We start from the raw sequence: 72,089 nt of genomic DNA, 5'->3' as shown, positions 1-72,089 counted from the left end.
ACCTGGTTCCTTCCATCTTTGAGGTGGAAAATGTTTTTGGGAGGAACTCCACACAGACACAAGGAGAATATGCAATCACCTTAGTGACATTAACCTTTGTAAACTGCAGAAAGGTTGAAATATTTGATGTGAAATAAGGTATATGGAGCCAAAGACATGGACAACTGTCAGAAATAGCATAAACGTCATTTGTAATAAAATAAAATATTCAGTAAGGTGTCAGTTATTCATGGGTGGCAAGTTGTTTGTCTTTAAGTGTTTCACTAATTGCCATCTAGTAAGTACCTAGAATATCATATTTTGGAGAGGTATTCATTTTACATGTAATAATAACCCAAATTACAGAATATCCTAAATTCAGTACTAATCTAAAATATTTTTCAAAATAAGAGACCCAAGATTACATAATTCATTGTCTCTGAGTATTAGTCAGGCTACTTCTAAACTTAGTTTAAACAGCTTCTTAATACCCAGTCAGGTGATCAAGTTCAGGTACCATTCAGACTCCCAGATGACTTATACTGTGTTCGGAATGTTAAGCCCATTAAATTGTTTCAATGCACATTCTACCATTGTAAGAGATGCAACATGACACAGATGGGATACAAAGAAGAAAAGATCTTCATTTCTTTTTATGATGAGGTATGGATATGTGCTATATGTTAATATTTGCACTAAGTACATTCACTTCTTAAACCAGAGTCAGCTTATATTGGGCTGCCAAATGACTGTTTACATAATGGTGCAGGGAAATAAAGGACTGCCCAGGGCCTCCCAACTCCCTGGAAGGTCCATTATTTCCCCTGTAATGGCCACCCTTTAGGGCATTATTACACTTAGAAAATGGGTTTTCTATTAAATTGCTTTGTATTTGTTTTACTGTTAGTATATACACACTGTTTGTGCTTTTGATGTGAAATAGTTCCTCCATCTAATATTCCAAAGATACTGTAGGATACATAGTTATTGGAAGACAAAGATATTCTTTATGTAAATATATAATAACGTCTACATTCACATGCATATACATACACACACATACACAAACACTCATCCATATGAGCATACACACACACACACACACACACACACACACACACACACACACACACACACACACACACACACACACACACACACACACTCGGCCTGCAATTATAAAAACTTTCTCAACTGTGTACATCTCAGATGTCTTAATGTGATCCAAATAATGAAAGATACATGTAGTACAAAATAGTTCAACTCGATCCAAACATGCGCATACCCACATACCTCTTAACTGTTGCTAATTTTGCAGAGCATCCCTACACATACACTCATCTATATGAGCATGCACATACACACACACACACACACACACACACACACACACACACACACACACACACACACACACACACACACCACAGTCACAGTGAGTTACAGACACACACACACACACACACACACACACACACACACACACACACATATATATATATATATATATATATATATATATATATATATATATATACACACACACACACACACACACACACACACACACACACACTTGGCCTGCAATTATAAAAACTTTCTCAACTGTGTACATCTCAGATGTCTTAATGTGATCCAAATAATGAAAGATACATGCAGTGCAAAACAGTTCAACTCAATCTAAACATGCACATACCCACATACCTCTTAACTATTGCTAATTTTGCAGAGCATCCCTGATTTTGTCTCATATTTTGGCTCTGTCCCTCAAACAATGCTTGATTTTCTGGTAAATCACTAAGGATTAAAGTGTGTCATTAAAGCCAAGAACTATAGCTCGATACTTATTGTTTTGAAAATGTATATTGATGCAAAACCTCTTAGTCTATTAATTTTTTATGTAAATTACAACAATATTTAAAAATTGTCCCAGATTTTGGGCCTTTTCATACATACAAATATACATATATACAAATATTTCAAGCACAGTCATTAATGCCCTTCTAGTCTGCCAATATATTAAAACAGTTGTTCCCATAATAAGTGTTCAGGCTGTTCTTAAACATATCTAAACTATTGCTCGCTTTAACGTAATTGGTAGTCTATTCCATGCATCAGCTGCTCTCTCATAGAACCAATTAGTACACTTCTCATTCCTATAGAATCTTCCTTTTAATTTCTCCAAGTCTTTGGGTTTCTAATACCATGAAGGGAATGGACCCCATTCCTAAGTCAAAGTATGATTAAAGTTCATGAAATTAGTATTGTTTCAATCTTTGATGCCAACCAAAAGTGCTCTTCGGAGCACCCGCAATGTGCCCAGTAATGACTCCTTCTGCAATTTGTATGGAGTTACATGGATTGGTAACATATCTAAATATGATTGTAGATTCATTTTTATAAGACCCGTTGCTCCTACTACTATTGGAACTGTCTGGGTATCTTTCTTCCACATTGCTCTTGTTTCTGCCTGCAAATTTTGATATTTTATGACTTTGTGCCTCTCTGTACACAAGACACTGTAGTCACTGCGTGTGGCAATTTCAATGATCAGTGCTACTCTTGTCTTCTTTTCTTGAACCACTATATCCGGTTTTCTAGCATTTATCTTTTGAACTGTTGGCAATGGGTGGTCCCATGTTATATAAACGTCATCATTTTCTATGATGCGTTGTAGCTCATGTCTCCATCTTCTACATAGGTTGTCTGATGATTCTGTAGTACTTTTTGATTATCCCATTATTGCTATACCCAAAATTCTTGAACAAAGAAGGTTAATAGCATGCATTCTCTGTCACTCTTTCAATCTCACATTATCACACACACAAACACAAAGCAGCTCCGTAAGCAGGAGATGATTGATGGATACTGCCTGTCCAGGAGATAGTACATACATAATTACATTATTTTTGCTTTTCCTGTACTAATTAAACAGAGCATTTTAAGCCATGTTCTGCAAGGGAAAAGTGAAATAACAAGTATTTGTAACTGCTGTAGTTACTTTTGCTACTTTATTTTTTAATTTCTATTTACTTTTTAATTTTGTTTATTTGATGCACACTAAATAGCTGCATTTAGTGAGCATAAATAAGTCCAGTTGCCTTTTTTCAGTCTGTGATTCAAAATGAAGCAGCAGACTTGTTTTGCCAGGCTTTACCTCTACATTAACATCCTGCTGGAGAATGAACTTTCTCCAAAAGGTATTGTTTAAAGTTAAGCCCACTTTCTAAAGAAATGTGAGTGAACTCTTGCTTGTTTCTTTCTCAGTAGCTAACAGTGGAGTTTAAGTGGAGGACTTTTTCTTTCATTGACCCATCACTAGACTGCCCCACAGCCATACAGCTGGTCATGCAATTCCATTAAATGGAAACAAATTCATCTCTCTGGTGTCAACCAAATAGCTGTTTGTTTTCAACCACTAGATTCAAGTCATGCCACAGCAGAAGTAAAAGCTGTCCAGTAACTTCATACTTAATTTTTTCTATACTTTGTCTTAAATTTATGTTTTTGAAATGTTATGATTATGTTGTTTGTCTTTCAGCCTTTTCCCGGTAAGGGGTCGCCACAGTGGAACTCTGGTCCGCTAATGATTGGCAGTAGATTTTTACGACATGCCAAGGTGCCAGCTCGACACCTAATCTTCAATGAAGGCATGTCCATTTACGCACGCATGTCTTTCGAACGCTACCCAACCGCGGGGAGGACATGCAGACTCCACACAGAAGGCACTCCCAAGCCAAACCGAGAATTGAATGGGTGAACCTCTTGCTGTGAGGTAACAATGCTACCGCCGTACCACCGCGGCATGAAATGTTATGATTATATCTGACATTATTAATTACATATGTTACACTAGGTAATGAACTTTGCTTCACTTCCATAAAGTCAAGTCTGCAAAGCTCATTATGAAAACAGCAAAAACTCAATTATTTATTACATCTATTAAGTAGAAATTCACGAACATAGTGATGCTGATATCTGAAAACATGATATCCCACATTATACCCCTCTGCAAAGGCAGAACCTCTACAGATCTTTCGCCTCATAGCCATCCTCTCCCCACTGGGAAAAATCCTAGAAAAATGCATCCACAAGGCAGGAGGGTGGCCTAATGGTTAAGGTGTTTGCCTTACAAACACAAGGTGCAGGGTTTGAGTCTCGAATCTATGAATCTATGAATCTACAAGCAACTCACTATCTCCTAAACTGATCTACTTTCCAGTTCTTAACATGGTTTCAGGCCTAAACATAGTACCAGCACTGCCCTACTAACCTTCACTAATACTATTCATCATCACATGAATGAAGGCCAGCTTGTCTCATCCATCTTTCTTGACATGTCCAAGGCCTTTGACACCATATCCCACCAGCTGCTACTGCTACTTAATAAACTGTCTTCCCATGGCCTCAGCCCATCAGCTCTAACTTGGTCCCACAGCTATCTTTCCAATCATCAACAGGCTACAAAATGGGAAACCTCACTTCCCCCCTACTCCCCATCTCTGTAGGTGTACCTCAAGGTTCTATATTTGGTCCACTTCTCTTTATCATATTTACTAATGACCTCAGCTCTGCTAGTCAACTAAAATCCATAGTTCAGTACGCAGATGATGCTACACTTAGCTGTTCAGCCACCTCACCCCAAGAACCCCAACTAAAAATGCAATCAGCTTTTCAGGCCATTGAAAAATACCTCTCCCAACAACAACAACTCATTCTGAACCCCAGCAAAATAAAGATTATAGTTTTCAATAATAAAAAAGCTCAAACCTTCCCATCCCCCCACTTTCAATCATCTCTGCAAATGGCACCAAAATAGTTCTCACTAGCCACACTAAACTTTTAGGTGTTACCATAGACAATAGTCTAAAATTTGGCAAACATATTGTGCTTACAATCAAGTCCACATCAAACTAGACACCCTATACAGAGCCAAACCATTCCTAACTCCAAAAGCCAGACTCTCCACAGCCCGCTCACACCTGTTATCCTGCCTCCTGTATGGCTCCCTCATATTCACAAACCTTTGAAAATCAGACCTTAACAACTTAGAATCATGCTGTAATAAAATTGCAAAATATGCTAACCAACCACGCAGTGTTCACCACTGCTCTGCTCTCTCTCTCTTAATTAAACTGGCTAGAACTCCCTAACGTTCTATCACTACATCAACTAACCTCAGCCCACAAAATAGTCAATCAACCTAGCAACTGCCTTGCTATTTCCAACTTACTCTAGCCCAATACCACTCTCAGATCTCTCAGATCTTCTAACAAACCTCTGCTAAAAGTTTCCAAGTCACAAAACTTTCATGGCGACTCACTCTATTCACACAACATTTCCAGACTCTGGAACACTCTTCCCAATACCATAACTAGAATCCCTAACCACCGTCAGTTCAAGGTCCTCCTAAAAGAGCACCTTGCTAATCACTGTCTGTGCTCTTGCCACTCTCCAGGCTAATGTCCTTCCCATACCCTTTACCTATACCCTTCAGGGTCCACCTGCTTCATACAACCTATTATTCCCTGCAAACCCTGTACCCTCCCACCCTACCTGGTATTCTTATTCAACCTCTCTTTTGGACTCTGCCATCTCCACTCCATATCTGGTATCATCTGAATGAAAGACATCCTTAGCTACAGATACATGTTTCTAACATACAATACTCATTACTGTTACTTACGTATGATAATTGACTCTGTTGCTGAGTTCTCATTATTTTCTCTGCTCAATGACATTCTCTATCATTGTTGTTGAACTTAATTTGAATGTGTTCTCCTATGTATACAATCACAAGTTGCTTTTGTATATAACTCACTTCTGTATGTATTCTATTATTCTGTATTATATTTTTATTGTACAATGTGGAGGTTTTCTCCCGGGGTATCTGCTGAAAACAGACCCCTAGCCAAGTCAGACACTACCAGGTTAACAAACAAAATAAAATAAATAAATAAAAAATAAATAATTTACTTTTATCTGATTCAGCATTTAGTGGCTGATAATTTTTGTTCACACTTTGTATTCAGTGTCTGTCCTTTAACTTTATTGTTATAAATTGTACAGGTATTGTTTAAAAAGTACTGTAGTTAAATTGTTATTTTTCATATTGCCAGTGGCCTGGGTCATGGCTGAAGATGGGTTTGTATTAGTCTCCTTACCCATCAACAAATTATTCAAATAAAATAACATAAACAGTGAGACAGACAGATAGATAAACCCATAAATAAGTAAATAAAGTGTATACAATGACATATTTACGGAGCTGGGTTTAAAGATATTCAGCTGGATGGACATTAAGAGGCATCTGTTAGAGTTGATACGTGGAGGAGAACTGTGAGGCCTACAGCAACAACAGAGTGCTATTTACTGTGACAGCAGAAGTCTAGACTGCAAAACAATTTACATTGTGGGTAAGGTCCTATGCTGAAGTCTGAACAATCTCAAGCACCTGTGATTCTGTGCTCACAGAAGATGAACTAAATCAGCACAAACATCTGATTTTCAGTATTGCCTGATATATAAGGTGCTTTTAAAGGGCAGAAGAAAAAAAAACTGGCAGAAAAGGCCATTACAATGCAGCAGGCCTCATGCCATATTTAATGTTGTCGTCTCACAGCAAGAGGTTCTCCAGTTTGATTCTTGGCGGGGGTGCCTTCTGTGCAGAGTCTGCATGTCCTCCCTGTGTTCACATGGGTTTCCTCTGGGTGCTCCAGTTTGCCTCCTCATTCCAAAGACATGCATCTGGAGCTGAAAATGGGCTCTGTTCCACTCAGACTTTCCTGGTAAAAAAATGTTAAATAAATAAATGCCAGCATCATACTGGAGGCACTATAGAAGTGCCACATAGTGCAAGTTCCTGTTTTCTGGATAATTTTCTGACTGTTTTATGAAATGAGGTTAGATAATACATAATGCTTCCATCAACACCAGCTGAGCAGTATGTATCGATGGAAGGAGTACGTGCCCTCAACTGGACCCACATCATTGTCATTGCAACAGGTAGTGAAGACACTGAAAGATATATACATTTCTTAGAGCTGGAATTGTCTGTCCTGTTACATTTTAAGTGTGTATAGTAACACAGCTGTCAGCACAGTATGCTGGTGTGCACGCAGTGCATGTATATAGTGAATATGTTGTGTGCTCATACATATTCCACATCTAGTGAGTGAGCACACAAGGAAATTGGGCAAAGGAAGCAAAATAACAGTCTATGTAAAGAAACAGTGTGCCTCTGTGTAATGTGAGAATATGGAAATTACTGGTGGGAATGGCTTTCACCTTCACCCCTGGCTGGTGATGTCTGTACAAAATCCACATTCTACAGCAGAAGAAGCCTATAATGAGGCACACAAGCTGGCATGGATGGTGACTGCATCTGCATCATTTGTACAAGTCCTGATTCCAATGTTTGATGCATATGACATGCCCTTTAATGACAGCATGAATGGTCATTGTGTGTGTCATGCTTCACATTATAGTAACATCTGAGCACAGTGGCCTCCAGATCCGGGGTATAGAAGATCTAACACAACACACACAGGCGTACATGGCAATATATATTGTACTGAGAAAGACGAATTCCATCATTGCATGGAGAGTGGTATACATCATTCCATGAATACACAGGTACTGCACAAAAATATTTTGATAGGGAGCTATTTACCGGATGCACATTAGCATTATGCACAGACATGAACTTTTTACACTAACATGAGACATAAACAACCACTGAACACTCCATATCCTAGAAAGCATCAGACTTCGCCACCCTAACTACAGACTAAATAATAGTACTGAACTGAGATGTACTGGCCATGTTGGAGACCTGCTGCGGTAACTGGAAATTGTTGGTATATTGCCCTTATTTCACCTGACCGATCATGCAATGTGCCCATGTTTCATCTGGATGTGGATCAGGTGAGTGACTTGGAGGTGACTTACTGTCTTTAGCCTGGTAGTTTAATTGCTTTTATTGGTCAGAAGTAGAATAGCACTTTACTTGCCTGCTACATGTCCCAAGCTTTTCTAATTAATTGGCTGTCTGTTGTTCCTTTTTGGTGATTTTGTACTCCTCTCTTTAAGCAGTGGTTTGCTAGCATATAATGAGCTCTATTGCATGAACCCGTGGTGTATAGTGCTGAGCTGTGAACTCCTGAAGATGTTGGAGTCCTGCTGGCTTAACTGGGTTTTGTTTCTATATTTTTCTTAATTTACTTATTTTGCATCTGCTGAGATATGAAAAGTGCTGGACACAGCCTTATTTTACTTAAGCAACACAGTGGTTAATTTCATACTGTTGGGTTGAAATGAACATAACTGACTATGTCTTTCTGCATATCTGACAGTTTTTCCAAGATCTTTGAAGTTAAAACTAAATCTCATGATTGGGTTCATGTTCTTACCTGCAGCTGAGGACCTGTTATACTTAATATGTGCGATAGCACATCAGTTAAAGCTGTTTCCAGTGCCTGGTCAAGTAGTGGTCTGTGTCAGTTTTCTGTTGCAAGCTGGCTTGCTTTAGTTTCATACTTTCTGACAGCCACTTACCTTTAGTATTTACTGATATTACTCGTGGCAGGTGTAAATATGTGGGACATCTGGAGTCTCGCTCTCTGCATATGTCAGTACGTAGCTTAATACTGCATTACAGACACCTTACAATATGGCTGCTATTCCCAACAATGTTATAAAATCAGTACCTAAAAGCCACCACTACCTCATATGTACAAATATTGGGTACATAACACTACTCATCTCATGCTAATGCATCTTTTTGCTGGTGTCTTCACCCACACCTAAAGTGATTCACCAGGCTCCATGCCTACTCCAATAAGGACTCCACTGGTTTAGCCAAATGTGGCAATGTGTTAATAATAGGGGACTGTATAATCAAACACACTAATCACCACTATCATGGTTTTGGCTACCTTTAAATATTGTCCAAAAGTACAGTCACCTTCAAACCACTCTTCAGTCTATACCCAATAACTAAAATATTTGAAAAACTCCTATATCGCCAATTATTTAAACATGTAAACAGCTATGGACTATGGACACCAACAACATGGACTCAGAAATTCCTTTATTCTTTACCCCGACAACATTAACTGCAACAACAGATGATATCTGCAGTAATATAAATGACAGTCTTATTACAGTGATATATCTGTAGATATGACTAGGGCATTCAAGACACTTAATCATAATCGGCACTTGTACGAAGTTAAAAGAATAACCTTTGGAGACAATGTCATTGCTTGTTTTGAAAACTACCTAAAAGATTGCACCTTTCAAGTTTATAGTACTAAATTCCTCCTGTAAACAGGTATACTTATTACAGGTGTGCCACAAGGCTCAGTACTAGAGCCACTACTGTCCACTCTATTTATTAACAACTTCTCCATTGATCTCCCAAATCTAAAGATTTTAATGTATGCAGATGATATTCCATTACTCAATATTGAAAAAAATCACCAATCCCTGCAAACAAATATTCAGCACAAAGTCTTAAACTCATGCATCAGGCTGCAATCAAACAGGCTATTAATTAACCCCACCACTCCTAATGTTATACTTTTCAAAAACCCACAAAAGGTTACATCTTTACCAAAATGTAGGCTCATTGACCCTAACATAGATATCATTCTTAATGTAATCAAAGAAAACTATCTAGGATTAACACTAGACCCGCTCCTCAATTTTAAAACTCATTCTGACATCATAACCAAAGTTCTATCCCAACTAAGACTATGCTAGTGCATATCTCACCACCTCATCCCCTCTGCTAGAAAATTCATAGCTAAAAATGTTTTGCTACCTAAACTGGAATATGCCTTACTCCTAACTATGCTAAATTCCACCAAAAACACAATAAAACTGCAAAGAATTTGTGTCTTTCGGCTTTTCCCGGTTAGGAGTCGCCACAGCGGAACTCCAGTCCACTAATGATTGGTAGTTGATTTTTACGTGCCAAGTTACCAGCCCTGATGCACAACCTTCAACGAAGGTATACCCATTCACACATGTCTCCATGCAGAAGATGCTCTAGCTGAGAATCAAACCAGGCAGCGTCTTACTGTGAGGCAACAACACTACCACAGCACCACCACCGCGGGTTTAAGATGTAAATTTGCATTACTTGCACAACAAAATTCACAACACTGTGCTGTATTAAAGAAGGTTAACTGGCTTCCTATCATTAGTAGAGCTACTCTTCTTTTTAAGTTACTGTATCTGAACAGGAAATTATCCGTTAGGGGAAAAGAATTACTCCTTAAAAGGCAGCCAAAACCCTTATATTACTGCAGCTAGATCATATTATAAATTGGCCATATGTGAAAAGGCTTTCTCCAGATTCGGACCTGAACTATGGAGTTAACTACCAGCTAAGGTTAAAGTTAATAAACATTGTGTTCATTCAAGAAATTACTTAAAAAACTTCCTTTTCCAAAAAGTAGGGTGCAAGTGTGTCATACTGGTTAAACCTTGACTATCAATAAACTTAACCAATGTAAGTTCTAACCAAATGTACAAAAACACATGATTTTTCTGTCTACTACTTATAAATATTGTAAATACTATAAATATACTTCAATGTGTGCTAATCACAGATGACACTTCACTACAGTTTATGCAAATTCTTTCTTGGCAACCATTTTGTTCTCTTGTGCAACCATAAGGGACAACTATACAGTTTAAGCTTCTACCTTACTTTCTTTGGTTATAACTACATTTTTTGCATTAATAATTGCTGCATGCTTCTTTATTCTGTGCCTTTTGTACCCAGGTCATGACTGAACGGGGTCTCTGGTCCAGCTCACCCATCCAATTATCAAACTGTAAAGTAAATAAAATAAAATGCTCAAGTTATCAGGTTGTGCAGGGACAGGACCATGCTAAGCTGTCTTCTCAGCACTACAATTCAGGTTGTGACCAGAACTCTTAGGTCACTTCACCTCAAGCATGACTATGATCTTCTTGTTGTCCACTTTGTGATGAATTACCTTAAACACACCACCATGTGGAAAATACAGTGAACTACAGCTGAGGCCTACATACTTGTCAGTGACTGGAAAGACAATTGTCTAGGGCAATGTATTGCCTTCTCTAAGAATGATGACAGTTTCAAACCAAAACAAATCATTTCAGCAACTGGCTTTTTAACTGGTACCATTCCAGGAGGACCCAATGTGTGTCCATGTTGGAGACTATAACTGATAAGTGGGTTTGTTTTGCCAGGCATTGCCCTCACCCCTCCTTCCCTCCTTGGGGCTTCCACATATTAGCTAAAAACTTTTCTATTCACATGGTTTCTTTTTAGGCAAATTTCATTTGTTAGACATTCTAACATTGTAAGTGGTAATCCATCCATTCCTCCATCCATAACCACCTTTTCCCATTTTGCACATGGGGTCGGGGCATCTGGGTGGCTAGCTAGCTAGTAAATGCTAATCCAGCTTTCATTAATGTGGGTCTACTGAATGACTGAACTCTGAACAATAACTTGCTTCATTTCAACGCCTTTTTGCTGCTTAAGCACCCTCATGTATCAGTTAATATAGAAACTTGGTATCAGTGTTCTGGTAACACTTCTTTTGTAAGGGTAAAATGTCTGTTACTTTTTCGAACCATCTGAGTTGGCAGAGAAGTATATGTATGTAGTAATTCATGCAATAAACACCAAGATTCTGAATTTGAGTATTTTGATATGTCACATTTCATAAAATCATTTAAGACATCATTGTCAGCTGTAGATCCCTTTCAATGTCTCCAGAGGACTATAAGTGCTTTGGCAAGCTAGACTCCATGTCTTTTAATCCCAAGGCCCTTATTCTAAGTAACTTCAGTTATCAATCAGTTGGGAGTCTTACAAAACTAGAAATAAATACACCCAACATTTCCTACATTTAATTAATGCCAGCTCCATTGCTCAAAGTTCCCACCAGATGGAAAAATATATGTGGCTGTGACATTATGAATGCTACCTTTAAAAGCATTCATATTAATGTTATCTCCTCTTTGAGCAGATCTGACCACCAGACTGTCACCCTTTTCCTTAGAATTAGCACCAAATTGCTCACAAATTCAGTTACTTTCAGTACCTACTTCAAAGTTAACCTGTGTCCCAGTACTGTGATCTGTAATACTTTTAAAAGTATTTTGTTCCTTCACCTGATACCTAAAGCCACAAACTTTACTCATGATTTTACAGCCACCTCAAATAATGCATAAATAAGTCAGTGCATATTAGACATAACTTTGATGGAAGAATCAAAGTAAACCCTCAGTGGTGAAACTATCTATCTATCTATCTATCTATCTATCTATCTATCTATCTATCTATCTATCTATCTATCTATCTATCTATCTATCTATCTACCTAGCTATCCATTCTTCACCAGGTTAGTCCAAGTAGACTAGTGGCCTATTTTCAGGGGAGACCTGAGGTAGTATTTCTACTTCTAGGAAAATTTAGCCAGGGCTTCAGATAATTTTCCACTATTCTTGGGAGCTGCTAGATTGTTCTGAAGGGCTGTTCCTGTGACAGCAACGACAAGACCTAACAGAACAGAAGCAGCATAGAGGAGGAGAGAAAAACGAAGGAGAGTTTGGAGGTGGAGAATGAAAATTTAGAGAAAAAATATTCAGTGTTGGGGTCTGAATGGAGATAAAGATTCCTGCATGGTAGATGATGCATAGATGATACAAATGAGCAACATTTAGTTGTCTCAATGGAAAATGAACAAAGTGAGTCCATTGGAGTGGTTCAAGCTGTGAAGACTGGGGAAAGATGGGCGAAGGCTGCCAGCCTAGTCAAATAGAATTTGATACATAATTCTAATTCTATCATTTGTAAATATAAATGTAAAATACAGCCTTGTTTCTTAAATGAAAGAAAACACTGTAAAATGTGAACTTCAAGATTGTAGCAACATTGCCATTTGCTGTAAGGAAAACTAAGCCAAGCATTTCATCTGTTCTTTTGAAGTTAAAAATATGTCTTGTTTACCTTTTTGATCTAAATAGTGGTGCTGAAGAGCCTAACTGAACACATTCTTTCTATTGTCTTAACTTAAGGAATAATTACTAGAGTGTACATGTGAAATGTCTTTTATTGTTGTAGTTTCCTGAGCAGGTGTTAGATTGTTAAATAATGTAGTCTTTTGGCCTGAGAACTCCATACTAAGTGTCAAAATGATGTAATCTGTATACTGGGAAAACGTAAGTGTCAAAATGATGTAATCTGGGAGGGCCCAGCAGAAATGTGTTACTGATTTTAAAAAGTATTGTTGAGAGAGAGACTTTAAGCATTTTAATCTTGATATTCAACTTTCAGCACTGCCTTATGCTCTCTTTATGTAAGTAGTATCTTAGAAGTATGTTTTCTTGTAGTAATAGCTAGGAAATTAGAAGAACGTTAGACTAAATGTATTTCTGTTATATCAGAACTTTCCTACTGTATTTTTTTAAGTTTCTGTGTGATCTCTGAACTGTTAGATATCACTGTGGTGTAGTAGTATTGTCTTGTGTTTTAATTATTTATTATTAAATATTTTAAAACATTTTACCTGTGGCTGGTTTGTGTGGAAGTAAGCTCTAGAGTACATTGCATATTTATTGAGTTTATTGTACAAGGCCACTCTAATAAGCCTTAGACTGATTAGTCACATTACCAATTGGATAATAATGTTGCACAGTAATAATTGGACACCCTTTTAAGTGCCTTTGGGTAGCTGATAAGTATTAGCTGGTGGTGGCAGAAATTACTACCGTATAGTCTGGGTAAAGGGGCAAAGCTGGAGAATCTGTGTCAGCCTTTCCCAGGAGTGTCTGTGAAGTTGTACAAATACTTATCTCAAAGTGTGTGTGGTGTGTTAGCTACCTGGGCAGGGACACAAAGCACTGGTGGGACAGAGAGGTTACTGGAGGTTAGCTTGCCAGCTAGGCTGAGATCTGGACCTTATAGCTCTGCCAGTGGGGAGTCTTATTGGGGACCTGGGGAGAAAGGGAGCAACCAGCCCCAGACTGACTGTGATCTCTGTGTGCACCTAAGGGAAATGGTACTTTACTGTGCGTATTTGTTATCCTTTCCTCTTATATGAAATGCCCTCCCTGGTGTTAGTGGTAAGGATTGAGGCTCCTTGATTGCCAGGTCAGGGCACGGCCATCACATAGTGGTTGGCAGTGGTTGGGATAAGATATCCTCACTTGCGGTTTGCAGTGGTGTGAGTAGAGTGAATCCTGTAGCTTCTGTACAGTGATCTCTGAAGGTGTTTTGTATTCTAAATCAGTCATGCAGTGAATACTCAGAGCTCAGATCACAATTGTTTTATTTCTTTTGTTAGCTTAGTTAGTCAGGGTGAGCAGGCAGCATGTCAGCACTGAAGTATGGATAGCTGACAAGGAGCCAGCTGGTGGAGATGTGCCAGACTAGGGGACTGATGCATGAAACCTGACTAAGGCAGACCTGAAATACAGCCTTGGTTACAGCTGCATCAGAAAACAGCATCCAGGAGAACAATCAGACTGGCAGGGGAGATACAATATCCTCAGAGAATGTACAGCTCAACCTTTCTGTGAAGGACAATCAGACTGGCAGTGGAGATATAATATCCTCGGAGAATGGACAGTTCAACTTTTCTGCAGTGGACTTAAAAATCCAGCTGGAGCTAAAAAGACTTGAGTTGGAGGCCAGGCATTTGGAGATAGAAGCCAAAAAAAAGGAGCGTCAGAGGAAGCATGAGAGGGAAATGTTGACTCTTCGCCAGAGTCATGGAGGTAATGGGGAAGGGAGTAACTGGACCCCAGAAGTACAACAGGTCAGTAAATTTCTTCTGCAATTTAAAGAGGGGGATAATTTTGATAGTTTCATTCATATGTTTGAGAGGATATGCAAACAGTATAGTCTTGACCAAAGGCTCTTGGTACAGTTCCTGACCCCCTTACTCCATGGGAAAGCTGTACCTTGTATATCACAAATGCCTGACTCTGTCTGTTTTGATTATACTGCTGTAAAAAATGTATTTTAGAATGCTTTAAGCTAACACCTGAAATGTACAGGAAAATGTTTTGTGAGCACAGACGCAAGGCAGATGAAAATGTATGTGAATATGTTGCTGAACTGAGCACTTATTTTCATAGCTGGGTGAGTGGATATAAGGTCACCACTTTTGAAGGGCTGGCAGACCTTTTGGTGATGGAACAAACCCTTAGCACTTTGCCTGAGGACATGAGGATCTGGTTAGCTGATAGACAATGTGCTACTTCAGATGAGTTGGGGAAGAAGGGAGACGTATACCTGGCCAGCAGGGCAGCCCTGGACAGGAAGGGGACCTCCAATACTGCTCATGGGTCTAAATGAACCCATGGTGTGCAGCACAGACTGCCGCAACTGAATCTGCCAGTAGCAAGGGAAACCACCTGTCCAGGTACACATCCAGGACCTTGGGTGAAATGTTTTGAATGCAACCAGTGGAGCCATGTGGCATACAGGTGTCTACTGAGGCAAGGTAGGGAACCAAAGTTGAGGGAGCCAGTAAGTGGAAAAGACAAAATGCCAATAGTAGGTTGTCTTTAGACAACAGGGATATGGAACTACCATCCCGCAGATGTCCTGAGAGGGAAGGATTTGGATGAGGCAGTACCATGTACTTATGCAGTTACACTCAGTGAGGCTAGGAGACAAGCATGTGGGCCTGGTAGCCTGGAGGAGACCCATACAGACTGCATACTTGCAGCCAGGACTGCTGAGGTGGTTACTTCAGGAAGGGAGCTACTTTGTAGCAGTGAGACTGAAGGTGAGCTACAGCTGCTTGTGGGTACTGATGTTCCCTTGGACAGAGTGACTGCAAAAGTAGAGGTGAGTAGTAATGCCCAGGCTGACAGTGAGGCACCACTGTCAGAGGATGCCAGACTTCCTGTGGGAGGGGAGCTGGGAAGGGTTACAAGGAGAGAGTTAAGACAGGCTCAGCTCTCAGACCCTACATTGCAAGGCCTGAGCCAGGTAGCTAGGGAAGCACCTGATTCTCAAGGGAAGGGGTAATCTGTATACTGGGACAGAGGGTTACTATACAGAGAGTGGACCCCTGAGGCAGGGCGAAGTTGAGAGAGTACTATCTGGCACTTCTAGACATAGCCCATGATATTCCCTTTGCAGGTCATATGGGCATAAAACATACAGAGAGGCATATTATGCAAAACTCGTATTGGCCTGGAATTTCCAGAGATGTAAAAGGGTACTGCAGGACCTGTGAGCAGTGCCAAAAGGTAGGCAAGGCAGGAGACAAGGTGAGAGCTCCTTTGATGCCTTTGCCTGTGATTGAGGAGCTATTTCAGAGGGTAGCTATGGATACTGCGGGTCCTCTGAATACCCCAAGTTTCACAGGGAACAAGTATATCCTAGTGGTAGTGGATTATGCTACACGATACCCTGACGCAGTGGCTTTGTCCTGCATTGAGGCAGAGAAGTTGGCAGATGCTTTGTTAGAGATTTTCAGCAGGGTAGGTTTCCCAAAAGAAATACTGACTGACCAAGGTGCCAATTTCATATCAGACCTGCTGGCTTGTCTGTGGAAGTCCTGTGAGGTGAAGCACATGAAGACCACCCCCTACAATCCCCAGACTAATGGTCTTGTTGAGAGGTTAAACTCTATAATCAAGTCCATGCTACGGGCATTTGCAGATCAGTTTAAGAGGGAGTGGGACAAATATTTGCCCCATCTGTTGTATGCTTACAGAGAGGTTCCCCCAGGAATACACATGGTTTTCACCCTTTGAGTTGCTATATGGGCATAGGGTGAGGGGACCTCTAGATTTAATTTGAGATGAGTGGGAAGGTGAGTGTGAGTCTCACAAGGAGTCTGTTGTGGCATATGTCCTAAACCTCAGGACAAGGCTCAGGGAACTCATGGGCTTGGCCCAGGAGAACCTGACAGAAGCCCAACAACAGAAAAAGGTGTGGTATGACAGGAATGCTTGAGCTAGAGAGAATGCTGTGGGACAGCAGGTAATTGTTCTCATTCCTGTCAGACACAACAAGCTGCAAGCAGCTTGGGAGGGACCATACAAGGTGGTAAGAAAGGTAAGTGATGTTAACTACATGGTGGAAGTGCTAGGCAGATGGCAGGGGCACAAATTGTACCATGTTAACATGATGAAACCTTACCATGATAGGGAGGCCCTTGTGCTGAGCATTTGCAGTGGATTGCAGGAGGAGTCTAAGGGAGATCTGGGGACTGATCAAGTCAGTGAGGCTCGGGCTGACAACTCAGTAGAAGGGGTATCAATGTCCCCGCAGCTATCTCCTACCTAGGTTCGAGAAATCAAGGCAGTGTTGCAGGAATTTGGGGATATGTTCACTGAGAAACCAGGGTGCACTCACCTGGTGCAGCACCAAATGGATACAGGACCCCAAAGGCCTATTAGGCAGGCCCCTTATAGGGTGCCTGAGAGTGTCAGACAGACTCTGAGGGAGGAGGTACAGGAGATGTTGAAACTAGGGGTGATTCAAGAGTCCAACAGTCCCTGGGCCTCACCTGTAGTGCTGGTGCCAAAGAAGGATGTTAGCACCAGGTTCTGTGTGGATTACAGGAAATTAAATAGTCACACAGAGTCAGATGCTTACCTCATGCCTAGGACAGATGAGGCCCTAGAGCAGCTGGGTGGGGCTAAGTATCTTACAACCATTGATCTTACCAAGGGTTACTGGCAGGTGCCCTTGACTCCCAGTGCTAGAGAGAAGTCAGCCTTTGTGACTCCTTTTGGCTTGTATAAGTTCATGAAGATGCCCTTTGGGATGAAGAATGCCCCAGTGACTTTCCAGAGGCTGGTAGGTAATGTCCTCGCAGGAGCAGGAGGGTTTGTCCTTGCTTACCTAGATGATATTGCCATCTACAACCATTCCTGGCCAGAGCACCTTCAACATGTTAGGGAGGTGCTGGGCAGACTACAGAGGGCAGGGTTGACCATTAAGCCAAGCAAATGTCAGGTGGCTATGGCAGAGGTCTCCTACCTAGGACATAGGGTGGGGAGAGGTAAGATAAGGACAGAACCTGCCAAAGTGGAAGCCATTCAGGCATGGCCTGCACCTGTTACTTTAAAGCAAGTGAGGACATTCTTAGGGACAATAGGGTACTACAGATAGTTTGTCCCTAGTTATAGTACCATAGCTGCTCCCCTCACAGACCTAACAAGGAAGAACAAGCCAGATAAGTTAGTGTGGACTCCAGCATGTGAGCAGGCATTTCAGAAGCTTAAAGAAGATTTGGGAGGGTCTCTTGTGTTAGCCAGTCCAGATTACAGCAAATAATTTGCTGTGCAGGAGGATGCTTCAAACCATGGAGTGGGGGCTGTATTTAGCCAGATTTCTTCAGAGGGGGAAGAGCACTCAGTGGTTTATCTCAGTCATAGGCTCCAACGCAGGGAAGAATGCCATGCAATCATAGAAAAGGAATGTCTAGCCATAGTGTGGGCACTGCAAAAACTTCAACCTTTTCTGTGTGGAAGAAAATTCACTGTAATGACAGATCACAACCCTCTAATATGGTTAAACAGAGCCAGTCAGCAAAAGGCCAAGTTGCTAAGATGGAGCTTGGGGTTGCAAGCATATGATATGTCAGTGCAGCACTGCAGTGGGATTAGCAATGCCAATGCAGATGGGCTCTCAAGACAGGTAATGGGGTGAGGTACCCTCAGATAGACCTAAGCCTCTCAAGCGGCGTTTCTCAAGGGTCACTTGAAAAACTAGCTTGAGTTCTCCAGGAGAGATGTGAAGATTGGGGAAAGATGGGCGAAGGCTGCCAGCCTAGTCAAATAGAATTTGATACATAATTCTATCATTTGTAAATATAAATGTAAAATACAGCCTTGTTTCTTAAATGAAAGAAAACACTGTCAAATGTGTCCTTCAAGATTGTAACAACATTGCCATCTGCTGTAAGGAAAACTAAGCCAAGCATTTCATCTGTTCTTTTGAAGTTAAAAATTATGTCTTGTATACTCTTTTGATCTAAATAGTGGTGCTGAAGAGGCTAACTGAACACATTCTTTCTATTGTCTTAACTTAAGGAATAATTACTAGAGTGTACATGTGAAATGTCTTTTATTGTTGTAGTTTCCTGAGCAGGTGTTAGATTGTTAATTAATGTAGCCTTTTGGTCTGAAAACTCCAGACTAAGCGTCAAAATGATGTAATGTGTATACTGGGAAAACTTAAGTGTCAAAATGATGTAATCTGGGAGGGTCCAGCAGAAATGTGATTTTAAAACCTATTGTTGAGAGAGAGACTGTAAGCATTTTGATATTGATATCCAACTTTCAGCACTGCCTTATGCTCTCTTTATGTAAGTAGTATCTTAGAAGTATGTTTTCTTGTAGTAATAGCTAGGAAATTAGAAGAAAATTAGACTAAGTGTTTTTCTGTTATATCAGAACTTTCCTACTGTATTGTTTTAAATTTCTGTGTGATCTCTGAACTTATAGATATCACAGTGGTGTAGTAGTATTGTCTTGTGTTTTAATTATTTATTATTAAATATTTTAAAACCATTTAACTGTGGCTGGTTTGTGCGGAGATAAGTAAGCTCTAGAGTACATTGCATATTCATAGAGTTTATTGTACAAGGTCACTCTGATAAGCCTTAGACTGATTAGTCACATTACTAATTGGATAATAATGTTGCACAGTAATAACTGGACACCCTTTTAAGGGCCTTTGGGTAGCTGATAAGTATTAGCTGGTGGTGGCAGAAATTACTACCTTATAGTCTGGGTAAAGGGGCACAGCTGGAGAATCTGTGTCAGCCTTTCCCAGGAGTGTCTGTGAAGTTGCATAAATACTTATCTCAAAGTGTGTGTGGTGTGTTAGCTACCTGGGCAGGGACACAAAGCACTGGTGGGACAGAGAGGGTACTGGAGGTTAGCTTGCCAGCTATGCTGAGATCTGGACCCTATAGCTCTGCCAGTGGGGAGTCTTACTGGGGAACTGGGGAGTAAGGGAGCAACCAGCCCCAGACTGACTGTGATCTCTGTGTGCCCCTAAGGGAAATTGTACTTTACTGTGTGTATTTGTTATCCTTTCCTCTTATATGAGACACCCTCCCTGGTGTTAGTGGTAAGGACTGAGGCTCTTTAATTACTGGGCCAGGGCACAGCCATCACACAAGCAAAATATTTGGAATCAGGAGGGCTTGGAGATGATGGTCTGATGAAAATAACTCAGCAGGATGATCCAGGTGACAGTTCTGCTGTTTCATGGGATGAGGCTGCAGGTCATTTTTTTCAAAATTGTTGAGGATGGTAAAGTGAAGAAGGAACCAGTTGATGTGGCAGTAGAGAATGCAGCAGTTAAAACTTATGCAGCAGTGACAACGGGTAAAAAAGGAGAGTAGCAACAAACTATAAATAAAACTTCTTCTTCTTTCGGCTTTTCCCGGTTAGGGGTCGCCACAGCAGATCACATTGTCCGCTCATGATTGGCAGTGGAGTTTTACAGTGTTGAGTTGCCAGCCCAGCGCCCAACCTTCCACAGAAGGCACACACACACTCACACACTCACACCTAGGGCCAATTTAGAGTGTCCAATCCACCTGCAGCATGTCGTTGGGATGTGGGAGGAAACCAGAGCACCCAGAGGAAACCCACGTGACCACAGGGAGGACATGCAGACTCCACATAGAAGGCACCCCAGCCAAGGATCGAACCGGAGAACCTCTTGCTGTGAGGTGGCAATGCTAACCACTGCACCATTGTGGCCGCCCCAAACTATAAATAAAACTATTTTTTAAAAAAACAAAAGACCAACTGTGAGAATAAGAACAAAAAATGACACTGTAATGCACAGATATTATGTATGGGACAATATGGTAACTGTTCTGAAATTTAAAGCTCCAAAGAAATTAATTTATATATATATATATATATATATATATATATATATATATATATATATATATATATATAGGTACAGAGATTTTTTTGACTTAATATTTGAAACTGAGAAACATATTATGTAATTTTTGGAACTGTATAACAAAAAGAAGGACATTTATCCATGGAACAATTATTTGTTTTCTGGCAGTATCTTAAATGTTAAAAATACTTTGAAATGTACAACTAATGACCTGGAAGAAGAAGATGTTAAAAAATGCACGCAAGGTTTGTATGAAATTGTTGATACCACTTTGAATGCTAAAGATAAGAAAAAAATATGGAAAGAAAGTCAAAGGGAAGAAAATATACACATGGAAGGACAACAAGAGGCTGGGGGAGAGGGTGAACTAGAAGAAGAGGAAACTGTAGAGGAAGACAGATATGGAGGGGAAAGGAGGAGAGAGTTTGCCTGCTGGAACAGAAGTCAGGAGAAGGGAGTGACACTAATAATTGTTTTGATGTTCTAGCCAATGGAAAATATGATTTTGAGGATCAAGTGTTATTTGTACATAAACTGAGAAAAAATATTCACTAGAGAAAACAGTAAAAATAAGAAAATGAACATTTAGAAATATTTCCCCTAAACTTGCAAAGAAGAAAAAGCAACAATTTTACAGTATTTTTAGTAAATGTGAGCAGTATTATTAACACTAAGATGGATAGGGGCACCGGGATGGGGTGCTAAATGTAATGTGGATGTTGCTATGATAGGTAAAGAAAGACTGCAAACAGAGAATTGTGGGATGGAAATAAATTCAGGAAGTGGAATTTGTTCTGGAGTGGCAGTCTCATGTAAAAAAAGTGAAAATAATAGGTGCAATGATGGTAAAGATGGAAAGTTAACTGTTGGAGACAGTAAGTGAAGAGATCATGCTTACAGAATAATAACACTGTATGCATATATAACTAGCAATGAAAGAGCAATTCTGTTTTGTCAAATATTACAGTATGTGGTGCTTAACATGAAAATTATAATTGCAGGGGACTTTAATTCTGATTTAAGAGAAAACATAATAAGAAAAAGAGAGATGTAAAAAATACAGGAAGTGATAAAATGTGGTAAATTAGCTGTGTGGTTAAAAGTCAATGGACTTATGGAAGGGGGACTTTTTGATCTGATGTTTATTGTTTTGTATTATTGGAAAGCTTGGGGGTAGCAGGTGGTGATACAGCTGTGATGTTTTTTTCAGACCATTTAGCAATATGGATGGAGGTGATGGAAGAAAGGGACTATATTAAAGTGTGGTATAAGACAAGGGCATCTTATGAGTGGAACATTGTTTGCGCTGGTGATGAATGTGTCAGTTTGTGAAGCAGCCTATAAAATGAAAGATGCAAATGGAGGTGGTGATACCAACAGATGATATAGTTGTAGCTGTTAAGAACAAAATATGAATGAGAGATAGTATCAGTTTGTTTAAAATGGATGTTTAAAATAAATAGAAATGACCTTCAATGAAGATAAAAGTAATGGTTTGGATGATTTGAAAATTTGAGGTCTGTATTTTTCAATGTCTTTGCTAGGGATAAAATTTGGGAAAAATTATGTAGTTATGACGCAGTGGGAATGATTGTTAAAAAAATTAAAAAAAAATAGGTCTTCTGTGGAGGATGTATAGATTAGCTTTATATAGTAAATTTGGAATTGATGGGAAAAAGTATATGTCAAATCTTTATATAATCCCAGTCAAAATATGAAAAGTAATCTATATGAGAAAGATGAAGGGTGATAGGGATTACTAAATTCAAATGTTTATTCTGCTTTTTCAAACTTCTATAGAGTATTAAAGTGGGTAAAGGAAGAGAATGAAAATTTAATAGTAAAATGTTTAAATATTACTACAAAGCTTCTGGGAGATGATGAGAATTAGAAAAAGAAGAAAACATTATGTGAAAGAAGAAATTAGAAATTGTCAAGAAAAAAATACTAACATGGAAAATAAGACTAGATGATAAAGAGAAAGCTAAAAGGATGTGGAAAAATAATGTTTTTAAACAATATTATTATTATTATGTAAATCTGTGGGAAATTTTACCACAAGAAGTGATTAAAGCCATTAAAGTAAGAAAATGTGGTGTACCAAAATAGTTGAGTTTCAAGATTTTCTCTGGAGACTGGCAATGATTAAATTACAAATAAAGGGTAATATACCATATAAAAACAAAGTTGACAGAGCGCATTTATTTTATGGGGATGAAAACAGAGAACAGGGCATGTTTTCTGAAATGTAAAACAATGGTGAAACTATGGGAAAATTTGTGTGAAGAAATGTTTTGAGACTATTAATGACACAAGCAGCGCAGATATGAATATGGTTATATATGGATATTATATGAATAAGAAGAAAGAATATATGAGAAAGGTAGATATGAATTCATTTATGTAATATTAGTTATCTGGAATGAAAGGCTGAATTAAGTTTTGTTTAATGGGAAATGGATTTTGGCAGATATATTAGGAAAATCAGATTATGGTTGTGGAAGGAGTGGGATTCAATTACAGAATAACGACAATGAGGATGCTAGAAGGAAAATGATAAATAATAAGAAAAATAAATGTGTAAATATTCATCTGTATATATGTAAATTTTCTAAATATGTAAATATGCAAATATTTTTTTATGTTGTGTTAAATAAAGGAACCCCAACTCTTTTTCATAGGTTCATAGGGTCATAGGTAAGTACTAAGCTATCTGCCTGAGGGCATCTATAAGCTTAGCCAAAATGTGTTGGCTTTTGCCACCCCCTTAGATTAGTTCCATGAACCTCTGTCCAACAGAGCCATTAATTCCCTGTGCCTCTGTCCAGCAGAGCCACTACATTGATCCCCAGGGTAAATTTTCTGTTTCCCACCTACTCATCAAGGTTTTTCCTGAAGAGTGTTAGTGAGAGGCTATGCCTAATGTAGATAGGAATCCTGTTCCAAAGCATGGGAAGTCTATGGGACAGGAATCTAACCCTCCAGCACGTCCTATTGTTGTGGTGAGATTTAGATCTCTAGAGTGTGTGGCTCTCTGGGATTTGTTTTTTTTTTAGCTGGAGCATGTCCATCAATTCTGGGTTGGACATGGCCTTGTATGTCATGCAGAGATGACCTCTGAGTAAGAGGTATGCAACCGAGTACAGCTGGAGTTTCTTCAGTCGGGCTGCATAGGGCATATATCTGAGCCTAGTAATCCTCTTGGTGAGGTACTTCTGTGGTCTTTCCAGCTGTTGCAGATGTCTTGTAAGGTACATCCCAAATAGGGCATTGTACTCTATGATCGGTCTGATGAGTGATAAGTAGAGGGGCACAATAACCTGTTTTGTTCTAGATGTGAACCCTTTTGTGATTAGGTGGGCCACATAGAAGGATTTTCTAACCACCTTGGCAATATGATTATCAAAGGAGAGATTACTATCTACTTAGGTCCTTAGATCCCTTATTACATTTTCTGTATTTAGGGGACTACCATGCATGTGGTAGTTCATGGGTACTTTGTTTTTTCCAAAGAGGATGACTATGCACTTTTTGGCATTTAGCTTGAGGCCATGATTTTGACACCAGGTATCCGTCTCAGTGAGACCCTTCTGGAGGATGACTGTATCAGCCAGAGAGTCAATTATGGCCCCCAGTTTGCAGTCATCTGCATAGTTGCTGTGGGATCTTTTACATCCAGCAGAGTTACAACCAACTCAAGCAGATGTGATCTGAATTTAATGTCTCATTTGAAAGATAACTCACTCAGGAGTGCAGCGCCCCCATGCTGCATTGCACTGTCAGCAGTCCAATCACTTGGAGTGAGAAAATATCCGACAGCCTTCCAATCTTTCAGCTGCAAAGAAAAATGTGCTACCTTGGTATAAAAAAATCGCACCTTCAGGCAGGAGTATAAAAAAGGTTATTGAGGATCCAAAATGCATTTTTAGAAAAAGTTATTATTATCAACATATTTATCAAAGAAAAATAACAGTTCCATGAGCTAGGACAATATACCAGTTTGCCTTGTTTTTCGAACAAAGTACATTATTGCCAAATCCTTTCTTAAGTATTTTAATTTCAGCCTCTCCACAGAGTATGTGCCTGAACAGTGGAGAACAGTGGCTATGCTGTTCCTTCATAATGATGGCGTTGTAACTGACCATGGAAATTATCATGCCATTATCCTCATTAATATTATCTGTAAAATTCACAAGCAGATCTTTGTCAGTCTCATTAATAGCAAGATCGGTAACTTGCAAATACTCAATCCTACTGACTACCACTTTGTGAAGGCTTGTTCTTATATACTTAATTTAGCTGACATTTTCAAGGGTGTGATTTAAGCTACTGATGAGGCCACTCTGTCCATACTATTTATCTTGACCTTGATAAGGAATTAAATGAGGTCCCAGATGCAGACATTTTTGATAAACTTGCCATCATAAATAGTATCCTCATGTTACTCATATTACTTGGTGGATTGCTAACTGGTTCTTTGATCGTGCACTCAAGTACAGACTTGGCAATACTTCCCACCTAAAACATTAGTCACAACTAATCTATAAAACACATGGTTGTCGTACCCAGTGATATTCATAACCATTAGGGTGTCTGAAAAATATCCCAACCAAAAACTAAAACAATGAGTAAAAAGGCCACGCAGAAAAAAAGGTCACACAAAAACCTTTTCACTCATTGTTTTAGTTTTGTTGGTTGGGATATTTTGCAAACGCCCTAATGGATATGGATATCAGCTGGGTACAACAACCCTGTGTTTCTAATGGTTAGCCAAACATTCCACTTATGTTGTGCTGATGATGCCATAAGAAGGTTGAGACATGCATGTCCACAACTAGTGGAGTTTGGCTTTATTGGCCTGAATTTGTCCATAAATAGACTTAAAAAGAAAAAAGTCAAGGACGTTCAGAATTGCCATATAGCTGAAACACCTGATGTCGTTAAAGGGTCATTTATTTGCATATATCCCATGTTGCCTCTAATACAAGAGGTTTAAGGAGTCACACAATGGAAAGTCTAGCCTTGCTAGATTTTTCTTTTGTTTTTTGCTGATTTTTTTTTTCTGTGTGATCTTTTCCACTCATTGTTTTATATTTTTATATCCAAGAAAACAAATAGCATCTGATAATTTTTAATCATGGTTATACATACTTATGCATTGTACTGATACTTCTGGTTAATACACCTGTCTCAAGGGTAAACTACAAAATTGTGGGGGGGGGAGTGGTCAGATGACTGTATATTCTTGTAACAATAATGTATCTGATATGAGTTACATAAAGTTCACCCAAGCGCTCAGCTGTAAAAGGTATCTGACCCACAAAAATGACCTGGACAACAAAATGTAATAAACAATCAAAATAAAATAAGAATTGCAGATAGTCTGAAGGAGAAAATAAACCAATGTATTTTTGCTCTATATTCTTTTCTCCAGTTTTATTTTATGTTAACATTTGTTTCTTTTAAACTGATAGCAGTACAGGTTCCATCCATTTTTATGTACCTGGTTTACTTATCTCAGGGTCTCAGGAAGCTGGAATCTATCACAACAAGCAGTGGGTAAGTTGCAGGAAACAGCTGTGAAATGGATGCACGTTCCACAGACAAACACACACACACACACACACACACACACACACACACACACACACACACACACACACACACACACACACACATACACACACACACGTGCCTAGGTGCAGTTTGAGCATCACCAGTTAATTTACCAATGTCTTGGGTATGTGGATAAGCCTGGATAAGCCCTTATCAGAAATACACATAGACAAAGAAAGGACATACAAACTCTGCATATAATACATCCCAGCCAGAACCAAACTGGGCACTTTTTTTCTCTCTCTCTATTGTTTTCTTATTTATTTATTTATTTATTTTTTTATTTACTATGCTACTTTCTTTCCCAGTGCCTAACATGGGAAACCTACTGCAACCTTGGGAGTGTTACTATGTTGAATATTAATATCCCAAGATTTTAAATGTTTTGTGGGACGAATAATCACGCATTGCATTGATTAAATGACTGATCATTATAAATCTATCACACTTATAGTGATGTACGCTATATTCTGCTTCCCCATATTTTTCTGAAATCTTAATATACACTTCCTGCCTATCCCATCATGTATTACCTCAGTCTTAATGTGACGGTCTCCCACCAAGAAGTGAGATCTGTTCTTTGGATGCTTCGACCTACTTCATTTGCTGTCATCCTCCGAATGGCTGATTTATTCTTAAACCAGGGTTCTCAGCAGAACGAAAAGTGCCATGTCTCAGCATCATCAACCCCTCTACTGCAGCATTGGGCCCTGCTCTAATTAAAGTTGCTCTTTTGTATCTAGGCACAAAGTCACTATTTCAGGCAAATGTTTTCCTTCTTTCCTTTCCTTTTTTTTTGTTTTGTTTTGTTTCTCCCTTCTTTATCAGGTTTGATGATTAGGAGGCACACAATGGTAAGCAAAGTGAAAAACATCACAGATATGACTAGGGAAATAGTTTCACTTATCTGGAGTAGAAAATTGGGATGGATAGAGTATCTGCAACTTGTGTTGCAAGCCTGGCATTCACCTTTTAAAAAAATTCCATCCAAATGGGCTCAAGCTGGAACAGCAGTACAAAATTTAAGCTACCTACAGTGTTTTTCTTCAGGCTTTATAATGAAAAGAATTATGCCTTAGTGCTATGATATATGCGAAAAGGTCGCATCATTCAGCTTTACACAGAAGTGTCAGGGAAAAGTGTTTTGTGAAACAGTCACTCACATTACCTCAAGGGACGTTTCTTTATTTCATTAGAAAGTGTGCTGTTTTACTTTGATTTATATTACTTATTTTTAAACAGCAGTTTTAGCTCTTCTTAGGTCTGTGTTTCTTTATATTCAGGTAACAGTATCTTGTGTGTGCTTTATCCTAGCTCCTTGCTAGAGATATCTGCCAATATAAGCTCAAATAAGAATCTGGATCATGACAAAATGGTTGGTTTCTTTTTTCGGTTTGATGATAAAAATGTTGATATAGGCAAAACTCTGTGGAATACATTACACAAGTATAAGAGACAAATGAAACAAAAAAGTTAGGAAGAATGATTTCCGATTCTCACTATTATGTACACAATATTGTGAGTATACACTTAAAAATGTTCCGGAATAAAAAAAGTTAAAAAGCAGAAATTCAGATGCTAACTTTTAAGAACACTGTATTAAGACCGAACATAAAAAAATCCTGACGTAAGAGAAGTTAAAAAGAACAAGTTCAGATTTTTAACACATTAAAAAATGTTTTCTTAAATGTTTCCAAAAGCAGTTTTGAATTTCTTAAGTACACTTTCACCTCATGCAAACAATGACATCGTGGGTTATGTGAATGAATTCCTTAGTTACTGTCGCTACTGTTAATAGGTTGAATAGACCAAGCAGACTTTTTAAACAAAATGTATATGGCTATCCAGTTATCACTTATCTGGACAACATGCCAGCTCATCTAGCGATGCTTATTTCATTGCACTATCAATTAAAGATAAAAAAATAAATAAAATAAAGATTAAATCCTCGCATCTGTTTCTTCACATGACAACAAGATCTGTACGTACTCAGAAGAAGTAATGCCTTCTTTACTCATATGGGATCAGTTCAGATGGGACACCAAGATATATTTGTATAACTGTAGTGACAGTAAAGAGGGTTCCCATGGCAAAGCAAAGTTCTAAAACAATACCATAAAAATCCCCTGTTTGTAAGCAGAAGAATGTTTTCTTCCCAAATAAAATGCCAGGATTGAATGTCACAAGGTGGGGTTTTAAAACAAATTCATTTGGCAGAAGCCATGACTACCTGTGGTTTTACTCCCACGCAGACGGACAGGAGTAGTGTGCAGTGTTTTTTCAGCTGTACCTCTCTCTGGATCCTGGGGAAAGAGGATGTGTAAGCTCTCATTAATCACAAAGGCCTTGGCAAAGGTAAACAGAAGCAGCCCTGGGGGGCTGTCTGCCCAGCATGCCTTTTAACACCTGGGGCCCCAACAAACTGTGAGCTCCTTGTGCTGCTCATAAAGCCACTTGTTCCTGTAGTGACAAATTGGAAAAGTGATGTATAAAATGAAGTGCCCTGCTAGTGTAATAAGTGTTAATGCTTGCATTTGCTATAATCATGCATTACAACTCAATTAGTCAGATCATTTTACCTGAAGGAAAACTTTGAACAAAAATAAAATAAAAAGCAGAAGGTGCAAGGGTTAATGTTAGACAGTCAGTTGACATATTTATTTTTAAGTACAGCCGGATGGAGGTAACAACCATCTGTAATCTACACACTTCCTTAATTGTAAAGTGTGCATTTCACTCAAAGCATGAAGGGTGTGCAACACTCCTGTTGTCTTTCAGATTAGACGTTTAAAAGATCTCATCTGCCTGAGTTGATGTTAGCATAAGTAGATGGCAAGCATTCACTGGAACTTATCTGAAGAAGAGTGTGGTGAATTTCCCCAGTGTCCTATCAAGATTCATTAGCCTCTATAAATACCATCTTAGATCTCCCCTGAAAACAAGCAATAAGCCTGATGGGTCAACCAGGTTAACAGAAAGCAAATAAATGAAGCATTAGACCTAATATCAAAGGTGAAAAGCTCTGAGAAACATGAGGAAATATTTTTAAAGGAAGACTAGTGGACAATTGGAACTGCCTTCCTGAAAAGATGGCAACACCAAAAATTGCAACAGAATTCAAGATGTGTGTAAGGTATTTGTGCTAACCAGCATAAACATGAAACATGATCCTAATTAGATAAGATCTCCAGCTTATTTGAAAGGTATGCAAATAGGCCCTGTGGCAGACCAACCTACCCTTACCAGCAATCAAGAAATCAAGAAATTTTCAGTATAAAGTTAGAGCAGATGTCTGACAAAGTATATTCATTTTCTGATGCCTGATTTATCTTAATCAAGTCAAGTCATCTACTAGTAAGTAACGGGCATAATTTACTTATTTATTTATTTGACATTTGTTTACCGGGGTGGTCCGAATGGGTCTACAGAACATGTTTTCAGTGGAGGCCTGGGGAGAAAAGCTCATACAGTACAATACAAATACAGAAGAGAAAGAACCAGTCCTGGACATGACACAAAAACATCCCAACACATACATACACACACACACACACACACACACACACACACACACACACACACACACACACACACACACACACACACACATTACAGGGTCACTAATCCACCTATCAGCATGTCTTTGGAATGTAGAAGACAGACAGATATACAGGTGATAACCAACATAAACACAGACAGAACATGCCAAATTGATGCTGAAGGCACCCAGTCACAGATAGAACTAGAGAACAAAGGCTTTTGTGGCAGCAGTCCACCTAACTATTGCAACAATATACTACCTTTGTAAAGTTTTCCATTTTGAAACTGAAGCAACACATGTCACATGTATTGCCTTTTCATGGAGCAAAATTTCAGTGATTTGTCTCTGCAGATTCAATGGAAAAGTAGTCAAAAGAGTAGGATCACACGCACACTGGTTCAGGTCAGCAGAAACAAATCAAGTGAGAAAAGCTGGACAGACTCAATGAGCCAAGCAGACTTTTTCATCCAAGAAATTATGTTTTGGCAAGCTTTGCCCTGAGAAAGAGGGCCTTATAGATTTGTTTTCTGAAGCATTTTAGAAGTTGAGTGCTTCAATAATTCTGCAGTGATTGCAGTGACAGGCTTCATGCTGTGACCACACTACACCCTTTAAAGAGTCAATGATGTGAAGGAATGCTGCTGCTGCTGGAAGTGGTCTTGTTAATAAATCACCCAGCTACCACTGTCAGCTGCTCGTTTGCATACCTCATTCCCAGCTTCTGTTTTACTCTGTTAAGTCTTCCTGTACTGTGTATTACCTTAATATGTTTTCTAGTCAAGGAGCTACTGCAGCTTGAAAATATCTGTTAATACTCTGGTATGCATTCATAGACAGTAATACCTTCAAGAACCAGCTTCAAAAACTTTTTATTTCATCAGAATCCTTCCTTTGCAAAACACCATTCCAACGGAATTAAGGCTACAAATTTCAGTAGTTCACTTAATTATAGATATATATATATATATATATATATATATATATATATATATATATATATACACACACACACAGTATACATTCATTTGTGTGAAAGGCATCTCTGCATTCGCACTATTGTGTGACTTTAAATGCCGAAAGACAATATTTCGAACGAAACAAGATTTCGAAAATGGCAATCTGGAAAACCAGATTCAACCTTTTTCGAAATCAAAACATCTCCAAACATCATTATGCATGGGGGCAAGCCCCCCTGCACACCCCCCTACTTTAATATACAAACTCCGAGATCACACTACAGTGAGGGAAAGGGCTCATTTCCCAATCCCCGCTATAGTGCGATCTGCACCTGAAATGCTGACTTCCAATGAACGAATGCCAATGTGCATTCGCTCATTGGAAGTGGAATCATTGTCACTCAGCATTTCAGAAATCTGGAGGTTGTACTTTCGCACTTTAGTAAATCACACAACCTCCTTTCAAATAAATGAATGTATACACATGTGTGTGTGTGTGTGTGTATAAATATATATATATATATATATATATATATATATATATATATTATAGATGCAGATATATAGATGTGTTTGTATGTGTGTGTGTGTGTGTGTGTGTGTGTGTGTGTGTGTGTATGTATATACATACATTTTATACATGCACACACATATGTATGTATCTATATCTATAGATATAGATACAGATATATATGCATGTGTGTATATGTATATAGATACACATATATGATTCTGTCAGCGAATATCGAACACTCAAAATCATCATAGATCATAAAAAGAGTGACTTTTACAGACGGATAAAATGATTGAAAACAAGAGACTGAAACAATTTTTTTTTTTTTGAAGAAGGCAAGTCCTCCTGCAACCACACACCTCCTGCTAATTAGATATACCAACTCTGAGATTGCACAACAGTGTGGTAAGGGCAAATTCCTTTATCCTACTGTAACACAATCTCATTCAAAAGGCTACTGGCAAAGCCACCATTAAGCAGAACACTCGCTCTTATGAGCCTTCACTTTTTTTTTAATACCAGTAAAAAACATTCTCTGATATGAGTGCTCCCTGTTCTCAGCTACAACCACATATAAATATGAGTGTGTGAGTGTTAGCACACTTGTTAGGCACTGTACTTGATAGACAGGTAGACAGATAGATATGTACTTGTTAAGCAAAAAGATGCCATGAATGTGGTCAACTTACTAACTAGGCTGCATTACTTCTGGTGTGTGGATTGCCTCTCCTAGAGGATAGCATTTAAACATCTATAGCTCGTATCTTATGCTCTTAGTGTAGAATGGCCTGGACTGAAGCCAGAAAGATGCATATCCATGACTGTAAGATGACCAGCTGGTGAATATCTACTCACATAATTGTCCCAGCATGGAATTGTACAATATATTTGAAAAAGAGCAACAGCACTGGGGTCCAGGAGTTGTTATCATCTTGATTGATGTATCTGCTGAAAGGGAAGGCATATGCACAGTGGCATGGCCTGAACCATATAAAGATCCCTATAGGCATCCACAGAAAAAAAGACAAGATGTGCAGAATGTTCACACCCTCAGCTCAGTACAATTATTTACTTTTTTTATTAACATCATTTTAATAATTGTGTTATTCATACTAAAGAGCAACATTTACAGAGGGGACCCTGGGGGGAAACCTTCTCATTTAACATAGAGTATTTTGCATTGATAAATAAGTTGTCACATAAAATACAATCAGCTTTGTCACAGCATACTTACATCATAAAGAGGGAAATGAAAAACTCATATTACACATGAAGTATCTCTTTACACAGTATTGTTCTCTTAAAAAGATAAATGATATAACATAACATAAGAACTTAATTTGCAATGGGCAGCCACGGTGGTGCAGCAGTTAGCATTGCTGCCTCACAGCAAGAGGTTCCCCAGTTTGATCCTAGGCTGGGGGTGCCTTCTGAGTGGAGTCTGCATGTTCTCCCTGTGGTCATGTGGCTTTCCTCCGGGTGCTCTGGTTTCCTCCCAAAGACATGTTGTAGGTGGACTGGGCACTTTAAACTGGCCCTAGGCGTGAGTGCGTGTGTGCCTTCTGTGTGAAGGTTGGGTGCCGGGCTGGCAACTCGACACTGTAAAACTCCACTGCCAATCATGAGCAGACAGGTGATCTGCTGTGGCAACCCCTAACCGGCAAAAGCCGAAAGAAGAAGAACTTAATTTGCAATCAATTTCTTACAGTTTAGTACATATTGATATGGTCATACTCATTATAACTGAGTAGTATGGCCCCACAAGAAAGATAAACTATTTAATTTAAAAGCATAATATAGTCACCAAGTTATTTTTTTAATAAAGTCTGTCCAAAGACTAAGCACTGTAGGAATATATTTTGAATGGACTGCAAACAACAGCAGGTATGGAAAAAATAAGAAGGGGATTTGGATAAGGTGTGTAACAAAAGGAAGACTGGATTGCAACTGTATGCTGTTATTAAAAACAGGTATTAGGTATAATTCCAAAATGACAGTCACCACATATGTAAGACAGAGCACCATTGGAGTGCAATGACTAGTATTACTTCCTCATAGATTTGGGGTTTGATTCTGCCCTCAGGTAGCTATTTGTTTAAAATGTGCATACTTTCCCTGTGACTGTGTAGGTCTTTTTTTCTATGTAATCCAGTTTTGTTCTACCTCCCAAAGACATGTTGCTTCACAGGGTACTCTCGATTGTCCATGAATATTGCATAAGTCTTTGCAGTATGAACTGTGTCTATGACTCATGTTCAGTGGTGCTTGATTATGTCTACCATCCTGTCAGCTCTTACAATAATGTTATTACCATCTGCACTTTGTTTCTGAGAGTGGGAGTGCAGATAAGAAGTGGCACGTTTAACTGAAGTCACTAATATAATCTTTGGAATGAAGTTACTAAAGTTTGGAAAAATGGAGGAAGTCTCATTTTACCATAGGTACAGTAATCCCATCAATAGTTATAATACATAAAGGCTTGGATTCAATACACCATATGTGGCTGGCTAAAACAATGTGTGCATCGGGGTGCAATGCACATGATAGTGTGCTGATTTGTATTCAGTAAGCAGCTGCACAAACATGCTAAACATCACGGCATGCTAATTACAGCATAAGCATCTGAATTGTATGCTAATCAACCAATCCAAATGGTGCAGATATTCAACCAGCTAAAAAAGCAATTGTGTACACATAGTGTAGGTTTTTGTCTCAAATTACAAAACCTACTGTAAACAGCCACAGAAACTACACTAGAGGGAAAGAATTTTAGGGGCTGTTGTTGCTCTCCTGCATGTATATGGCTCAAGTATAGGCTTTAGTCTATGCTGCCGCTGCTGCTGATAGACCTCAGCCAAGAAGGAGAAGGGTGTTTAGACCTTGTTTCACTTTTCATGGTCTGCATGAGGTGGAAATTGTAGAGCACTACATGGTGGATAGGGACACACTCCAGGAGATCTGCAACCTCTGATGTCCTCACCTGAGAACAAGGGCAAACTGTAGGGAATCAATACTTGTGGAGACCAAGGTACGTGAAGCATTCCGAATTTTAGCTACAGGAACCTTCCATAGACCAACAGGAGACATGCTGAAGGTGTCATAGGCGTCAGCATCCAGGATCCTACATCAATTCCTAAATGTTATGCTACAACATGCCAGTGACTATATATATATTTTCCTTGTAGCCCCAAGGATAGAGCTACAACTATGCAGGATTTCTACCCAATGGCACACTTTCTTGAAGTTCTGGGTGCCATAGATTGCACGCACATTGAGATCAGAGTGAAACCTGTGAACAAAGAAAGGTCTACATAAACAGAAAGGGCTTTCACTCCATTAACTTCCAAGTCATGTGTAATGCTATGGGAATCATCATGAATATGAGTGCTGGCAACCCCGGTAGTAGCACAATTCTCATATCTGGCACAACTCACAGCTCTACCAGAAGTTTTCCGGTGGGATATCCCACAAGACCATTTACTGGGACATATAGGGTATACACTCGAACCATGGCTGATGACGCCCATCAGAAATGCACACACACCCACAGAGGAATGCTATAATGAAGCACACACTCAACCAAGAAATATCATAAACTGTTGAAGTTACAGTTTTGGTGCCTAGATACATCAGGGGGAGCCCTGCAGTATGATCCCAGTACATGTGCCAAAATTATCACTGCCTGTGCTATCCTACACAATATTATCCTGAGAAAACAGCTAGAACAGGAACATCAAGGAGAAGGAGCACACATTACACCTCCACTAGCAAGGTCACCACAGCTACATGCAGTTGAGGACTCAGAAAGGGAACCACCAGTTGCTGTGGGTGTAGATAGACATAGGTATGTACAATATACCTAAAAGGTACAACTTTCATCTGATGCACATGCATACAGAAAAAGTGATGTCAGGCAAGGCTCACAATCTTTACTTGCAGACGATCTCTGCTTGACCTACAAAGCCATGACTGACCCAGCTCTGTTAGAAATGCTACATCTAAAGAAATCCCAATCCCTCCGCACCACATGCTCCAGAGACCTCAACCTCATTACCACAATCAACAGAACAAGCTGGAGGGACAGGTTCATAACCCAGAGACTGCCCATGCTATGGAATAGACTTCACATACATGTCAAGCAGAGCACGTCACTGGCCATCTTCAACAGAAATCTTGATGAGTGGATGGGAAATAGAAAATTCACCCTGGGGATCACTCCACTGGCTCTATTAGACAGAGGCACTAGGAGCTAAGGTTGGTTGGCACAATGCCAGGGTAATCCTATGGGCTAGGCTTGTAAAGGCTCCAGGGCCATTAGCCTAGTACACACCTACGAACCTATGAATGTTGTGTACTGCTAGCATCAGATAGAGTCAGCCCTGAATTACAACAGTTGTAACTGCAGACTATCAAGGTAAGTGCTGAACCTGGAACTGGAAAAAAAATGGATAAAAACACAAATTAGTGGCAGATACCTGCATACTGTTACTTGAAAAGATACCTAAGTAGTATGTGCATGAGTTGTCCAGCAGTGACATCAATATGTGACAGGACTGAGTTATGTCGATATATTTCTGCCAATTATCAGCTAACATGCCTCATGCATTGAACATGCCCACAACAGAAAAAGCAGTCCAAAAACTAATTAGCCCTACATTCTCACAAATGGAGCAATAAGCCTCACTGATGCAGCAACAATTACAATGTAGTAATCATAACACTACAAAGGTTGTAGGAAATCAGTAAAAGTTCAAAATTGCATCACCAATACATATACTAAACACTCAGTTAGCTATGCACCCTGGGATTCAGACAAAAGAGTTATGTATCCCTGAATCCAAAAGATTGAAACAAGGATATGGCACAGTTATCAGCATTTGCACAGTGGGTTGTTTGGGGGGGGCAGGAGGCCAAGGCTGACACAAAAGGTAGTGAGTGTGTGCAAATAAGAAAAACAGACAGGCAGAAATGTAGCTGATTGTCAAATGGCCACTGAGACAGAATGCCCTGCAAGCCTCATGAATGCCTCATGTAGCTGTTATGTATGGGTGTCTATATGGGCACCTGATGTGAAATGTGTGTGTGAGTGTCTGCATGAACTCAGCCAATATCTGTGCTAGCTCTATGTCCTGCCATGTTGGACAGGTGTGAGCCAAGCATGGTAGAGGCACCAGTTCATCATTGCCCTGACAGTGAGAACTGGCACTGCCTGGAGTTGCTCTGGCATGTCCATGCCCATAGTCAGAGGAGCTTGTGCTACTTGAAAGTAAACGATGTCTGCTGGATGAGCTTGCTTCATGACTACACCCAGATCCATGACCCCATGGCCTACCATGTCTAGGTGTGGGCACTTCAAACAATGACGAATCAGTGGAAGTAGTGCCACTACGGGAGCGGACTTGGGCACAGTCATGTTGGCTAACATCAGATGATGCTGCTGACCTGCATCCATGTGGATGCTGTTTCCCCTCGCAGCAGACATTCCATTGTGTAATTTATCTGATCCATTGAATCAGCCACAAAGTGAAGGCAGTCACACATATCAGGCTGTGCCATATCTACAACCTTAAGAATGTCCTCGGAGACCCTACTGGAACTTGCCTGTACCTCCATGATGACAGTAAACATACATAGAGTAGCTTGTAATGACACATCAAGATCAGATGGAAGGCAGACAACAGGCCTCCTCTGATCACCCCTACCAACCCTCCTGCATGGCACCGCAACCACACTTTGGCTATGGCCAGAGTCAACCAGCATTGAAACCGCAGTAAACACACTACCCTGATCAAGTGTGTCACGCTCACTCTGTCCACTATCTGAGGGCTTAGTGGAATGGGTATGTGTAGGCATACTGACTGTGTCTGAAAGGAATACAGAGGATGTATGAGTCACAACCTCAGTGTAAGATTCAACCTCTGCACCCCCCCCCCGACTGTGACTCAGTTTGGCCACCATCATCATCAGAGCCTACCAATACTCTGACACTAGGTGGTAGAAGTCCTACACTTCCATTGACAGGATCACCTGTGATAATAAGCAGCAAACACAGGAATGAAAGTACAACTACACTAAATGTTAAACCACATCTGCACTTGCTTTAGTCATTTTTAATTTAATTGCATTTTTAAACTGTGTTTGGTCTAATATTGCTACATACTCAAGTGTGCTAGCTTGCACTGCATTTGAATTGTTTTTACTGCTGTTTTAGCTACTTTTCTGTAAAAAAAAAAAAAAAAAAAACATGTAAACCTGTTTCCTACCTTTCCTGTAACTAGTGTAGTCCAGATATAGATTTGCTGTATCCAGGACAGTATGTAAGCTTCTGAGCCCCCCCCCCAAAGTCTTTCTGTGTTGGAGGGAAGCCTTCTAGCTTGTCAGTGGGAGTGGTAAGTACTAGGTAACCTGTCTACCACATAAGGAGTGGTTGTGGCCCAGAAATTGTAGTTATTGGCCGTCTGGGCAATCTTTTCCATTTCTCTCAACTTTCTGATTTGAAAGCCCGCATTTGCACTTGTTTCTTTCCTGTAACTAATCTAGTGCAGATACAGATTCTTAGTTTTAGCACTTGAATTTGCTTATTCATGCTCAGCACTTGTTCAGAACTTGTTGTAAGCAATAAATAAGTTACTAATTACTATAGCACTCAACCTTCCTCATTACCTAGAGAAAAACAGTTTTTGTACTCACTTTCGTTCTTGCTTAGAGAAAAACAGCTCTTGTACTCACTTTCCTCACTTATCTAGAAATATTTTTTATTCAGGCATGTCCAAGGGTCAGCACCCAGTGTTCTCTCCTGTCTATCTGATGAATCAGTGCATCTTGGGGCAATGTAGAAATTGCCTCATGTACACAGACAGCCCTCTCCTACCACCCAACACTATAACCTGTGAGAGATGCACTTATCTAGCCAAACCGGAGGTAAAGCTCCCTCCAACCAAGACTGAACTTGACATTCAAGAGGAGAAGGTAAACACTTGCACCACACCACACTTTTCCCATAGTCACACTAAATCTACACCACCAAAATTCACACATAGAAACACCAAAACATTCGCGGAGGCTCTCAATAATAATCTGCCCAAACAACAGAGACCTCCAAAGTAGAAATGCAAGCAACTTCCACCCCCCCCAACACAACCCAAATGACACATAGCCCACAGACTCAGTGTGCCACTCAACCATAGCCAGTAAGGCAAAACAACGTATCCAACACACTAGTCATAGGTGACTCTATAGTCAGGCACACTGATGTCCCACTCACCAGGCTAAACAAGGAGAAGGTTACTGTCGGCTGCCTGTCCGATGCCAGGATCTGCCACATAACCCATGCACTCAGGTCATTCCACAACAAGTACAAATATGAATATGTCATTGTCCTTGTTGGTGTGAACGACCTGAGACGTACCTCCCTGGACTACATGAAAAGAGACATGGAAGAGCTCTCCGATCTTCTAGCCCAGGCAGGTATGACCCTAGCCCTGAGTAGCATTCTGCCATCGCCCAGAATAATACCGCAGTACAAGGACAAAATGATTGACTTCAACAATTGGCTAAGCTTCTGGTGTCATTCTAAGGGGATCCAGCATTTATCTGCTTGGGATGACATAGTCAACAGACCACGATGCTTTGCCAGAGATGGCCTGCATCTGTCGCCCCTGGGATTCCAGATACTGGCTAAACCTCTTGCCGGCACTATAGTGCCTTTTTTTAGGCAAGGTTCAAATGACAAATTCACCACCGTAACAGGAACAAGCAAGCAAAAACTGAGGGTAATGCAATTCAATGCTAGAAGTTTAAATCTCAAAATGCACTCACTCAAGACACTCCTTAAAATGGAGAACATCGATATCTGTGCAGTGACTGAGACCTGGTTCAAGGCTCCAGAGAGCACCCCTGCACTACCAGGCTATAACTCATACCACACGTTTCAGCCATGTAACTTGGACCGGAACACCAAAGGTGGAAGTGTGTCCATATTCATTAAGGATATCCACACCTTCAGGCTAGTTGCTCAGTATAATGCATTGGACGTTATCCAAGTGCAACTAACTCTGGACAAAACTGCAATCCAAATTGTAGCTTGCTACAGATCCCCCACCATGCCCCAGGATTCCCACTCTTCTTTTCTTGATGTACTGGAAAATATTAGGGTTCAACCAAACACCCTAATAATGGGCGATTTCAACTACCCCACCATTAACTGGGAAATCTACTCATGTACCAACTCCTTCACACAACGCTTTCTAGAATTCATAAACTCCAATGCCCTGGATCAACTTATCCACACCCCCAACAGGAGCAAGAATATCCTAGACCTAGTCATTAACAACATGAGTGACCGATGTTCCAAACCTGAAGTCAACTCCTTGTTGGTCCGATCCGATCATAAGCTAATCACCCTTGATATCAACATCCTGCCCCCACCCCCATTAAGGAAACCACGGTAAAAAATTTCTCCAAAGCCAAATTCATGCTTCTTAAGACAGAAGTGGTAAACTTCATGACACCGATGCAGATGGACAATACAGTTACGACTGCTGAATCCTACACAAATGCACTCTGTAAGCACTTACATCAGTGCATGGATTGTGCTATCCCAAACAGAACCAAGACACTATCCTCCAAAAAAGTAAGCCAGTCTGGTGGTTCCCTGCCATAAACAAACTGTACAACAGAAGGAAGAAATTGTTGCAAAGGAGAGTAAAATCCCATGAGTGGAGGAGCTCCCTGGTCAGCCTAAGTAAGAAGCTGAGATCCCTTATAAGATCCTCCAAAGCTAGCTACAAAAACAAAATTGCCATTAATTCTAAGGACAACCACAAAGCATTCTATAGCTATGTCAAGAATCTCAATGGCAATACCCAGATCGGCTCTAAGTTACAGCACAATGGCACGAAAATACAGAACCAACTGATATTGCCAGCATCCTGGCAGATAGGTTCAGTGCTAACTTTACCCCTTCCACCCCCTAAAGGGCCCATATCTATACAGGAAGAATGCAGAGTCCCTGTAATCACAACTATGCAGGTAAAAGCTGCACTCTATAAAGCCAAAAACACAGCATCCATGGGACTGAACAACATCCCAGACTGCATTTTACATAAACTTCAGAACAAACTGGCTCCCCACTTAAGCACTATGATCAATCATAGCCTCACATCAGGCTTCGTGCCCACTGAATGGCATACAGCAACAGTTATCCCACTCCACAAAGGGGGAGCCACCACTGATCCCGGGAACTATCGCCCTATTAGCCTAACGAGCCTGGTCTGCAAGGCCACGGCACGTATCATCATTGAACTCGTAAACAAAGACATTGGTAACCTCCAAACTCTGGATCCCACCCAGTTCAGGTTTGTGAAAGGCAGATCATGCCTCCTGAACCTGATTGACTTCTTTGAGGCCGTCGCCAAAGCTGTAGATGAGGGTAAGGTGGTTCACACAGCCTATCTTGACCTCGCCAAGGCTTTCAACACCATCTCCCATTCTGGAATTATAGCTAAACTCACTAAACTAGGTATAAATCCCTATGTCACAAGATGAGTTGCCAACTGGCCCACTGACAGAACCCACACTGTAAAAGTTGCACACTCCAAATCTGACCTCAAACCAGTGACAAGTGGAGTACCACAGGGAACAGTCCTGGGACCACTCCTGTTTGGTATCTACTTTTCTGAAGTACAGGCTAACACAGAAAGCCTCTGGCTAATGAAGTTTGCAGATGACTGCAAACTAGAAGCCATAGTCAAGTCCCCAAATGATGTGGAATTCCTACAGAAGGGCCTCGCTGAGACAGATGTCTGGTGTCAGAGCCGTGGCCTCAAGCTCAGTGCCAAAAAGTGCATTGTCATCCCCTTTGGTAAAAACTGTGTACCCATGAACTACTACATAGACAGCAGTCTACTTAACACCAAATGTGTGATAAGAGACCTTGGGGACCTGGTGGACAGTAGTCTGCCTTTGATAATCACATCACCACAGTAGTCAGGAAGTCCTTCTACATGGCACACCTCATCATAAAAGGGTTCTAATCCAGGAAAAAAGAGGTCATTGTTCCCCTGTACTCGACACTCATTAGACCCATTATAGAGTACAATGCCCCTTTTGGGATGTACCTGACAAGACATCTGCAGCAGCTGGAAAGGCCACAGAAGTACCTCACAAAGAGGATTACTGGCCTCAAACAGATGCCCTACACTGACTGTCTCACAAAACTCCATGTTTACTCCATAGCATATCATCTACTCCGAGGTGATCTCTGCCTAACATATAAAGCTATGTCAAACCCAGAGCTGTTGGACATGCTACACCTAAAGAAATCCCAATCCCTCCGAGCTACATGCTCTAAGGACCTAAACCTTGTCACCACAATAAACAGGACATGCTGGAGGGATATATTCCTGTCCCAGAGACTTCCCATACTCTGGAACAGCAAAGTTCTTCATTAGCACTCTTCAAGAAAAATCTTGATGAGTGGATGGGAAATAGGAAATACACCCCGGGGATCACTTCTGTGTCTCTGCTCAACAGTGGCACAGGAAAATAACTTTCTTGGGTGGCGTAAGCCAGGGAACCTTGTTGGCTAAGCTTACATAGGCCCTTGGGCCGATAGCCTAGTACCTACCTATGAACCTATGAACATAGATGATATAAAACTAACAGTGGTCACACAATCACAGATAGTACAGCAACAGAGAGACTCAGTACACCCTCCTGACACATACAGATAATTATATATCACACAATCACAGATGGTACAGCAATAGACACTCAGTACACCCTCCTGACACATACAGGTAATTATATATCACACAATCACAGATGGTACAGCAATAGAGACACTCAGTACACCCTCCTGATACATACAGATAATTATATATCACACAATCACAGATGGTACAGCAATAGAGACACTCAGTACACCCTCCTGACACATACAGATAATTATATATCTAAATAATGCTACATAATAAGCAAATACACATTTGCTTATCATGTGCAGCTGTCTCCATACTTTGCAGGGAGGATGGTCCTGGAAGAAATGAAGAAGGAAAGGATGGCAATTAAGAATCACAATGGGAATAACACAGGGGGACAGTGAATACACAGACATCTATATGACCTGTAAGAAACAGCTGAAACTGAAACTTGACTGAGACATCCACCCATACCCATGTGTACTTAACAACCCTCTTGTATAACTCTGTCACTTATAAATAGGTACATATACAAAAATATTTTTTGCAGGAAGTAGTAGTCAAATTATATATTTTATTCTGCAAGTGAATATAAAAGTTGCCATATGTAAGCTTATCTGGAAGCTACTCCTGGGATGCACTTATCCTTCCAGAAACATCAGTACCAACATCAAGCACATGGTGTGCAATCTCCACTGAGCTGCCTGGATCTGTGACAGTAGACAGTAACTTCTCATTTGGTGTCAGTGGTGGCTTGTTTGCAGGACCACCACCCTGTAGCTAGCTGTTCTTGGGAAACTGCAGCTGCCCTCCTCCAGGCTGATGAAATCATGTCAGTGGCCTGATGCAATACCTGATTATAATTTCATCTGCAACCACTGACTGTGTTGATATAATTGACTAGCTGGTTCTGAATCTCCTTTTGGCAATCATATCCCCATGGCCCCTCTCAAGCAGAAAGGACCACAAAATGATAGGTGGCTCCCCACCCCCAAAACACCAAACAAATGAAAGTTTGTGCAAACCAAGGAATACCATAGAAGTAGTGTACATATCCTTTCCACACAATTATCAGGATGTGTACACATTTACAATACAGAAGTCAATTAATGAATGCCAGTAACTTTTCAACATGCCCACCACTCCTGTGAAGGTTGACTTGGGCCATCTCAGAAAAATAACATTCAGTGTTAGCAACATGTGCATTACATTTCTCTCTAATAACACAGAATATTTAAAAATCAAAATTTAAAAATAATAGTTGTGCTGAAAGTATAACCTATCCCTCAAATGTAAATGCCTGACAAAAACTGCCTATGACATCAGTGAAGTATAAGAAGTGCATAGGGATAAAAGTTCCATTTTCTCCTGGTTATATAAATACATTTGTATCATTTTAAAGCATCTAGAATGTATTTGAATAATACATGCATACCTTAGCAAAAGTATGTCTTCTCTGCAAAGAAATCACATTCAAAGGAATACTAATCTTCTGTTTTGTTTGAATACACAAGTCTCCTCACCTTCAAGTTCTCTAGCTATATGGTTACCTTTTTATAATGTAGATTCAGCCCTCTGAATACTGTGAAGATGCAAATGAGGTGTAAACTCATTAAAACTGCTAAATACAAAACTTTTGACTTTATGTATCTGATGTAAACATAGCGTAGGTTGTTACCCATTGTTAGTTGCTAATGGCAACTGTGAATGATTAGTGTGAGAAAGAAGAAAAATGCAACAACAATTCAGACAACCTTCACTGCAGTGGGTGTGTAAGTGAGGACACACTTACAAATTCTGGAACTAACTTCAGCAAGCTTTTAAATGAAATAAAGCACCACACATTTATAATTTTTGTTCACTAATAGCAAAACTCTCTGCCTTTGCTGAAAACTGTTGTTCAGCATGATGTATTTCTTTCACACATTTGAAGGAAAATGATATAAAATGCACTATAGACACTATGTCTGGGATTACAGTAGAGGTACAGTAAGGGAATAATGAACACAATATTAAGGGAAAACAGAGTTGCATTTATGCAAACATATTCAGAAATGGTTGGGTGATCACTTGTACTAAATATGTACCACACATGTACACCCAATGAGAATCTACAAGCGTATGCCCTGTTAATATTGTAGAGAAAATGTGAATTGCTTGATTGCTGTTGCAAAACTATGCCTGTAACAAAGAGAGATAACACACTCCAACTGTTTTTTGTAATTTCTTTAGTCTGTGTGATAGTTCAAATCCAGAGCTGTGTAATTGCTTAACATTTGTTTAGCTATACGTTTTTTTGATCTTTAACATTTATACGGTTCATGGTTTAGAGCAAATATGGTTAAATCTATAAATATTTATAAATTAATGTCAGGTGCCTTAGGAACACACTTAGCAGCATTACACAGTGGTCGGCACCTTGCATGATAATGACAGCAGAAATTACACCTGAGACCAAACTGTGTGTGTAGTACAAGGTGTAAATATGTTGAAGTACACAATAGATAAGATAGGTAGACTGTGCCTTGAGTTCCACAGTAGTTATTTTTACTGAGGAATAATAATAATGAATATTAACTGAAAAAATATATATTCGCTATTGCCTGTAACATTTGTGTGTTGCACATCTGTGCAAACACGGTTCAATGCTTAACGAAAAAAAACTAAAACGTTGCTTGCTTCACCTTCCTTTGCACATATAAGCTAAGCAGAGTTGCATGGCCATCAGCACTCTGGACAGTACTGTTGCATGTCTCTGGTAGTCAAATGAGACACTGAGAAACTGTGATAAGCTCAAGTTGTTGATTGTACATAAACATATCAGAAGCTACTTCAAACACACTCGCATGTGCATCTCCATTCATGTCTGCATTCACTCTGACTATACCAAATGGCACTGATCTTGCACATGCTCAGTAACGTATATGTACATGCAATCCAGCTACAGTGGCTGACTAGGTACAATACGCACAACAATCTACGTCCTCCCTCTTTGATTTGTTCGATATACAATAGGAGAAAAAATATTTTACAAGCTAGATATCACATCAACATATAACAACAAATGAATTAAAGTCCAAGTCGCTGTGTATCTGAGATTGGGTCTAGAAATTCTACCCGATCTGGTCACATAAAAACTTTGACTGTGTTTAGTAACAGAGACAGTCTCTGGGGATTCTTTTACAACTGGAACTTTGGGAATTACATCAGGATTACTTAAAGAAGGTGAGCTGTCCTGTGGAATTTGAACAAGTGTAGAGTCACTCTGAGAAATAGTCTCTGGCACAGGCAATCTTCTGCATCAATGGTTTGCAGACTGGTAGTGTGTGTCTTTGATTCCTCCTGAAATCCATTCCATCAGATTTTATGATGTAAGATCTCGGTTCTTCAGAAATATTTTTGATAATTCCAACTTAGACATATCCTTTAGATGTTTGCATTCTCACAGTCTCTCCTTGTCTTAATGGTCTGAGTGGTTTGCTGGATTTATTGGAGTACATCTTTTGTGACTGGTGTTTGTTCAAAAGGTGAGTCTTGACCATTCTGCTGTTCTTTGCATTTGGAATCAATAATTGTTTACTGATCAGAAGAGTTGTTTTGGTCTGTCTGGACATAAATATCTGAGCAGGTGAACCAAGCAAATTATCTCAAGGAATGTTGCCGAGATTAAGTAGGTTAAGAAAATCATCGGTACCATATCTCCTGGATTTCTCCAACAAGTACTTTGTACTTTGAACTGCACGCTCAGCTAATCCATTGGACTGTGAATACTCAGGACTACTAGTAACATGGACAAAGTCCCAAGGCTCAGCAAAATTCTTGAACTGCTGACTTGTAATACTGTGCACCATTGTCAAATATAACTTTGTGCAAGCTGCCATGAACAGAAAAATCTCTCTTCGATATTGTAATGACAGTGCTGGATGTTAAGTCAGGAAGAAGGTCAATTTCAAACCAATTCAAATAAGAGTCTGCTAACATTAAGTAATGTACCTTCTTTCAGTTTGAATTTACACCTTTGAGAATTCAGTTTAAGATTTATGTCACGAGCATGGTCCAGAACTTTCTTGAAGTTTCTATCATGTTCGAATTCACCATTTCTCTCTACAATAATGTTGTCTACTATGACAGCACATGGATAACCTGAAAAAATGTGTTCCCTCACATGTTAAAATGCTTCACTGGCAGAATTGGTCCCAAATGGCATTCTCAAAATTCTGTATCTATCAAATGGTGTACTGAAAGTGGCTAACAATAAAGAATTGTGATGCAGCGAAATTTACCAAAATGAACTTTTTGCATCTAAAACAGAAAAAACAGTGGCATTTGGCAAGAGAGAGGCTACTTGTTCTACTGTGCACATCAGATGATGAGGACGTTTAAGCTATTTGTTTAAGTCTCCTGGATCAATACGTATTCAAATATCATCTGAGCTTTTCTTATGAGCTACAACCATGGAGGATTCCTATTCAGTCAGTTCTTTTACTGGAGTAAGGACACCTAAGTTGACTATTTTGTCAAGCTCTGCTTTTACTTTGCTCTGCATTGCTACTGGAACCTTCCTAGCTGGTCTGACAACTGAGCTTACTTCATGGTTTAACTTCATGGAATATGTGACTGGACGTTTGTCAATTTTGTCTGTGAAATTATCAGCATATTCACTAAAAATATTCTGTGTAAAATTATCATTGTTGTTCAGACTTATATGGTGGACCTCTTTATTAAATGAAATCAGTCCCATTCTCAAACTGTCTTTGAAGCCTAACAATGACTACATGTGTCTTTTGACTACATAAAACTGCAAGTCATAGCTGTTCCCAGCAGAATGGCTTGTGTGAACTACTGTGCCATTAGTATGAATCTCTTCACCCCCATAAGCAACTAGTTTTGCACACTTTGCTGAATCAAGTCTCTCACCGGCTCATACTATGACAAACATTTATGCTGATATAACACTGCGTTTGGATCCAGTGTCTACTTTAAGCTGTACAGGTTTCCCATTAATCTGAACAGTGCAAAATATTTCACTCTTGGCTGCCAACAAATAATCTACTGTGTTAACTGCTTCATCAGTCACAGAGACACCATCAACATAGAAAGTTTGCTCACAGCTCTCTATCTGATCTACTTCTTCTTTGGATGCTCTCTTTCAATGATAGTATGTGCCACCTTAGACTTGCAAAGCCCTTTGAAATGGTTCCACTTTTTACATTTGTGACATTGCTGACCAAAAGCTAAACACTTTTCCCATTTAGGTTCATGACTGCATCCACAATTGCGACAGTTAACAATGAGGTTGGGTGTTGTGGCCCCAGTTGGTTTATATATTTTTTCATCTTCGCTTTGTGTTGTACACTATCAACATTCACATTAACAGACACTGCATGCCCATTTGTCTCATTAGTAAGCATATTCGTATGCTTTTCTTTAAGCTGTAAGCCCATATATTTGACAAATCTCAATGGCTTTGCTGAACGTTAAATCACTGTCTTGAAGCAAAATCTTTCTCACTGCATCATTACTAACACCACACATGAGCCTGTTTTTTATCAACTCATCTCTCAGATCACCAAATCTGCATGTTTTTGCTTTATTTCTGAAGTCGGTAATATATGCTGCTATAGCTTCACCACACTTTTGATTTCTTGTGTAAAACATGTGCTTTTCCATTGTAATATTTGTTTGAGGGTTACACATTTCTCTAGATTTATGTTTTAAGTACTCAGGGTCTTTCCGGGTTTCAGACTATATCACAACGTGGTGGTTCACCCCCTCCCTTGCATACACACCAGGTGCATATGCAAATTAACTCTCCCTGTCAATGGCTTCCAAGCCAGCTAAATCAAGAAGTATGAATGCCTTTGTACATGTGTCTTTATCAGAAAATGCAGCCCGTATGATAATATCATATTTTGCTCAAACACTTGCCAATTCTCAGCAATATTATTATCAAACACCAGAGGTCCAGGTCTATGAAATCCCTCTGCCATGACAACAAAATGCATTTAAATATAAGCATAGACCAGGCGCTTGTAATTATTCTCAAAGCACAATAATCTCCCTGAAAAGACTTTGCTTTAACACTGCAAACACTGTGAACACTCCTGAGACTTTGGGTACTTTGAAAAATTTTAGCTAATGCGAAAAAGTAGCACATTGTGAAAAACTTCAGTCATTTTAGCCTTTTCATACATTTTAACACTTAAAAAATTATTTCAATCACTTTTGTATTTATTTTGAATACTTTTATCAGTATGTCACAATTTTGGACATTTCAATTATCTCGGTAATTATTTTTAACTTGTTAAATGCTTTGCCACTTATTCGGTGACTGAAGAATCATTTAAACAAGTTTAAGTACCTTTGAATAACCACTGAACTGTTTGCGAGTTCGCTCCTGTATTTTCCTCCATTTCTAACTGCATGCCTCATGGTTTGCGAGTTGCTTCAACTTCGGATCCCATTCTGACATCATGTTACGAGTCTCTTGTATTCAAATGAAACACTGAGGCACTGTGATGGGTTGAAGTTGTTTATTGTACATAAACAGATCAGGAGATGTAACTGGAACATATATTTAAGCTAACTGAGTGACTCATCACTTCAAACACACTTGTGCATCTCCATTCATGCCTGCATTCACTCTGACTGACTATACAAAATGGCACTGATCTTGCATGTGCTCAGTAACTTATATGCACATGCTGTCTAGCTACAGTGGCTGAATAGGAACAATACACACAATGATCTACAAGTACTAAGCATAAAAAATACACCTGCTGCCTAGCTTTCCTTATATAAGTTCATGTCCAGAACCCAGGTGAGCCAGGGTTCTAATCCAGCACACTTACTTTTTATTAATGGTGTCCCACTGTAATGTTTCACAAAAATTATAATATAAGGATAATTATACATAACAATAACTATGTATATCAGGTTGATTGAGCATACACATGGTATTGTATCTATTATATGTGTAACTGCTGTAGCAAAACAGTTATGAATCAGTAAACTGTAAAACAGAGGGTATTGTGTGGTCTGAACCACAACTCAAAAATCTACTCTGAAAGTAAGGGGTCCTAATGGAGAGATGAAAGGGGTCGAAATGGAGAGATGAAAAGTCAGCAAGCAAAGGAAAGTAGAAGTGCTGAAACTGAATTCATCCTCAAGTCTTGGTGAGTACCTTCACGAGGTGGACCTTGTTTTCACAAAATCTCACCAAGGCAACACTGATATATAGACTGTATTTATATAGCATATATCATGGACAGAAGTAGGTCAAAAATTAAAAGGGAAAGCTGGGTGCACAAGACCCAGGATAAAAAAGTGCCCAATCCTGGTAGGTGCACTGGTGCCGGGACTGGAAAAAATGACAGTGTAGAATCCTCAAAATATGGAAACCTTGCTACAATGGGGCCAGGCCAGGACCAGGGCGGGGATGATGGCCCCACTGTTGTAGAAGGAAGTAGTAGTCCACAAAAATCACAAAAATTGATTGGCCAAAGGAGAGGCATAAAGATGATAGAGTGAACTATTGAGGATAAGAAAGAAATTATGTATTGTTACTATTATGCAAAAAGCCCAGAATTTCCAGACACAAAGTATACAAAATGATTAAGAGAGAAATTAGAGGAAAGAAAAAAACTTCCGCAAGAAAAACTGTCAGAAGCTTCAAATGAAAATTTGCATTCATTAATACAACAGATTTATGAAAAACAGTATATAGATAAAAAAACTTTGATCTGTTTGTTAAAAGAAGCATCTGGGGAAGTGCGAAAATACAAACAAAACCTAGAGACATTTGAAAAGTAAAAAAAAAAGAAATATGGACATGGAAAATAAAGAGAGATTTGATAGCGTACAATATTTATGCAAAGGAGAAAGCCAAATTAATCAATATAAACAAGGTATCCCCAAAGATATTCAAAGAGAAATACAAGCAAAGGCATCCGGATATGGAAAATTTCACAATAAAAAAAATATCATAAAAATGGAACGTAGTAAAGATTAGTAAAGTAAAAGTAAAAAAAAATAGATGATGAAGTTATGGAGTGCCTGCGAAGTGAAGGATTTGGTGTAGAAGGTCTAACACAGGTTACATTACACCATGATGGAGTGAGTCCTCAAATTAAGGAAAACAGGAATATCAGGAGACATCTAAAAAAGAAATATGGACATGGGAAAGAAAAATAGATTAATATGGTGTAATATTTATGCAAAGGAGAAAGCAAAACTAACCAATACAGTAAGCGCAGCACCAAAGATATTTGAAGAGAAATACAGGCAAAGGAATCCAGACATGGAAAACTTTACAATACAAAAATAAGAAGACAAAGAGGAAAAGTAGAAAAGGAGATTAATAATGGAGAAGTTAAAGAAATAGAAAGGGAGGTTATGGAGTACCTGCAAAGTGAAGGATTCAGTGTAGAAAATCAAATGCAGAAAGTACCACAACAGGATAGAGCAATGGATATCCAAATTAAGGGGAAACCAGTGGAACAGGAAGCAATTGGTCAGGTGCCATAACAAGATATTTTGGAGCCTGCAACAGGAATCCATTATAAATGTTCACTTGAAGCTAGACAGCAAGGAAATGAACAGGAAACTGTGGAAACTCTGATGCAGTCAATGTTGAGGAGTGATAGGCCAGTGAGTTCCCATATGACAGAGCAACGGATGACGCAGGATGTAACTGAAGAGAAGGTGCCACAGGAAAATGCTATAGAACTTTCTATAGAATTCCCACAGGAAATGGTAAACAAAGGATGTGCCCTCAGTTTGGAAGAAAATGAGCTAAGAGAAGTGTTGCTTGATTTAATAGACATGCATAGATATATTAAGATCAATGAGAGAAATAGACTGCAGAAGGTCAATAAAACCCAAAAAGTCAGAAGTCTGATAAAACAAATGAATGTAATAATTAGAACTGTCCATAGAGATCCATGCAATATAACAAAAGTAAACAGGATATGTTAATGTGCTGTTAAATTAATAACTGATAAAGTTCTACCACAAGAACACAGGGTAGTGAGAGAAAGGAAGGGGATAAATTGAATACCATCATGGAAGTATCAAAACAGAGAAAACTATAAAGCAATTAAGACAAGAAGTGTCACTGTTAGAAGACTATAGAAGAGGGAATAGATCAACAAAAATACTAAAAAAGATAAATGTGATTAAAGCAATGCGCATTATTAGAACAGATCGGGATCTATTATGCACTATTGTAAATAACAAACTAAAAATTTCAACACAGGCGCAAAAACTTAGAAGATAACAAAAAATGAACCAGAAAACTACAAAACAATAAAAAGGAGTCCCACACAGCAGCCGAGGTCAATTGAAAATTTAACCAAAAGTTTCAAACACAATGAATAAGTGCTTAAGGCCCATAAAAGGTGACTTCATCAGCTAACCAATTTCTCCAATCAATTCAGTTTAAATGCCCTTCTTTTGGTGATTAATACACGTCATTAATTAATCACAACCCAATTAACCCTTAAATGAGTAAAACATTGTCATCCACGGTCCATAATAATAAACATTGTCTATTTAAAATTCAACATCGTAAAGACTTTATCAGTATTATACAAATTTAAAAATAAAAAGTATATTTGAACTTATTTAAATGTAGTTATCACTGGAGAAAATTGACATACATAGCATTTTACAATTCCTATACAAAAGCTGCTCTTTCCCTTAACACAGGCATAAGGAAAACAGAATCGTTAAGTCCAGGAGGAAAGGTGGCTCTTGGTCTGAGCTGCCATTTTAGCTCCTTTTTTAACAGAGTTAATTTCCAATCATCCGCATTGATGTTAGGTACCAAGATGTCTATAATACCAAACCTAAATCCAATAACATTGGCACATATCCTAGCATGTTTATAGAGAGTAATAGTTTCTTTATTCACATTTATATCATAAATATGTTCATAAATTCTTGTTCATAAGGTTCTCTCCGTTTTGCCAATACAGAAAGCAGGGTACCCCTCACATTTTGCCATGTATATTAATCATTTGAAACAACAGTTCCCACTTATAAATTCCACCCTGCTTCCTAATTGGTTCTCTAAAATAATGTGATCCCCCTTAAAAATAAAGGGGCATTGTTGACATCTGCAATAGGATTTTGTTTCAACTTTACAGTTATTAGTGGAAATAGTTTTTGTTTCAAATATTTGTTTAAAATTCTTTCCTGTTTTGAAGGAAAAGAGAGAGGTCTTACCTATAACTTCTTGTATTTCATTATTAACCCTAAAAAGACACCATTTTCTCTTAACAATGTCTTGCACCCTTCTAGTGTACTGGTTAAATTCAAGTACTAGGTCTCTGTCATATAATACTTCAGGGTGAGATTCCTTGATCTTATCAAGTCCAACACCCAAAAGTGGTTTAAACTTAGTGTCCCAACTGCCTTGTACCTCATTGATAATGTATGTTACCAATTTATCAGGGCAACACCTTTCCAAGAACATCTCCTGCACTTTTGCCAACTCTACCCTAATGTGAGTTTATTCTCATGTCATTCTGACAACTCTAATTGCCTGTCACCTAACTAAATTTTTCTTTTGCCTAAAGGGGTGGTTATTAGAAAAATACAAATAATGCCTACTAATCACCAACTTCAATATCAGAAGCCTAGTAAATAAGATCACAGAATTCCATGCTATCTTAACCGGCTACTCTCCTGACATAGCCATTTTAACCAAAACTTGGCTAAAACCACACATGAAGGACCCTGAAATTACTCTAAAAAATTGTAACATAATATGGTAAGACAGACTAAACAAAAGAGGTGGTGGTGTAGCTGTAATGTTCAAAGACTCTCTTAAAGTAGAAAAACTAAACGCAACCCCACCAGACATCCCCAATGCTGAATTACTCATTTCACGTCTACATATTAACTCACACAAAGCCATGATCATCATAGCCGTTTGCATGCCCCCAGGAAAAAACCTTGCCAACATTGAACATCTTCTCTCCTGGTCCTCCACCACTTTCAGTCAAGAAACTATCATCCTAGGTGATTTTAATTTTGACTTGCTTACCTGCTCTTCCAACAGCCCTACTAACTTTATCAGTCTATACAACTATACCCAAATTATTAACTATCCCACTCGTACTGACAAACACTCTCAAAAAGAATCTCTACTTCATTGGATATTGACCAACAAACCTAACCTGAACGACCAATCAGACTGCCTTTCAACCAGCCTTAGTGATCACTCCCCCACCTATCTACTAAGAAAAAGAATTCAAACCCAGTCTATTTCTCCCCTCATATACACCCACTGCAACAAAAAATTTTCCCCCACTACATTCAACCTACTGGTACAGCACTGCGATTGGTCACCACTAAGAAGCCTCAACCTGGACCTTGCAGTTGAATTCTTTAATAACAAATTCCTTGAACTACTAAATAGTCTGGCCCCCATAAGAAAAATATGTGTCAAATCCAGACAGCTACCTTGGCTTTCCCATGACAGTAAACTTCTTATGAAACAAAGAGATAAAGCTAAGGCCCTATACCAATCCACCTAAAACAAAAATAATTACACTTCATATCAGCAGCTAAGGAACCAAACAAAGACGTATAAAAAAATGACAAATAATACTTCTTCCAAACCTCTCAAGTAAGGTACCTTCACAACCCTCGCAAATTCTGGCAAACTATTAACTACCTCCTTAACACAGGTAAAACCTCCACTGCCTCCCCCTCCACATCCAATACCTCCGAATCCATAGCATCCCAATTTAACTCCCACTTTATTAACTCAATCACCTCCCTTTTTAGATAACTACCAAAACCTACCTCTCTCAGTCTCCTCTTCTACCTCTAGCACCACTAACTCTTTCTCCTTCAAACCTGTTCAAACCTCCTATATTAAAAAGCTCTTCAGCAAGCTTAAACCATGCAGCCTAGCTGCAGACCATCTCCCCAACGAATTCTTAAATATTGCTGCCCCATCTATCACCCGTCCTATATCTATCCTTATCAATTGCTCTATCTCTGAACAATATGTACCTCACCTCTGGAAAATAGCACATATCAACCCCCTCCACAAGGGCGGCCCCTCCAGTGAAATCTCAAACTATCATCCCATTGCCACCTTCCCACCCATAGCTAAAATCCTAGAGAAATGTGTTCACCAACTACTCCAAAATCACCTCATCACCAACAACCTACTATCCCACTTGCAGCATGGCTTTAGACCCAAGCATAGCACTAACACAGCATTAATATAATTTACTGACACCATTCATCACCTCATGAACAATAGTCTCTTAGTCTCAGAAATTTTCCTAGACATGTCAAAGGCATTTGACACTGTCTCCCACCAGCTTCTCTTAAACAAACTTGCCAATTACCATCTCAGTTCATCTACACTTACATGGTTTCAGAGCTACCTATCTGACAGTAAACAGGCCACCAAATGGGAGAAAAATCTCTCTCCTCTGCTACCTGTGTCCACTGGTGTACCCCAAGGGGGTATACTTGGCCCCCTCCTTTTATGCCTATTTACTAAGAGTATAAACTCAGCAACCCAACTCGCTATGATCATACAATACACAGATGATACATCTCTTATCAGCTCGGCCCCAACTCTCCAATAACTCCAAGATAAGACTCAAAAATCATTTCTGGAAATAGAAACCTACCTATCCAACCTACAGCTAATTCTAAACCCTACTAAGACCAAACTAATGATTTTCACCAACAAACCATCCAGTAAACACGCTCTATCCCTCATTATTCATTCCACCAATGGAACCACAATTGAACCCACAAACCATACCAAACTCCTAGGTGTAACTATAGATGACAGGCTGAAATTTGATGTTCACATTTCCCTGGCAATTAAAAAAAGTCCATGCCAAACTTGGATCTCTTTACCATGCAAAACCTTTCCTGACAAATCAAGCCAGTCTAGCCACTGATAGATCCTAAATTCTATCTACCCTGCTCTACTGCTCACACATATTTACAAACCTGCACAAAACCTACCTAAACAACCTATCATTCTGCTATAATAAAATTGCAAAATTTGCTAGCAATCACCCCATAAATCTCATCACTGCTCTGCTCTCCAGCAAGTGAATTGCCTTGAGCTTCCCAACATGTTAACACCAAACCATCTCACCTTTTCATACCAAATCATTTACAATCCCAACCTATGCCCCTCACTTTCCTCCCTAGTTCATCTGCAAGTCAATACAAGGTACCTTAGATCTTCAGACAGACTGTTGCTAAAAATAACCCAGTCATACAACTACCATGGCGACTGTCTCTACTCTAATAAAATAGCTAAGGCCTGGAATGCTCTCCCTCAACACATTCAAAGCACTCCCAACTACACTTCTTTTAAAACAAAAACTAGAGAACATCTCAAATCCAGCTGGATCTGCTCTTGCTGTTCTCGCAGATAATCACACTCCCTCCCTAATTACTTTTCTCTATTCCCCTCTGAGAGAAAAGTTAACTCTGGCTCTAGCCCATTTTAGAATTTGTAGCTACGTTGTAAACAATGTCTACGTTAAATGTGCTATAACTGATGTCACCATAGATGTTTCTCTGTCAATCAATTTCACTCATTTATATTCGTTATCTACAATGCTGTTTACAGCATAATCTTTGACTAATTTTATCTCCGGTCTTCTGAAATATACATGTATAATTTTTGTATTAAGTGTATTATTATATGTATGCAATTTTGTTCTCATGTTTTTATGATTTTTATGATTTTGTACTATTTTGGATAATGCTATTGTGTGTGAAGCTTTTCTCCCTGTGTCTCCGCTGAAAACGGGCTCCATGGCCCAGTTGGACACTACCCGGTTAACAAAAGTAAAATAAAATAAAATAAATAAACTGTTGCAGAATGTTTCTTTCCTAAATACTTTGGATTTAAAGTCATTGTTAAGTAAATAGTAGTGTCAAGATAGTTAATAAAATTAGCATTCCTATTGAAAGTGAATTTGGAACATCCATTTAAATACTCCATGAATTGTTCTATATCGTCCTCATCCCCATTCCAAAGAATAAAAATATCAGCCAAAAATTTGACATACAAATGGAGGTACTTGAAAAAAGGACTCTTAAAAATATGTTCCTCTTCCCATTCTAACATGATCAAGTTAGCATATACTGGGGCACATGCTCCACCCATTGTGACCCAGGTGATCTGCTGGTAATATTCCCCTTGAAATTGAAGAAAATTGTTATCAAGCACCAGTTCCATAAGTTCATTTACTAAAAGTAAAGGATCAGTGGAGAGTGGACCGTAATGATGAAATGTGTTGAAAACATAATCTAGCCCTTCTTTTTTAGGGATAACTGAAAAAAGATCTTTCACATCAATGGTGACAAAAATGAATCCCGTCTTCCACAAAGATTGTTTTAACTTCCCAAGAAAATCCCAGGAGTCCCTTACTAAATCTGAAGTTCTGAATACAACTTCTTTAACATGATGGTCAATAAATACTGCCAACGGGTGAGTTTTAGAACCTTTAGCTGAAACTATAGTATGAAAAGGGGGGGGGGGGGCAGCGATGGATTTATGAATTTTGGGCATGCCAAAAATGTTTGGAATAGAAGCATGTGGATGCTTCAAAAAGTCATAGGTACCTTGATCAATCCTACCTTCTAACAAATATTCTTCCAGATAGGAATCAATCCTACTATATGCTATAGCTATTTCATTCTTAGATACAGAAGAATATGTCTCACAATTTAATAAATTAGTCATAGCATTGTTGTAATCTTCTGTACCAAATAATACCATCCCTCCCCCCTTATCAGACTTCATAACCCTGATATCACCATCATTCCTTAATACTTTTAGAACATCTCTTTCACCTGTACTAAGGTTGTAGGAATGTTTTTTATGTTCCACAAATTGTTTGTAAATGTCCTCAGTAACACAGTTTTCAAAAACCTGAATGATGGGCTTCAATGGTGGGTTGAAAACACTATGCTTTTTTAATCCTGCTGGCTTCATGCTGTTACCATGCTTGTTAAAAAAGAGGTTCAAATTTAATTTTCTCGTAAATAACTTCAATTCAAGGAGTATATCAGCTACATCCCCTCTATTAGTGGGAATAAATTTAATCCTTTCAAGAGCAGGGTAAAATATTCCCTGGAAAGGGGTCTATCAGTATAATTGTAGATTTTAAAACCTTTATAACAAGCCACAATACCATCTTGATGAAAACTAATTAAATCCTCCTCCTTGCCCCTAATCTGTTTTTCTCTTTGTCGTCGGTTAGATGTGTTGTTTGGCTTTGCTCGCTAACCTCTCTGACCTGCGAGTGGGTAAAATATCCTGCCCACTGGTGGAGAAGGAATCCAATTCATCTATGCCAACCCTTCCACTGTTGTTACCTAATTTCTCAATTTTCGGGTGGAATGGTCTAATACTGATGGAGATCTTGTCAAAATATAGTTCTTTGGAATTTTGGGCACTGGGTAAACTTTGTTGTCTGCATATTGCTTAACATCCCTAGATAATTTTTTTCTGTTTTTTTATTAAATAAATTCACAAATTTTCTATCCAACCTGGCTAAAATACTTTCATACAATCCAGCGTATTTAGAAAACAGCAAATCATACAGAATATTTTGGTCTGACCGGTCTAATTTGGGAACTAAATTTTCTAATGCAACTTCATTGTATGTTAGCATTTTGTTAATATGGTCCAAACCACATTTATCAAAAAATTTTACAAATTCAACAACAATATCACAGTTGTATTGAATCCCAAATGGGAATTACAAAAACATAGCCCCTGGGAGAAAATTTTCAAGCTTAAACATTCACAGAGATAATTATTTTCTATTTGTATCCTCTTATACTTCAGTAACAACTTCTCAAGAGAGTAAATCATTTCCTTTAAGCTTGGATAAACTTTACCATGTTACCTTTAATCAGGTGTGTTAAGCTTACCCTCGTTATTACGAAATTCATATAAAGTGTAATTCATTGTTGACAGTGTTATGTCCAACAGAACTCTCAGGAATTCACCTAATGGCATTATAATCTAATTGTACAGTACCTTTATAGATCTTGCCATATTTAGAATGTCAAGCTCCGCTCCTAGGACTAGCAATAAATTAGAAGATACACAGATAAATATAAAGGAAAAGTACAAAAATAAGCAACTTAATGATTACCTAAAAATGTTTTATAGAGATATGGAAAACAAGGTAAAAGGAATTGAAAGACTGCCAGAAAAAGAGGAAATAGATATATTTTGGAGAAGTATCGATGAATGTCCTGTGGAACATAACAAAGATGCTAAATGGATAGAAGAAGTAAAAGAAAGAATAAGATGTTTAGAGGTACAGGATATGAAATGGGATGAAGTAACAGCCAAAGAGATTGAAACAAAGTTAAGAAAAGCCTCTAATTGGAAAACCCCAGGCCCAGATGCAGTACCTAACTTTTGGTTAAAAGTATTAACATCTTTGCACGAAGATTCAGCCATGAGTAACAGCTATTTCTATGCGCACCCCAAACAGACACCAACCTGGCTAACAACAGGCAAAACAATACTCCTACTTAAGAGTGAACCTGCAAGCTACCCTAAAAAATTATAAACCAATAGCTTACCTTCCAATGATGTATAAGCTATACATGGGAATTGATGCTGACAGAGTTTATAGTCATTTAGAAAAAAACTCAATTATGGCAGTAGAACAAAAGGGCAATAAAAGAAAGTCATATGGAACAAAGGATCATTTGTTGTTAAATAAAGTCATACTGGAGAACTGTAAAAAGAGGAAAAATTTAAGTATGGCATGGATTGACTATAAAAAAGCATTTGACAGTATTCTACATTCACGGATAAAAGGGTGCTTAAAAATGTATAAGATACACACTACAATGATCAACTGCATTATAGTGACCATGAAACAGTGGCAGACCACTTTGCAATAAAGCCATGATAAAGGACAGATTATTATCCCAGGGATAAAAATTCAAAGGGAGATATTCCAGGCTGACTCTCTGTCACCACTGCTATTCTGTCTTGCTCTTAACCCATTAAGCTGTTTACTTAACAGCTTAGGGCATGGCTATAATTTGGCTCCTAGAAAACTTCAAAGTGTAAAGACTTCTCATCTTCTGTTTGTCGATGATTTAAAACTGTACAGCTCATCAGATGAGGAACTGAAAGCACAGCTGCAGGTTTTTAAAAATTTTTTCAGATGATATAAGAATGTTACTTGGTCTTGATAAATGTGCAAAAACAACCTTTAAAACAGGAAAACAAGAATGTGATATAAAAGAACTGGAGTAAGATACATAAATAAATACTAGGGAATTGATGAAGCGTCAACAATAAAACATGAACAACTGCAAATAAAACTTAGAAAAGAGTACTTTAGAAGACTTAAATTAATTCTGAAAACAGCTTTGACATCTAGGAACAAAGTCCAAGCTATAAACCAACTTGCTCTTCCTGTCCTAACTTGCAGTTTTGGAGTGATTGACTGGCCCCAAAATGTGTTGGATAGATTAGATAGGAAAACAAGTAGGATGCGTCATGCTCACCAAATGAGTTATAAAAATCAGTGTTGTTGTTGTTGTTGTGTCTTTCGGCTTTTCCCAGTTAGGGGTCGCCACAGTGGAACTCTGGTCCGCTAATGATTGGCAGCAGATTTTGACATGCCGAGTTGCCAGCTCTGATGCACAACCTTCAATGAAGGTACGCCCATTCACGCATGTCTCCACACAGAAGACGCTCTAGCTGAGAATCGAATGGTACAGCGTCCTACTGTGAGGCGACAATGCTATACCAAGATATATATTCCCCATTCTGAAAGGATGGCCTTCTGTGAAATTGATTACATGTATAGATCTGTAATTGTGGGACTCCACACATATCTGCTGACCTCACAAGACCCAAACATAGTGGAAGTTTTGAAACATGAGGAGAATAAATTTAAGAAGACTTCTCTCCTTAATCTAGCAGAAGTATATCGGCATCAAGCAGGGATGGAAATCAAACTAGAAACATGTGAAGAATAAATCTAAGATGACTTCTCTGCTTAATCTAGCAGAAGCATATCAACGTCAAGCAGGGATGGAAATCAAACCAGAAGTAGATAAAAATCAAGCAGCAAATGAATGTGCCAAAAAACAAAAGAAAGAATATAAGGTGAAGGACCAGATGAGAAGGCAAGAAAGTGAAAAAAGCATAAATATAGTTGCAAGTATAGAAAACTTCTGGAAGAACCTCATGTTGATCAAAAAAGAATGCAGGAATGGTTAAGAAGAGGAAAATGTAAACCAAGAGATGAAAGGTTAATATTGGCAGCCCAAGATAGTGGTTTACAAAGTCACTTGAATATATGGAAGAAACAGACAAATGGAGTTTTTGTAAAACCGAATTGGAAATAGTCGCACACCTTGTTGATGGTTGTGACATACTAGTAACTGAAAGACTGTACACTGAAAAGCATAATAATGTCGTGAGACTGTTGCACTGGGGATTGTGCAAACATTATGGTATTGAAGTGGGTGAAAACACTGATGACATGAGCCACAAAGCATCATAGAAAATGATGAAGTTTATATCACATGGGATTACCCATTACCAACAGTTCAAAAGACAGATGCTAGAAAACCAGATATAGTGGTCCAAGAAAAGAAGACAAAAGTAACATTGATCATTGAAATCACCACATCCAGTGATTACAGTGTCTTGCGTACAGAGAGACACAAAGTCATAAAATACCTTGATCTGCAGGCAGAAACGAGAGCAATGTGGAAGAAAGATACCCAGACAGTTCCAATAGAAGTAGGAGCAACGGGTCTTACAAAAAGAATCTACAATTGTATCTAGATATGTTACCAATCTGTGTAACCCCATGCGAATTGCAGAAGGAGTCATTACTGGGCACATTGCGGGTGCTGCAAAGAGCACTTTTGGCTGACATCAAAGAATTAAACAACACTAATTTCATGAACTTTAATTGTACTTTGACTTAGAAATGGGGTTCATTCCAGTCATGCTATTAGAAACCCAAAAGACTTGGAGAAATTAAAAGAGTAAAGGTAAAAGACGTATATGCATTTCCAGTACATTGTCAGACATTACTCCTAAATCATGCCTGAGAATGCATAAGCCAGCACGTTGTCATGTCACACACATACATAATTAATCAAAGTATAGGACCACTCAATCTTTAAGGTGTATTTAGTAATGACCATGTTTGGTAAACACTTTTTCTGTGGCAAGGAGGAAAAAAAACTCCTATCTGGAAATATATGTTTTCACCTTTTTTACATAGGTTTGAATCCCACATTTTTCAGGGTGTAAGGTCTCACAAAATATGTGTCAGATTATACGATTGATTTTCTCCAAATTATGGTCTTAAAAGCCAAGTCATGTATCATATCAGTGTTGACAATTGCACAAACTGGTTTCAGGTACAGCATTACACATGCCATAAATTAATGCCAAATGTCACATTAGCCTTCCTATTTCATAAACTCCCTTCTTCTCTGTTTGGCAGTGTTTCTCTCCGCTTAACATTGTGAAAATGGGGTTGGCATGGTTGTGCACGTTTGAGCACTAGCCATGAAATGCAATATCATGATTTGACTGTAAGATACTTGTACTGTTGTTGGAGGACCTGTGCAGACATGGCAGGAGCTGTGAAGGATAGCGCCCAATTCAGGGCTCAAAGTCAAAAATATTTTTTTTCACTCCTCATAAAACACTACAGCTGTAGGCTGCTGCAGGTGGACCATACTGGGTCTCAGTATAAGGCTAGGGCTTGGAACAGTCTACCCAAGGCTGTCTTCAGTGTGACTAGCATACCAAGCACTGTGGAGCGATGCAGGTACCATTATAATGACCTGAAATGGTGCAAACAGGAACAATTGAAGCAGTGGCTGGATGAGTTTAGGACTGCAGACATCCCGCAGTTGCGTAAGTGTGCAGATAAGGCTACTTTAAATGAAATGGAAAGTGACAGATAGCCACGACTGGCATGCATAAGGCTTCCGTATCTCTTTTTCTCCCCTTCTTTATTTTACAGCTGCTAAGGAAGTTTCAGCAAACAGGGAGGCACATGCTGAACCATTACAAAGACTCAGCTAGGAAAGGAATATACATGCAACACAGATGAGCAGGATTGCCTTAAAAGTATTGCTCTTCCATACATTATTAACAACTTAAGCGTGCAGATCTTAATTGTAAAAGCAAGCATACATATTTTCTTCTGTAGCACTTGATAATTGTATTAGGCAAGTGTAGAAGTATATTTAGATTTGGTGGGTTCAGTTCCCACACGTAACAAATACATTAATCATTTTTTAATTTTAATTCCAGCAAAACTGGCTTTAATGCCATGTTGTTAACGTAATCTGTGCTATCTTTAAAAGCATATATGCTTTATCTGTGTATTGCAAGGATTACTTGTTACAATTCACAATCCTATTTTGGATTTGTAAAACTGCATAGCTAATATAATAAACAAAAGTATATTTATTGTAATAAATTATTTATGTGACATATAATGGTTCCAATCATCTGTTTCTTTTTTGTCTCATCACACCCCTTATCTCTCTCTCTCTCTCTTTTTCATATATATGTGAACACACCATTCTGATGTCATACTTTTCTGCCAACAAACAAAATAATTTTCAACACAAGGAGGTAGGCCAACCACTGTGGCTCATTCTACCAACCCTCCACCGGCTGCCCCACCAACACCAAGCACATCTGGGGCACAACCTGGCAGTACTGCATTTGCACCCCATGCACTACCTGACCCATCTACATCAGGTAGCATAGCCCCAGCTGCTGGTGCATTGGTATCCTCTAAGAATATTGGTGGAGTTGGGGATTACATCACCCACTGGGAGCTGCCAGAGATGGTGTAACAGGTATTAAAGACTAGAATTGGTGCCCACCTCAGCCATCTGGAGAAATTGCTCCTTAGAATGCAAAAAAGACCGCCATGTCAAGCAATCCCATGGGGACAGTGATGACAGTTCTGAGGTTGAGGGCTAGATTTTCACTGTTCCCATGCTTGGTGGGCATGTGCTTCCAATGTCCCCTACCTATCCCCAATCATGCTGTCCCCAATCCTCTGTATCCATCACCATCTCTGTATCTGTTTTGCTTGCACCTGCTTCCTTACCTACCCTACCTACCTAATCCTGACATTCCTATGTTCCTTCCCAAACATTCTCGCTTTTTTGAAATAAAAAAAAAAAACGAGCACCTGTTCGACAAACAAAATCGTCCCATACATAGCTCTCCACTTTGCATATGTGTCTTTTCAACACACTTAATTTGGTCCAATTGGCAATACAACCAACAAATACTTTTATTGCTACGCCTTTGCTCTTCCCTTTCTTAACCCCCATTTCACCACTTTCCTATCTACTTTATTTTCATATATTTAATCTGGTCAAAAAATAGAATCACACACCACACAGATAGCCAGAAATGGCCTCTAATAAAGCCTTCCCTTTTTTGTCCTCTGTATTTGCACAGAGTTTGGCATTGTATACCAATGTCATGAGGAGGTGAATGACTCTTCATGTCCTATGGCAAAGCCTGGTGAGTTTTTGTCATCATCCACACTAGTCCAGGTATCTCTGTGCAACCCTGCGTAAACTTGCTGTGCTAGAAGAACACAAAGTTAATCAGAGTAAAGGCAGTACTTTCAAGCATTTACTCTGACAGTTCTTTTGACTGCTGAATGTGACAAAATGCAAATTCTTCTGTGTAGTGTTGACATAAATCACTTGTCTGAAGATTTCTTTGACAATATCTTCAAGGGTTTGAGTCCATATTCATCTCTCATCATTTCTTAGTGTGATGATATATGTGCATGATATATTTCATCACCCACATATTAAAATTTGCCAAAGTTATGATTTTCATGAAGATATATTGACTATTGCCCAAAAATGAGTATCTGAAGTGACATCCAAAATCACTGCTATCACATATTTAGCTGACCTTGTTCTGCTTGTCATAAGCCTGCTGTCCCTCTCCTAAGTCTTCTCTACCCCTGTGTCACTCACTTCATGGTGCATATAATGATAATAATGACAACAGACCAAAAATGACCATGAATGTGCTACTAACAACACTGATAGTGGTATGTTCATCTCTTCTTGCATCCATCCCATCACTCCACCTCCTCTGTACATGTGTGTATCTGTTATAGGTTCATAGGATCATAGGTTGGTACTAGGCTATCTGCCCTAGGGCCTATACAAGCCTAGCCATAATAATTCCCTGGCTATTTCTTCCCACACTATTAACTTCCCTGGACCCCTGTCTAGCAGGGCGACTGACGTGATCCCCGGGGTGAATTTCCTTTCTCCCATCAAGGTTCCTTTAGAAGAGGGCCAAAGAGGCGCTCTGCTTGACATGTATGGGCAGTCTATTCCAGAGTCTGGGGAGTCTCTGGGTCAGGAACCTATCCATCCAGCATGTTTTGTTTATTGTGATGACAAGGTTTAGATCCCTAGAGCGTGTGGCACTGAGGGATTGGGATTTCTTTAAGTGTAGCATGTCCAACAGCTCTGGGTTTGACATGGCCTTGTATGTTAAGCAGAGATCGCCTCGAGTAGACGATATGCGACAGAGTATAGCTGGAGTTTTTTAAGGCAGTCAGCATGGACCATCTGCTTTAGGCCTATGATTCCTTTAGTGAGGTATTTCTGCGGCCTTTCCAGTTGTTGCAGATGCCTTGAGAGGTACATACCAAATGGGGTGTTGTATTCTATAAAGGGTCTAATGAGGGATGAGTACAGTGGGACAATGGCCTCTTTTTTTCTGGATGAAAAGCCCTTAGTAATGAGGTGTGCCACATAGAAGGATTTCCTGACTGTTGTGGTGATGTGGTTATTGAAGGTGAGACCACTGTCCACCTGTGTCCCTAAGTCTCTTATCACACTTTCAATGTTTAGTGTACTGCCACCTATGTGGTAATTCATGGGTACATGTTTTTTCGAAAGGGGATAACTATACATTTCTTGGCATTGAGCTTGAGCCCATGGCTCTGGCGCCAAGCATCTGTTTCTGTAAGGCCCTTTTGTAGAGTATCCACATCATTTGGGGATTCAATAATGGCTCCCAGTTTGCAGCCAGAGTCCCTTAGTGTTGGCCTGTACTTCAGAGAAGTACATGCCAAACAAGAGAGGTCCCAGGACTGAACCCTGAGGTACTCCACTTGTCACTTGTCTGGAGCTGGATTTGGAGTCGGCTACTTTTACAGTCTGGGTTCTGTCAGTAAGCCAGTTGTCAACCCATCGAGTGATGTAGGGATTAATGCCCAGCTTAGTAAGTGTATCTATGATTCCAGTGTGGGGGATGGTGTCAAAGGCCTTGACAAGGTCCATATAGGCTGTGTGGACTGCCTTACCCTCGTCCACGGCTCAGGAGACTGATTCAAAGAAGTCAATCAGGTTCAGGAGACAAGATCGTCCCTTCACAAACCCAAACTGGGTGGGGTCCAGTGTTTGAAGGTTGCCAATGTCTTTGTTTATAAGTTCCATGATAATACGTTCCATGGCCTTGCAGATCAGGCTTGTCAGACTGATGGGGTGGTAATTCCTGGGATCCAAGGTGGATCACCCCTTCTGGAGTGGGATAACTGCAGCTGTGCACCACTCAGTGGGCACAAAGCCTGAGGTGAGGGTATGATTAAACATGACACTTAGGTGAGGTGCCAGTTTATTTTGTAGTTCATGTAGTATACAGGCCGGGATGTCATCTGGTCCCATGAATGCTGTATTCTTAGCTTTGGAGAGTGCGTTTTTTACCTGTGTGGCCATTATTACCAGAATTTGGCAATCTTCCAGTATTGTGATTGTTCATTTGGGGGGTGAGAGGGGGGTGAAGTTGGTACTGAATTAATCTGCCAGGATATTGGCAATATCTTTGGGATCAGTATATTTAATGCCATTCTGTTGTAGCTCAGAGCAGATCTGAGCATTGCCATATAGATTCTTGACATAGTTATAGAATGCCTTGTGGTTGTCTTTGGAATCTTTGGCAATTTTATTTTCGCAACTAGCTTTGGAGGATTTTATGAGGGATCTCAGCTTCTTACTGAGGCTGGTAAGGGAGTTTTTTGCATCCTGGGATTTTCCTCTTTTCTGCAACAGTTTCTTCCTTTTGTTGTAAAGTTTGTTTATGGCAGGGGACCACCAGATTGGCTTCTTTTTTTTTTGGAGGAGAGCATCTTGGTTCTATTTGGGATGGCACGATTCATGCTTGAGTGGATGTGCTCGTACAATGCCAGAGTGTAGGACTCAGCAGTCGAACTTTCAATTCCCATCTGCATGGGTGTTATGAAGTTTGTAACTTCTGACTTGAGTAGCATGAAGTTGGCTTTGGAGAAGTTTTTTATGGAGGTTTCCTTACTGGGGGGTGGAGGTGGAATGTGGATGTTAAGGGTGATTATCTTATGGTCTGACCTGACCAATGAGGGGGTGACAATAGGTGTGGAGCATCGATTTCCCATGTTGGTAATGACCAGGTCTAGGATACTGGATCCCCTAGTGGGACTATGGATTAGTTGATCCAGGGCATTGAAATTTATGAATTCTAAGAACCGTTGGGCAAAGGTGTTGGTACCCGAGTAGTTTTCCCAGTTAATGGCAGGGTAGTTGAAACCACCTAGTATTAGGGCGTTTGGTTGTATATTAATATTTTCCAGTATGTTTAGAAAGGTGTAGTGAGAATCTTGGGGCATGGTGGGGAATCTGTAGCAAGTTACAATTTGGAATGCAGTCTTGCCTAGTGTTAGTTGTACCTGGAAAATTTCAGACGCATTGTGTTGGACAATTAACCTGGTGGTGTGAATATCCTTGGTGAATATGAATATGTTAGGTGGATGAATGGTGTCTGCAGATTGACTTGACTGTGCTGATGGATAATACTAACATATTAGCTTAATTCACTAGTTTATCAGTGTTCATGTACCGTGGAATGTTTTAAAATTATCTTTGCTATTCTGTTTGTGATATGTTCATGTGATGATGGATGAAATCTTCATCTAATATGATGTAGAAACTGTCCTTAATGCGACAAAGGATACTGCACAGACTTTTCAGGATGTATGGCCCTACACAAATAGTTAGCAGACCTGCTGAGTCATAATAATCATTTCAAAACATGTACCACCCCTTATCATTTCTAGAAAATTGTACACACAATTAAATTTTGATTTGCCGTGAAACCTGCAAAGCAGCTAATAGTTGTACAACTGTAAAGAGGTCGGCATTGATGACAAAAATTGTGGAAGACGCATACTTTACTGCACTCATTGTTTGTGACATTTGCAGTCCTGATCACATTTACTTAACTAACGTGCCACCCTGACACCATCTGTAAAAAAGTGAATGATCCTGATCTGATCCCTGTGTTCTGACCACAAGCTTACTGTTCTTATACCTGGTGCCACAGACAAAGATCACCGGAAAGGGTGTTTTTTTAGACTCAGTACTGTCCAGACTGCTGACAGCTGTGCATCAGTACAAATATTACTGTTTCCCCATTTAAGCGGAGAGCCACATTTGCTTGTTGCTGATCTCTGTGCAAATAAGGAAAGCAAAAGCAGCAGTTCTTAATGTCATAAAAGTTGTGACGCAACATTTTCAGTGCCAATGACAGTACGAACAACTGTCTGTCAGTTATTTCAACCTTAACATATATTCCTAATTACTTTTCAAGTTCAAGTTGAATTCATGGAATGATAATTTTGCATGCACTAGCACTTTGCCATCATTCATGCAAATGGGTTTCTTAGAGATGCAAACAGGTGTTTGGCATGTCTTACTCCAGTTACCCTCCAGCTCTCAGACGCTACCCCTTCTCTGGAACAAGCTTTTCATTTGCGTAAGGCAAAAACCTTTCCTAACCCTATTCAAGTGCAAACTACATCAATGGATGGTTAATAGTAATTGTACTCCTGGTGTTGTGCCCATAAACCTCAGGGATTGAGGCATCTGGTTCTAGATAACATAGCTTAAACTCATAACTGTGTGAACTTTGCTCACGTAGACATTTAAAATTGTGAAACTTGTGTTAAATACGGCTAGGCCTTTATGTCATCTTGGAACATTAGCCTGGGAGTCTCATGTGAAACTATGAACCTATGAGCACCAATTGTATCCTAGGTACTGCTATGGTGTGACTGTACAGTGTCACAGATGTAACAGTACATCACATCAGTATTACCCCTCGATAGTTTGCATGAGCACATATGCATGCATGTCAGGATTTCATGCCAGTATGACATTTTCACTGCCAATGTCAGGGGGACACTGACCGCGTGGCACATCTTGAGGTTTGATATGTGCTTACTGAGTGTGATCCATGCATTGTTTGGTATGTGAACGATATCACAGTGACAGCTTTCTCACTCATGCTAGGCTTTGCACTGCTGTAGCTCCTGTTCACATGGGCATAGTTCTTGCATTGCCATCAGTCTCACATACTGCTGTACCATTCATTATAATACACCAGTTCTTAATTCACAGATATTTCAGCAATATCCATTGCTATTACTTGTGGCACATGCATGCAATACATGGCTGTATGTGGGGAATCCACTCATAATAGTGTGATGTTTGTAACCGTTGTTACCTTTATGGTGATAACTATGTCAGCCAGGGATGCTTCAGTCAAGTGTATCACATCTGACACAGTGAGCTTGCATACATGTTGTCACCCATACACACTATTGTTTGTTATGCATACTTATTAGGAATTGATGGTGCAGACTTCCCTTCAAGGTGTTTTATAAGATGCTGGTGTGATATGTCTTTCTGTGTTGCATCCAGTAAATACAGAGATCACTTACAACATTTATGCTATGGCTTTGATTCTTGCACATGTGGCTTGTGGCTTATGTGTCATGTAAACCTCTGAAATGGTCAGGATTACTCCTGAATCCAACTCCAGGTTTAACAATGTCCCACTTAGCTCCGCCAAAGGCAGTTTATTTTTGGAAAAGGGGTGGTGAATTCCCCTTATTGAATACTGACAATCATTATACTTGCACAATCTGTTCTTGCAGAATATATATAACTTAAACTCGCATATTCTGGCAATGTCACATATCAATGCTGTTGTTGTTGTGTCTTTCGGCTTTTCTCGGTTAGGGGTCGCCACAGCGGAACGCCGGTCAGCTAATGATTGGCAGCAGATTTTACATGCCGAGTTGCCAGCTGTGACGCACAACCTTCAACGAAGGTACGCCCATTCATGCATATCTCCACACAGAAGATGCTCTAGCTGAGAATCGAACGGGACAACGTCTTACTGTGAGGCGACAACGCTACCGCAGCACCACCACCGCAGTACTCACATATCAATGCTGTTAATATTTTTTAATTATTTCTGATTGTGCCTGTTTTTGTCAGCAGTTGTGCATGAGTCTGTTGCTATGTCACCATGATTGGTTGTGAGATATGTGCATTTCAGTCATATTCAAGCAAGTTATTTTGCAGATCTTCACAACATACACATACACCATAGTGTATATACCATCCTTGTTAAATGTCCCCTCCAGTGAGCTCGTCAGTGATGTTTATATCACAACCATTCACCTCCACTAACATGTACCCTTGTGTGACAGTCACATGTGTACTATATCATGTGTGACAATATGAATATACTCGCACAGGAGGTATAAACAGCAGTACATACTGTGCTATCTACATATCTGCTTAGTATTATGCTACTTACTTGTCTTGGAAGTATACATACATTGACAGGTGTACACTGCCATATTTTACACGTCCTCTTCTTCTTTCTTCATACCAGTCATTTATGTCTGTGGCCATTTTAATCAGTCCACTTTCCCTGCCTAGTGTATTTATGTTGCATTGAATTTGTCCTTGCTGATCACCCCAACATCTATTATTTCATTCTGCAAATTCTTGTTGTAATATACATTGCACGGAGTACACTTTTCTATAATGTTACTACTGCAGTTGTTGCAGTATCTTCTACGCTGGTATTCATTGTGGCTGTCCACCCAATCTCTCAGAGCAGGTTTAGCCATAGGCAAAATTGTATGCATGTTCTTTCTGCATTTGTGGTGATCTGCACAGTTTCTTGGCTGTTGTTGGCCACATAATGTCACTTGTATTTGTGTAAGAGCAATGCCCAACGTTCATATGTGATTAGCTTTGCGGCTCATCTTGCTACACATAAACTCATGCAGGTTTCACACAAAGCCTACACAAAGTTTATTGAAACCCCAGGAAGGACTGTATGGACAGACCTCTTCTGCATGGGTGATATGGGGACCTTTGCCCTCTATAAAAAGGCACTAGGTTTTTAAATATATATAAGTTTCTGTTTTTGTGTACAGTATGGAAATCAATTCTAGTGTCTGAGGAAATGCCCATTATCTGCTGTTGCCTAGTAACTTACTTGTACAGCGGTGTAGTTAATGTTGAGGCAAAACTCTATGGGCAGTATACATTTGGATGTCAGATTTTAGCAGTAGATTTGCTTCTCCAAACAAACATGATCACAGCATGTCAAGCACAATATATTTGTGTTTCATTGCAACACTTAGATGTTTAAATGGCTGTTTCTATATTAAGTAATTCCAAAATGGTAATTACAGGTCATAACATAAGGATCAGGTGAAGTGTAGTCACATCACAGGATCTTGCATCTTAACAACTGTCAGTAAACTGTTCATATATACCAACAGTGACAAAATCACAAGCTTCCTTAATCCTAGTGTTTGCTAAAATTTCTCACATATACCCTATATACAAAATGATGAAATAGAAATCCCATACAACACACACCACACACAGACACGACACGCAACACACACACACACAGATATATATATATATATATATATATATATATATATATATATATATATATATATATACTGACACTGGAAGATTGACAACGCAGATGACCGACGTTTGAAAATCCCGATGTTGAGAACACCGACATGTTAAGGTAAGTGTGCGATAGTGACGGACATTAGGGTCAGGGTGCGGGTAAGGTAAGTGTGTGATAGTGACAGACTTTAAGGTTAGGGGTGGGTTAACTGAGTTAGGGTTAGGGCGCGGGTTAGGTGAGTGTGCGATAGTGACGGACCTTACGGTTAGGGTTTGGGTTAAGGTTAGTGCATCGATAATTGTGTATGTAAGGTTTAGTGTAGGTTTGTAAGGTTTTTGGTGTGCTTGTGTTGTGTGTGTGTTTTACGGAAAAGGTATTTGTTTTGCTGATTGTCGGGATTGTGGTTTGTCGGGCATGTGAAGTTTCGTGCTTGTGAACTTTCGGTTTTGTGGTGTCGGTTATCTCATTGTCGGTGTTTTTGTGTGTCTGTGTTTTCAGGTAGACCCATATATATATATATATATATATATATATATATATATATATATATATATATATATATATATAGGCCTACTGATAAACAGTGAATGACCCAAAAATTGACATTCTGTCAACAGCAAGGCTGACTTTGCAAACGCTGACATCCCACTACACAAGCTCTGAGCAAGAAGTCTCAGTGTATGCAAAACACTGTGCAAAAAAAAAAAAAAAGTAAAACATTTTTTATAGAAAGGGCAACACTCCACTTCCGGGGGGAGGGGGAAAAATGGAATTCAAATTCAATGCAGTCCAGGAGGGTGTACAATACACACAGCAACAAGAGATCTTAGGTTTAGAAGTGGACAACTCAGCAGTGACGGAAACAGTTCATCAATGTAGGACAATTGTAAATAAAAAAGGTTATTTTAAAGTGTTTAATTACACTGAGTATCCCATTGATGAACAGCTAGTGTAACTTTTTGCAAAAGGAGTGACATTTGTAGATACGAACAAAAGTAATTT

Source organism: Protopterus annectens, chromosome 3.part1, assembly GCF_019279795.1.
Source record: "Protopterus annectens isolate FY-2018-M chromosome 3.part1, PAN1.0, whole genome shotgun sequence".
Lineage (NCBI taxonomy): Eukaryota > Metazoa > Chordata > Ceratodontiformes > Protopteridae > Protopterus > Protopterus annectens.
This window is presented reverse-complemented; position numbering follows the sequence as displayed.